The sequence below is a fragment of the Notamacropus eugenii genome, chromosome 2, assembly GCF_028372415.1.
Source record: "Notamacropus eugenii isolate mMacEug1 chromosome 2, mMacEug1.pri_v2, whole genome shotgun sequence".
NCBI lineage: Eukaryota > Metazoa > Chordata > Mammalia > Diprotodontia > Macropodidae > Notamacropus > Notamacropus eugenii.
In genome coordinates this window covers 289,639,152-289,711,240 of record NC_092873.1, presented here as the reverse complement: position 1 = coordinate 289,711,240, position 72,089 = coordinate 289,639,152, and the positions used below count along the sequence as shown (strand labels likewise).

Below are 72,089 nucleotides of genomic sequence, written 5' to 3'. Positions count from 1 at the left end.
AACAGGCCTGCTAGAACCAACTGCTTAGTATGATGTAACTAATTGGCCTCCATATTGCTGTAAGCACAAATTTGATCATTGTACAGCTGTTCTCAGGGGAGGACTTGGAGTACCAAGGAGTGTCCTTGAAACAGAACTTGCTTTGTGGAAACGAGGAAGGTGAAAGTGTCTAGCTAGCTCCCACAGAAGAAAGTGGAAAGTCCTCAGAGGTCTCTCATGGAACAAAGATTTTGTATTTAAGGGTCTTGCAGAGAAGGGGAGGTACTGGCTGGTAGACCAGGGAAAACTAAGTGGATGGTCATAATGGTCAATTTTCCCTGAACTTTGGTGAGAGTTGGAGTCTATGCTAGAAGAATTGTCATCTTTGCAATAGTGCTGATGTTCCTGGTGCTGCTTCTGCTTGTAATCCTGCTCTCAACTGCAAAGACTGGGCATCACCAACCTCATGGACTTGATTTAGACCTGGGACTTAGTCCTTGGTAGTATTATTCTAGATGCAGAAGAGTTCAGGCCCTGACATGGGGGCTGCTGACCTTGGCAAGATGGCAGCAGGTACAGAAGCAGGCCTTATTGCCAGCTAGCCAAAGTCATGGGCACAAATACAGGTCTCAGGTGCAACAGTTCAGAGATTAATGGACAGAGGTGTGGGTCTCGGTAGGATCTGGCTAGGGGGACAGCAGGAGACATATGGTTCATGCTAGTGGCAGATAACTTCCACAGAAAAATACCTGATAAGCAGATCATCAGCTTACTGATTCCTTCACTGATGCTGGGTTTGAGGTGGGATAGTGGGGTAGTAGGAGTACTACAAGAGGGAGGGTTAGTGGTGAATTGAGAGCCAGTGAAATTCATTTTGACTGATTGGGTCTCAGCCCCAAAAATACCTGCATGCAATGGTTTAACTGATGTGAAGACATGAAATCTCTCCCATCTAGCCATTTTTATACTGTGGCAGTTTGAGTTAAGTTTCCTGGCTTGAAGCCCTTCATTCCTCACTTCTTATTAGGCAATTCAGAGAGTACTCTCATTTCAGTGGTTCACACTATTCCACTTTCTTGCCTCCTTGTTGGGAATATAAGTTTGAGCCTCTAGTAACTTTGGGACTTGGATTGGAGTGTATCTCATTCTGCACATCCAGGACACCAGCCTGCTTGTGGAACCAAGAACCATGGAGGCAGCACACATATCCTGATTTCACTGGCATTTGTTTGCTCATAACTGCCATCCTTCTGCTGCAGTGTTGCTCTTCAGGAACAACTAACTCCTTCCCCTTTCACACTGCATTGACCATCACTGTGTGGCATCCTCTGTGTTTCAATGGAAAGGACCCAGGAGCAGCTGATAAGATCTTTCTTACAATTGTCGGGGGGAGAAGTCCCTTGTAACCTTCTTGGCCCCATCACTGTAACCTGATGCTGATCCTGGAGACCTTAACTTTTGCAGCATTAGAGATATGTTCCCTTGATGAATGCATCCACCCTACATGTGGCCATCATCTCTGTGGTTGTAAAAGAAGGCAGATATGCCTTTATGGTTATTTCTTGAGGGTGATGTCCATACCAGTCTGTCATGATCTACATTCTCTTGTCTTTTATCTTTCCAAGAATGTTTATGTTCATGGGGCCACCTCTCACTAGATTTTCTGTTCCTGTTAGTTCGTTGTCAAATCTTCATCTACAGTATGATGCTTTTTTATAATGAGACATGTCAGAAAAAAAAATCAGGCTTTTATATGTTACTTCCATGTTTTGGAAAAGAAGGCAAATGTATTAGGCCATGGTGGAGAAGTCTGGAGAATTAGTAGTATAGTCAGGAAAGGAGCGAAGGAATGGATAATCTGCAAATTTTTAAAATGGAGGTTCCTCTAGGAACTCACCAGTTGGGGAAGAAAGACCAAAGGAATAGAGATAAGTTCTTTGGAGAAAAATCTAAAGTGATCGAGGTATCTTCATGATAAAGTCCAGAGAGATGCAGTACTGGGAGAGTAGATAAATAAGATACCCCAAGTTCACTATCTTGTTGACTGCCTTTCACCAGTTTATGATTATTTTTAATTAAGTAAAATCAAATTAATTAAATAATTATTTATTATTTCTCTGCAATGTAAGCCTCACATAGCTCAGCTCTCAATTTCCAACGTTATCTCTGTCTTGAGTCAATATTTGGCTCTTTTCTCTGCTGCCAGGGTTCATGCTTCTTGAAGTTGCTTCAGGCCTTTCCATATCTATGTGTGTGGAATGTGTCAGTGACCTTAATTGTGCACCTTTTTATGAAACTGGCTTTCTGACTACTACTGGTTGGGAAATCTCCCTCTAGATGAGCAGCTAGATGTCATGACCAATTGGGAGAGAGAAAGGCAGAAGATAAAAGTCTTTCTTCCTCTCAAGTGAAAAGTTGGGTTCTTCCCTTAACTTGTAGCTCCTGCCTTTACTATTGCTAATACTCAAACTTTTCGGACCTCCCTTCTCTGGAGAAGACAGAGGGTTGCAGTGAAACTGCCTGTTCTACCTAGTCCACAGAGATGTGGCTTCTAGGAAACTTAGGCTCACCTTTAGTCAGTGTATCATTGAATTAAAATGAGGGACTAGTGGTCCATGTTTGATCTATTATCCAACTAATAAGTTTGGTTGGATTCTGATCGGAAGATCTGGTAGGATGACTCCAAGAGCCATTATGGGAGGCTTTATTAGTGGTCAATTCATGCCTTCTAAATGTAGGTATCCCTAAAGGTTCTGGCCTGGGCCTTCTTCACTATTCCATATCCAGTCTGTTGCCAAGCCCTCTCAATTTCACCTTTGCCCTCGTCACTTTACTTCTAGATTATTGCAATAGATTGCTAGAGGGTCTGCCTGCCTTGAGTCTGTCCCTACTTCCATCCATCCTGCATTCCATGACCAAAGTGATTTTTCTAAAGTGCCAGTCCAGCCACGTCACCCCTTTATTCAGTAAATTCCAATGGCTTCCTAAAATATAGGATGCTCTATTTGGTGTTCAAAACCCTTCATAACCTAGCCCTTTCTATCTTTCTAGTCTTCTTACATCTTAACTCCTTGACACATAGTCTTTGATCCAGTGCCACTGGCCTGCATGCTGTTTTCTCATGTTAGACATGTCCCAAAGAATATGCTTCATTTTACTAAGTAGTATTCTTTTTTTTCTTTTTTAAATTAATTTATTTAAGTTTTCAACATTCATTTTCACAAAATTTTGGGTTCCAAATTTTCTCCCCATTTCTCCCCTCCCCCCACCCCAAAATGCCAAGTAGTATTCTTTATCGTAGTTTCTTTGGAATCGTAGATTGCCAGTATTGATTAGAGTTTTTAAGTGTTTCAGAATTGTTTAGGTGAAGCCAAGATGGCATATTAGGGCAGCCACCCGATTGAAGTCTCCCAGCATTACCCTCCAGACAACTTTAAAATAATATCTCAAATTACATTTTAGAGCAACAGAGCCAATAAGAGGTTGGGGGTGAGACTTTTTTTTAGCCTAAGAAAACTGTAGAGTTTAGCAGGAAAAGTGTGTGACACTGGGGTGGAGGGCTTTATGGAGCCCATGCATGTGGAGGCAGCAGTAGTGGCCACAGCAGCAGCTTCAGGAGCTCTCAGCCCAGAGAAGATAAGGGGGTTGGGCAATTGCTCAGAGAAAGATTACAGGGGCCCCTTTGCTGGCACTGGGTACAGCTGGCACTGATTGACAATTGTATTACCCATATGCAATTCTGGGTTGTAGTTCCAGGGTAGAGAAAATCATTTCTGGTCAGTCACAAGGGAGCAGGAGTCCTGACCACAATTCCAAAGCAAAGAGCACTAGTACTTGTGGCTTGCAAGGTACGAGGGGCCTTTCCTGGTTAAAGACCAGAATGCAGACCAGGTTAGCAATGACCCTATCTCTCGCATGATCACACCACCTTGAAAGAACCCAAAACTTGTAGACCTCTAGAACTAGATCTGAAAACAGCAGCACAAAAAATCTGAAGCTTGTGAGTGCCTCCGCACCCCCAGCTGAGCAGAGTTCAACTTTAACATAAAGTTCAGAGTCAAGAAATAGGCTGGAAAAATGAGTCAACAACAACAAAATCTGATCATAAAAAGCTATTATAATGGAAGGTAAGATGAAAACATAAACTGAGAAGAAGGCAAAAATATGAAGACAGCTACCAAAAAAAGCCTCAGAGAAAAATGCAAATCAAACCCAAACCCAACAAGAATTGCTGAAAGATTTAAAGAAAGATAAGAGTGATAGAGGAAAAATTGGGAAAAGAAATGAGTGAAAAGAGAAGAAAAAGGAAATTATGAAAAGAGAATTAAAAGGCACAAAAAATACTGAAGAAAATAACATCTTAAAACCAGAATTGGTCGTTGTCCTTTGTTCTCAAAGAGGAACAAAATGACATCACTATGTTGGGGTCAAGGTACAATGTGTCTGACTTGCTGATCAGACCAGTGTGATCTCAAAAGGCTCTATCACAGGTCAGGCACAAATAATATGTGAGCATTTTGAGTAGAGATGGCTCTAAATTTGTACATCTCACATTTCTTTTGAGCTACTGTATATCTATCTGTCTTGCTCATGAAGTGCAGCACCTTCTTTGATGTGGCCATGCTATGCTGGACAATCTTATGCCAATGTCTTCCATGTCATGCACTTAATTCCAAAATTCTGAGAGACCTTGAGAGTGTCTTTGTATCGCTTCTTCTAACCTCCATGTGAGGCCTTGCCTTGTGTGAGTTCTCTATAAAATAGTCTTTTAGGCAGACATACATTTGAACAACCTGGCTAGCCCATCAGAGTTGTGCTCTCTGAAATAGAGTTTGAATGCTTAATAGTTTATCTTGAGGAAGACTTCAGTTTTGCCATATGATCTTCAGAGTCTTCCTAAGAGGATTCAAATGGAAGCAATTCAGTTTTCTACGTGATGCTGATAAGACTCTCCAGGTTTCACAGGCATTCAACAAGTTCAGCACAACAGCTCTGTAGACCTTCTAGTCTACCTTTCTCTCCCATACTTTCCTTAGGAGCCTCCGAAACTGAGCTAGCTCTGGAAATGTGTGCATCAACCTCATCATCTATATGAACATCTCTGGAAAGTATACTGCCAAGGTAAGTGAACTTATCCATAGCATTCCGAATTTCTCAATTTGCTGAAACCAGTGATTTTATGTATGGATGGTGTGGTGCTGACTGATGGAGAACCTCTATTTTCTTGGTGGTGTTGTAAAGCCAAAAATAAGACAAGTGATAGAGAGTGGATCCATACTGTGTTGCCTCTCAGCCTCAGAGGCTGAAGTGAGTGCACAGACACATACAAAAAGTCATAGACCAACTCTCCCTTCACATTAGTCATGACTTGTAGCCTTTTCAAGTTAAATAATTTACATCAACAAGTTAAATAGTTTACATCAGTGCAATAGCTGATCTTGATGCCTTTTTCATCCTCATTGAAAGAGTCTGACAACATCACAGAAAACATCATGCTAAAAAAGTGTGGAAGCAAATACACAGTTCTGCCTGATGACTAGGAAAGTGTGGGAGCATTGTCCATTAATGATGGCAATCATGCCATCATGAAACTGGCATACTTTACTGATAAACTTCTCCAGGCAACCAAATTTTGCCATAACATTCCACAAGCCCTCACAACTGACAGTATCAAAGGCCTTGGTCAGATCAACAAATGTCATGTACCGACCTCTGTTTTGGTCCTGGCATTTCTCCAGGAGTTGTCAGGTAGTAAACATCACCATATTGACTGTTCCTCAGCCCTTTCTGAAGCCTTACTGTCTCTCAGGTAGATGACCATATTTCAGCTGAAAGATCAAGCTTATTAAGGAGAATTCTGGCAAGAATGTTGCCAACAGTGACTAAGACAGAGACCCTCCTATGATTATCATAGGACAGACTATTGCCTTTACTTTTATAGAGATGGATAATGGAGGCATATTTGAATTCCTGGGGGACAACCTCCTCTGGCCATATAACCCAGAAAATTTCTATCAGTTTTTGTATGAGCAGTGCATCTCCTCCCTTGTAAATCTCAACTGGAATGGAATCAGCATCAGACTCTTCACCATATGAGAAGAGCCTAATGGCATTCAAAGTCTCTTCTTCAGTTGAAAGTTTGATTAGAAAGGGATTGACTTCAACCTGAGGTATTTGGTCAATGGTTTCAGCATTGATGACAGTCTGTTGAAGACACTATGGAAGTGTTCAGCCCATCTCTCCAGGATCATCTCCTTATCACTAATCAATGTGACTCCATCAGCACTGAATAGTTGAGATTACTATAAATCTCTAGCCCATAAATAGCCTTCAGAACATCATTAAAAATTTAAGTTAAAAACTGCCTTCTTAGAAATGGACAAACTATCCTGCTGGTAAAACCTGTGGAGTTCTCATTTTTTGTTTATCAGTTCTTAAATTTCTCCATCATTTTTATCCAATCAAGCTTGATGTTTGTGTTTTGTAATGCAGTGCTGTAGTCTCCTATTGCATCCTGGGCCTTCTTCAGTCTTCCTGATGAATATCTGGTCACTGGATCCTGATGGCTCAGGAGAGGAAAGTGAGGCTGGTGACCTTGCACAGCCCTCCCTCACTCACAACAAAGTCAAGTGTAAGTCATATCATCATTTCTCTGAGGGCATCGTCCTCTTCTAAAACGAAGGATGAACACAGACCTGTGAGTAGACCGAGCTGCCTAAATGAGGACCCAGCTAGCTAGGTAACTCAACTCATCCACTCCCTTCTGTCCCCCACCCCCTTCTTCTCTCCAAAGGAAGGTAAATTTGGATGATCAGAGGACACCCAGTTAACTTAGGGTTTATGGTCCAGATTTCTTTCCTTTTTTCCTTCTTTCTTTTTGTTTCTTTCTTTCTTTCTTTTTCTTCCTTCCTTCCTTCCTTCCTTCCTTTCTTTTTCTTTCTTCCTTCCTTCCTTCCTTCTTTCCTTCCTTCCTTCCTTCCTTCCTTCCTTCCTTCCTTCCTTCCTTCCTTCCTTCCTTCCTTCCTTCCTTCCTTCCTTCCTTACTTCCTTCCTTCCTTCCTTCTTTCCTTCTTGCTTTCTTGCTTTCTCTTGCTTTCTTGCTTGTCTTTCCCAAAACCTTAAACCCATTGCACTCTGAAGCCCATACATTGCACAACAATAGGTCCCTGTCCAAACTCCAATTAATGGCTCTTTTCAGGACCCTCCTGGCTTCAGAGTGATTATCAACAGTAACTATTGCTCTTTCCCTCCCAGCTTGATTTACTTATTTTTTTTCCTTTTGCTCATTAAAAGGGCCATTCCCTGATTACTTCTTAAACAGGCCTATTCACTGAATGGGCGTTATCTCACTCTGAGTGCCTGAGTAGACCAAGGTCTCCCATTGCATTCTGGGCCTTCTCCAGTCATCCTGATGAATATCAGGTCCCTGGATCCAGAACTCAGGATCAGGAGGGGAAAGTGAGACTGGTGACTTTGCACAACAGCCCTCCCTCACTCGAAACGAAGTCAAGTGCAAGTCATGTCATCATTTCTCTGAGGTCATAGTCCTCTTCAAAAACGAAGGACAAGCACAGCAGTACACCAAATTTCTGAAAGCTGCTCACTCTTTTTTTGCTCCACTGTTGTCAACTGTGTTGTCTCAGCTCTACCTCCAAGTTAGCAATGAACACTCGGAGAAATGGTCTAATCTGCAAACATACGTCTTTTTAAAGTCTTCTTGCCTTGGGACTTCCACTTTTCTTGAATGTGAATGTTTAGCTTAGAGAGGTTAAGTCTATGATCATTCTAGCACTCTGTGACTCACATGATACTCATCATTCTCACCTGTCAGTCTCTTTTCCTTACAATGACATATTCTATTAAATACCAATATTTGTAGTGAGGGTAAATCGACAAAGTTTTATTGAATTTAAGTAAATGGAAGATCGTTGGTGATGAAAAGGTCATGAGATGCACACGTCTTTAGTAGTAAATGATTATTACTGTTGCTTTTTCCAGCTCCATTTCTCCCAAGGACTCTCTGCTATGTCTGATAGTCTGTGCCTACTCTGGTGTTAAAGTCGTCCAGAGTTATATAAGCTTGACCTCTTTTGGCACATTGATGATTATGGTCTCCAGGTCTTCATAAAATTTTTCTTTGACCTCATCAGAGTTTGTCATGGTGAGAGCATACACATTGATGATGGTAATGTGGTGCTTTCCTGCAAGTGGCAATCATGTTGTCATGAGTCTGTTCTTTACTATTTTTGAGAAACATACAAGCTTCTTGACCTGATTAGTTTTGATTGCAAAATCTGCCCCAGCTTCATAGTGCTCCCCATCCCTGCATCCACTCCAGAAAATCATGTATCAAGCTCCAACTTTGGGAAATGGGCCTTCATTTTCCAGCCTTGTTTCCCTCAGGGCTGCTATTTGGATGGAATACCTACTGAGTTCTCTCACGAGTTGTTCATCTTTCAGGTCTATTTCATAACCATAAATGAATACATTCCATCTACTGATGGTGAGTGGAATCATCCTTGCAGAAGTTTTTCTATATTTTTGTGTGTTTTGACCACAGGTGGTATCTCCATCTACTGTAGCAAGCAAGTCAGGGTTGGGTGAAGCAAACAATTTTTTTTGGGAGGGGGGGCCCTTTTTCTAATCCCTTCCTCCTGTCAGGAGTTGAGCAATGAAGTCCTTAAAAAAGGCTGCTCAGAAACCCAAGGGGCTGCTGTATCTCTGCTTCAGTCAAGTGAGAAGACATCTCTGTCGCCTAAGCTGCCTGTGTGCAGAGTCATGACTACAGATCCCAGTGTATCTGCACCTGCTGCTTCATCAGTTGCCTTTTGCCATAGGACTTTGAGGTAGGTAAAAATGACATGGGTGATGTCTTTTGATTCATGCATAAATTGGATTTAAGTGAGGCTGAGTTGTACAAAGTTGTCAGCCTCTCTCTGTCTCCAAGAGTCATTGGAATTCAGTGGCAAGACAAGTCAAGACGACTGGCAGTGGTCTGCAATGCAGTAGATGACCTTGGCATCTCCAATGTCTAACCAAGCTCTAAATGCTCCATCACCTTCCTGAAAGTTGGAACAAATTTTTCTCATCTGCCCATTCTACTGGGGAAGTTTTCACATGCTTGGGGTAGACCCCCTTAACTCACTGGTGTGTTTGAAACCCCTCAGTTACCTGTAACTTGGTTTAGCTTGTCTGCCAAATGGTTTACCAGGTTGTAGCTGCTATGTATGCTACAGCTTCTTGGAGCCATAGGTGAGAGTTGAGTGAATCAGGTGGACACCAAAGTTGGAAAGAAGGCTTGAAAAGGACTCTATAGCCCTCACACCAGAACTGCTACTTTTTCCTGAACAGCCTACACCTTGGTCAAATGGTAAAAGATGTACAAAAATCCACTGAAGAGAATTCCTTCAAAAGTAGAATTGGCAAAATGGAAAAAGAGCTGAGAAAAATCTCACTGAAGAAAATAAATCCTTAAAAATTAGAACTGTGCAAGTGGAAGCTAATCACTCCATGAGGCATCAAGAAACAATAAAACAGTCAAAAATGAAAAAAATAGAAGAAAACATGAAATATTTCATTGGCAAAATAACTAACCTGAAAAGTAGACTGAAGAGAGATAATTAAAAACTTTTTGAACTGTTTGAAAGCCATGTACAAAGAAAGAGCCTAGACATCATATTTCAAGACATTATCAACGAAAATGTCACTGATATCTTAGATCTAGAGGGTAAAATAGAAACTGATCACCTCTTGAAAGAGATTTCAAATTGGAACACTAGTGAACTGCTGGTGGAGTAGTGAACTGATCTATCTATTCTGGAGAATAATTTAGAACTATGTGAAAGGGTATAATACTGTACATACCCTTTGGCCCAGCAATACCACTACTAGATCTGTATCTCAGAGAGACCAAAGGAAAAAGACCCACATGTACAAAAATATTTATATCATCTCTTTTTGGGGTGGCAAAGAATTGGGAATTGAGGGGATGCTTCTTAATTGAAGAATAGCATATGATTATGATGGAGTATTGTTGTGCCGTAAGAAATGATGAGGGTTGGCTCCAGATCTATATGAACTGACACAAAATGAAGTGTGAAGAAACAGGAGATCATGTGCACAGTAAAAGAGATGTGGTAATGAGGATCAACTGTGAAAGACTTAGCTAGTTTGATCAAAATAATGATCCGAGACAATTCCAAAAGATTCATGATAAAAAAATGGTCACCTCCAGAGGAGAATTGATAGACTCTGAGTGCAAATTAAAATATAATTTTCTCACTTTATTTTTCTTGCTTTTTTATATATGGTTAATATGGAAATATGTTTAACATGATTTCACATGCATAATGGATATACTGCTTGCCTTCTCAGTGGATGTGGGAAGGGCTGGGACGGAGGGAGAGAATTTGGAATTCAAAATTAAAAAAGAATGCTAAAAATAAATAAATAATTACCCCTCCCCCCAACGTTGTTTACAGTATTATTATTATGGTATAAATGTGATATGTGATTCATTCTGCATCGTACAATAACATTGCATTACATTTTTATGCCATAATTTTTTTCAGTCATTCTCCATGATCCTATAATCTTTAAAATTCTTCCAGCTCTAATATGACATGCAATAGGATATTCATCATGAATTCATCATGTTCAAAAATTCATGTGTTAATCTGCATCTTGGGTCCATTTCTTCCTTTTTCAAGAGGTGGGTAGCATGGTTCTCCTAGAAAAAGCCCTCCAGAATCATGGTTGGCCACTGCATTGATCAGAATTCTTAAATCTTTCCAAGTTATCTTTATAGTATTGCTGTTATTACATAAATTGTTTTCCTAGTTCTGCTCATTTCATTTTCCTTCAGTTCACGTAAGTCTCCCCAGGATTGTCTGAAATTATACCTTTCATTATTTCTTATGGTCCAATAGACTAGGGGTGCCATAGTGCACAGAGCACTGGGTCTGGACTCAGGATCAAACTTGTTAGATATATGACCCTGGGCAAGTTGCCTAACCTCTCCTGCCTCAGTTTTCTCATCTATAAAAATGGGAATCATAACAGCACCTACCTACTAGGGTTTCTGTGAAGATAAAATGATATAATATTTGTAAAGTGCTTACTAAGCATAATGCAGGCACAAAGTAGAAGCTTATTGCTTACTTCCTACCCCATAATATTCTATTGCATTCCTCACAGTACCATAATTTTTTGTTCCATTTCCCAGTTGATAGTCACTCCCCTTAGTTTCCAATTCTTTACTACCACAAAAAAGAGCTGCCATAATTATTTTTTGTACATATGGGTCCTTTTCCTCTTCTTTTGGTTTTTCTTTTTTAAAGTATAGGTCTAGTAGTTGTATTCCTGGGTCAGAGTATATGCAAAGTTTAGTAACACTTGTTGGCTGTTGTTTCAAATTGTTTTCCATAATGGCTGGACCAAATCACAGTTCCACTAATAAGCCCAACATCAGTGTACTTATCTTCCCTTAACCCCTCCAATATTTGTCATTTCCCTTTGTTTCTTTTTCATTCTTGACAGTCTTAAACCTCAGAATTGCTTTGATTTGCATTTCTTGAATTAAAGTGATTTGGAACATTTTTTTCATACCCCTATTGACAGCTTGAATATCTTTCTTTGAAAACTGCATGTTCAAATCATTTATCCATTTAGTTGAGGGATCTCTTTTATTCTTATAAATTTGAATCAAAGAATAATATTATGTGCATAAAGTAAAGCATGTAGAATTACAAAGGAAACTAATTTTGTTGAAATATAATTATCAAAATGTATATATTTTAAAAAACTAAGTTCACTAGCTATTGTTTTCTCTCTTTTGATTCTTCCTGGTTTAGGGATTAAGACCATATTTGTGTCATAGAAGGAATTAGGTTGGTCCTTACCTTTTCATATTTTTTAAACGGTTAGTATAATATTGGTATTAATGTTCTCTAAATATTTGGTAGAATTTGCTGCCAAAGTCATCTGGTTCTAGCATTTTTGGGGGGTGAGTTAATTTATAGATCATTCAATTTCTTTTTCTGAGATTGAGTTAATTAAAATTTCTATTTCTTGATCAATTAATCTAGGTATTTAATATTTTTGTAAATATTCATCCAATTCTTTTGTCAATTTTATTAGTATATAATTGGGCAAAATATTTATTTACTAGTAATTTATTTTATTCATTTGTTGTGAGTTCTCCTTTTTCATTTTTGATGCTGACAATTTATTTTTCTTCTCTTTAAAAAATTAAATTAGCTAATAGTTTATCTATTTAAAAAAAAAACAGCTCCTAGCTTAAGTATTGTTGAGTTTGTTTGTTGTTTTTTTGCTTTCATTTTTAAATTTTTTTTATTTTCAGAATTTCTATTTTATTATCTAATTGCAAGTTTTTAATTTTTTGACCTACTAGATTTTTTTTGTATGCCCAATTTATTCATTTTTTCTCTTTTTCGTTGATGAAAGTATTTAGAGAGGGTATTTAATTTTCCCCTAAGTACTGCTTTGGCTGTATCATTAAAATTCTGGTATGTTATATTGTTATCATCTTCAATAAAGTGATCTATTTTTCCATGATGTATTTTTGAACAACCAGTTCTTTAGGATGTTGTTTAGTCACCAAATAATTTTTATCCTTTTTTAATTCTTCTTAATAGAATATCATTTTTATTGCATTGTAGTCAGGTTTTTTTTTGCATTTGTGAATATTTTATGCTTTTATACATCGTCAGCTTTTGTAAATGTGTCATACAATTCTAAGAAATATGTTAACTCTTCTCTATTCTGATTCAGTAAATATTTGAAGTCTATCATAGATAACTTTTCTAAAATTCCATTCTTGTCCTTAACAATTTGTTTACTTTTCTCAGATATCCCTAAGGTCTGAAATGGGTACACTGAGATCCACGATTATTATAGTTTTATTTTATTGTCTGTTGCTCCCAGTAACTCATGTAGAGTTTCCTTTATTTAGGCCATTAAATTAAGTATTTGTGCCATGTGGTGTATATGTTAAATATTGATATTTATTCATTGTGTATGGCACTTCTTCAGGAAAATGTGGTTTGTTTTTGCTGGTTTTCATTGTTCTTGTTGTTTTTGTTGTTGCTTTGTCGGAGATCACGATTGCTATCCCTGCTTTTTTGAGTTCTACTGGAATATATTAGAATTTACTCCTTCCACTTTTTACAACTCTGTGTCTTTCTGTTTTATGCGTGATTCTTGTAAACGCTGTATTGTTGGATGCTTGCTATCTTCTTTGGTTGTATGAGTCAATCCATCTCATTCACAGTTGTGATCATTAACTCTATATTTCCCTCCATCCTATTCTCTTATACTTTTCCCCTCTCTTTCCTCTCCTTACATCTCTTTATGAAGAAAAAGAATGTGGAGAGTAGACTTAGCACCAGTGGTCTATGGTTAATGTAATTAACTTCCACTCTTCTGCCCGTCTTTTCTTCTCCCTGCCCAGATGCAAATTACAGATTCTTACTTTTCTTTTAATCATCTCTTCAGGACCCACCTTCCAAGTTTGAAGCTTATTTGCTTATGTCTAATCTCTCCCCAAATCAACACACTCCCTCTTATTCTCCCTGTTGAGTTGAATATATTTCTTCAAGCTGTTTTTTGTGGGTATTCTACCCTCCTTTGACTGGTTCAGGTGAAAGTGAGGTTCAAATGACCTATTTCTCTCACCCCTTCCTTCTTTTATGTATTGTCTTCTACTTGCACACCACAGTTATGTGAGATAAGTCCTTCCATCTTTTCTTCCCCTTTCTCCTCTAGCATATTACTTTCCCCCTCTTTATTGTTCTAAGATCATCAAAGCATAACAAAACCCACCCCAGGCCTTCTGTTATTATTTAACTTCTTCTATGACCCCTATGACATTAGCATTCTGAGGGTAACATTCATCATCTCCTCCTTTTAGAATGTAAACACTCCATCCCTTGTATGATACCTTCTAATTGTTCACTCATATTTATATTTTATATTTCTCTTTACTCTTGTGTTTGCATTTCTAACTTTCTAATCAGTTGGGTTTTTTCATCAAGAAGCTTGTAAGTACTCTATTTCATTAAAAATCCATTTTCCTCCCTATAAGATAAAACTTAGTTTTACTGCATATGTTATTCTTGATTGTAAGCCTATCTTTTTGCCTTTTGGAATATCTTATTCTGGGATCTCTGTTTCTTTATTATGGTAGCTGGCAAATCCTGTGTAAGCCTGATTATGAATCATAGATATTTGAAATTTCTGATTATTCACAGTATTTTTTCTTTAACCTGAAAGCTCTGAATTTTGGCTGACATTCCTGGGAGTTTTCATTTTTCAGGAAATGACCAGTGGATTCTTTCTATTTTTATTTTGCTCTCTGATTCTAATACATCTGGGCAATTTTAATTCCTAATGTATTTTTTTTCCTATCATGGCTTTAGGTATTCCAAAGATGGTAAATTATTTCTACTTGACCTGTTTTCCACAGGTCACTTATTTTTAAAATGAGATAGTATCTTTAAATGAGATAGTCCTGGAAGCTCCACAAACAAGATACTCCATCTCTCAGCTCCTGGCATCTGCCTGTCCCTCATGCCTGGAATGCTTTCCTTCTTCAACTCCATCTGCTAACCTCCCTGGCTTCCTTTAAGTCCATGTTTTATAGGAAGCCTTCTCCTAACTTCTTATATCAAGTGGCTTCTCTCTTAACCATTTCCTACTTACCCTGTTATATAGCTTGTTTCTGCATATTTGCTTACTTTTTATCTCTTGTTGTCTAATAGATTGTGAGCTCCTTAAGGGCAGGGATTGTGTTTTCTTTTTGTATTCCCAGCACTTGGCACAGTGCCTGGCACATAGAAGGCTCTTAAAAAGGGTATATTGGTTGATTGTTTTAATATTTTTTTATTATCTCATAAAGTCATTAACTTTTGTTTGGTCTATTCTACTTTTCAGGGATTCTGTTACTTGGATAAGGTTTTGTGTCTCTTGTATGAAACTCTTAATTCTCCTTCCAAATGTTTCCTCTAGGACTCCCCATTCATTTCCAATTTTTTCCTCTAAAACTCTCATTTCCTTTAAAATATCTCGTTTTAACTTTCTTGCCTCCTTTGTCTTGTCTCATTTCTCATAAGAATTGTAGTTGACCTTGTAGATAGTCACTGTTTTTTGTTAGACTTTTCTTATAAATGTTTTGACGTTATCTTTTTGAGTTCTTGTTCTTGGTGCCACTGTCTCCACAATAGCCATTTATTTCCAGTGTCGTTTTGGTTGTTTGTATATTTATTAATTTTTCAAGTTTTACTTCTCAAATTGGGATTTTGCATTAGGGGCAAGATCTATGCTCTTCTACAGGGAATTTTGGGGACTAGTGTGGCCCTGCTACTAACTTTTCCATGTCTTGAATATTGTGTTGTTCAAAGATCTCAGAAATGACTTAGGCCATTGAATTGCAAGCTTTCAGGGGACTCTAGGCAGTCTGATTAAGGGCATGATCTGATTACTACCTTTCTGGTCTGACTGTAGCAACTTCTGGACTGTACTTTATGTCTGCACATGATAATTGTAGTCATGTCTGTAGTTAGATCATCAGTTGACAATTGCTGGCTCCGTTTCCTGTTGACTAGTTGGGAGTCTCTGTAGGTTCAGAACCACAAAACTGTAGGCTCACTCCTGATCCAGAGTTCCTGCTTTGGTTATTCAGCTACAAGCCCCAACTCAGATCTTTGGGCTAAGTCTGCATTCCTCTTCCAGGGTTGAGTTACACGGTCCACCTCTGGGTACAATCTCTATTCTGTTTACTCTTCCCAAATCTGAGATCTTGTTCTGGGGTCAGAATGACAGTACTTTGGGTCCATGCCTCATCCCTGTCCCTGCTCTGATTCTTTACTTATGGGCTGAATCTGCAGTCTTGGCCAGGAAAAAAAAATGCCCTTGGATTCCTGATCACTACTCAGTCTTGTGCTCTTCCTCATTCTTTGTTAGAATAATCTGGTGAGAGAACTGGGTTGCGCTATTTCTTTCTATTTCACCATCTTTGCTGATCTCCATTGCAACTGACTCTTGCAATAAGCTTATACGATAGGTCAGGCAGATGTTACTATCTTTGGTTAAGAAAGACAAATATCTATTCTCTGTGCTGATCACCATGATTATCTGTGTTCTGGGATAGCACAGGTGCAGGAGGTCCAACCTCAGTGTCCAAAAGTTTGAGCAGAGTATAAAAAGCAGACATAAAAAACCAGACCATGGATTTCACAATGACAGTCTGTAGTTCACAAATCTTTGGGTCTCCCATTCTTCAAGTTCTTCATGTTATTCTTTGCTAACTCCTCCATCATTTACCTTTGAACTCACTGATCTAGAATCCAGGTTCACAGCTTGTTGTTAAAAGATTTTTGGATCTGCCCTGGATCTGGTTTGTAACTCTTCATGCTGTTTGCCCTCCTCACTCTCCTCCCACCCTCAATAATTAGGCCTGCCTCTGACCAAGATTTTGTGATTAAAACTCCCGTCCCTCTTAATAACGTTCAATGGCAGGAAGGTCAGGACTCCAAGAAGTCAAAATAAAGTAAAGAAGATTTGAAATGTTTAATTTATTGCGGTGGGGAAAACACATGAAGAAATCCTTGGTTAATAGACAAAACACAGAAAGATCAACAATAGCTGGCATTACCCTAACAGGTATTATAGGTTCTGTTCCCAGGTAGGCACTCTACTGAATCTCTCATTTTCTGCTGAAGGACTGCAGAAAGACATCGTCTGGTAGGTGAGAGTATAATCAAACAACAAACAAATTATTCCAGAATTTTTGTGGGGACATTAGTGTGGCTCTCTAGAAAGGGGGCACTGAGCATAAGAAAGCCTCCCCTCTTACAAGAAGAGCCCACAGCATCATCCTTCTCAGCTAAGGCACCCTAGTTAAAGGAGAAAAGGTGATCATGGAGAGGATCTGGTGAATTTGGTGCTGGAACTCTGCTCATACTGTCTTTGCCTGGGTTTGGATAGCTAGGTGAGGGACTCTTGCATTGAACATCTTGACTCTTTACTCTAAGTAAGGTGGCCTAGGTGTGAGCAAATAAGGGGTATCTGGGGGCTGGGTTGGACAGGCTGGGTGATACTGAAGGTTGAGGGGTTGGATTAGTTGGGTGGGCATTTGGGAGAAAAATGGAGAAAGCCTGGGACACTTCAGACTCTCTCCTTTTCTTCAGCTTAGAGTTGGGCCAGGCAATTCACATCCAAATACTGAACTGATGCTTTGAACCTTTGTACTTCTCTCCCTCCCCTCCTCCGCCTCCCCCCACCCTGTGCCTAGCACAGTGTCTGAGTCAGTGCTTAACATATGCCTGACTGAATGAGTAAACGTTGGTTTGAAATGTTGAACAAATGAGGCAACTTGAACTGTTAACTCCAGAGGTTCTCTTGGCCTTCAGCATCTGCAAAGCCCTCTTAGGCACTGATTGGTACTTGTGTTACTATCTTAAAGGGGTGTGGTGGAAAGAATGAGAGCTTTATTCACATTGACCTCCAAGAAATGAATGCCTGACCAACTACTTGGATTAGAGGATGAGGCTGAGCAAGGTCAAGAGAAAAGGCAACAGGAGAGCTGAGTAGCCAATTCAGGAAAGTAATAATTCAAGGATTTATGTCCATAAGTAAAAGTTAGGAAAGGGTTTCCAACGGTGAAGCCTGTTTCCATAGTTGTGGCATCCCTCTCTCCAACCCGGATAGCTCAGGTCATATCCCAAGAGACTGGCTGTTTTTCTCAATCTGGCAGTTGAGGGTCAATGCAAAGGACATCCCCAGCACCTGAGGGGATAGGTCAAAGCTGAGGTCTGCCTTTCTTGCACACAGTTTGTGATGAACCCAAGGAAGTCTATGAAACCAACCCATCGCTATCATTTCTGCTGTCCTTAGTGGATCTTTTCTCTCAGGTAGGTGTGAGAGACTATAGAAAAGGAGAAGAGGGGTTCCATAGGATAGGACATATTTTATATACCCCAAATGCATACGAAATGCAAACCCTGCATTTGATGTCTTGTCTGGAGAGTCTTCCTTACCCACCCCTCCCATTGCAAGACAAAAGTCCTGGTCCCACTTTAGAATTTCATGAAACAATCTCAACCCCAACAATCAGGTGTGGTGTAATAGGGTTGAAAAGGGAAAAGTTGGTGCCTCACATGAAAAGAATGAGCTACTGAAGTATAAATTCACCCTTGAGTATTTCCCGCAGTGAGACAGATTGAGGAAGTTGGTTACAATTCTTTTTGCTTTTTTCTCTCTTGAGTGCAAGAATTCCTCTTCTTACAGAGGCAAATCAAGATCCTACAATCATAGATTTAGACCTGGAAAGGACCTTAGAAATCACTGGGTCCAAACTTCTTGTTTTACAGATGAAGAAACTGAGATTAAGTGCAACAGAGAGATTAAGTGACTTGCCTAGGGTCACACAACTAATAAAATCTGGTAGGCAGGGAGATTGGACCAGATCTTTCTGACTCTAAGTTCACTGCCCTATCCACTACACCAGGATACCTCTCAAGGAGGGCCCTGATTTGAACCAGGGAACTTTCAATGCCAACAACCTGTATTTTCAGAGCAGAGGTGGAACCAAGGCCATAGGGTCAGTGCAGGGGCTTTTGACTGGACCACTTATTTGGCTCAGAACACCTGATGACCATAAAGGGCAGGTTACCCAGCTGACCCCTGTTCTGGAAGCATTTTGTTTGCCAGAGACCCAGTCAACCAGGTTTCTTGGTATCTGGCTGGTGGAAGGGAAGATCTGGGACTTGCTCTGATTTTCCCATTACCTAAACTGGGGAAAATTGGAATGGGATAAGAGATGGAAATCTTTATGATGCAATTAGATTGCATTTAGACTTGTCCTAGTAATAGTTAGAATTCTTACCTGGATGACACATACACTGATGATAAGGATTCCAATATACAAAAAATTTGAATGAAACCATGCTTTTGCTTTTGTGTAGCATCCCTAGGAAAAACAGAAGATAAAAATAATGATGGGGATAGGGCTTATAATTTCAATGACAGGGAACTCCCATGTCAGGAAATTCCTTCTACCATTGCAGATCAACACTTTTGAGAATTGCCTAGAGCCTTAGGAAATTGAGTGATTCAGTGAGGGTCAAACAATCAGTATGGGACATAGGCAAACTTGAACCTAGATCTTCTGGGCTCCAAAACCCGCTTCCTTTCAAACATAATGATGTCCTTATAGTAGCTAGCTGTTTCAGCTGACTGGAAGAGCCTTCACATTTTCCCTTACCTAGTTTTATGAAAGATAAGTATTTTTCTCCCCCATCACTTCTCCCTCAGACTATTGCAACAAGCTTCTCCTGGACTCCTGATCTTTCCCTTCTCCAGGCTACCCTCCACACAGCTGCCAAAGTCATCTTCGTAAAGCACAAGATAGGAGTACAGCATCCTCTAGCTCAAGAAGTTGCAAAGGCTCCCTTTTGTTTCTGGGATGAAAGAAAAACTTCTCAGCTTTGGGATTTAACTTTCCCAGGCTAACTCCAGCCTGTCTCTCAAGACTTCTTTACCTTTCATACATGCTATATTCCAGCCAAACTAACCTCCTTGGTTTTTCTCATCTACCACTACTGTGCCTTTGTGGAAGCTGTGCCCCACTTCTGGGACATCTTCCCTTCTCACCTTCACCTTTTACATTCCACTTCCTTTGGAAATTCTTTCCTGATTTTCCTGAGTTGTTAGGGCTCCTTTATTTTTAACAAATAATCAAGGATATTCTTGTCTGTTTTGTGTTTGTATTTCTAGTGCCTCACACGTAGTAGGTTTGCTGTTTCTTAGTTTGAATTGGATAGCGAAACTGAAGCATGGCATGGAAAGTATCTCAGCCTACATTCCCAAAGACCAGAGAACACTGGGGACCCTCATACTGCCTTGGGAGTGGTAGAACAGTGGGAAGAAGGAAGTTATCCTGAGGGTAGATGCCCCATTCTAATCTGAGCGGGGAGGGGAGGGGAGAAGTATACTCCTTCTGGAGGACCAAGACAACTCTAGTGGAAACATAGTTTGCCACCCACCTCAGAGCTGCATGTTGGAATCTTCAGGAAGGCACAAGCCAAACTAGGATTTCCCCTTTGCTGAAAGGTGGTTGTGGAGGGGACCTGACGTGGTGGTGGGGCTCCTTTAGTCTATCCCTTCACTCCTACTTCTGAACAGGAGAAGTCATACTCACAAGTGTTGAGACAAAGCTCCATTCTTCTTCAGATCAGTCTTTTCCTTCTAATTTTATTATTTTTGTCATGTTAATACATCAAGAATCTATGATTTTGTAGATGAAGCTGATTTAGATTCACCTCAAACCTATAGTTTTAGAGAACTGCCTAAAGCTGAGAGATATGAAATTACTTGCCTGTGGTCACAAGGCTAGTAAATGTCAGAGGTAGGATGTGAACTCAGGGCTTCCTAATTCCAAATCCAACATGCTACCTGCTATGCCAAGCAGTCTGTCAATCATCATCACTAATAGCAGTGACAACTCATATTTACAAAGCACCTTAAGGTTTACAAGGCACTTTACTTACCACAGTCTTGTATCTCAAGTATTTATTACACATCTAGTGTGTACCTGACACTTTGCTATATGTTGGAATGGATACTGCAAGTAAATCAACTTTATAAGTGAAGAAACCAAAGTATAAGGAGATTGAATGACTTGCCTTTAGTGCTTTTGGTGAGAGTACCAGTAAAGAGCCCTAACTGTGTACCTTAGGCCTTTCCATCTCTCTACCACTAAAACTGAGTGGCTCAGAAGATCATTAATCTTCTGCTTCACTTAGCTAACTGGTAATATTATGGGTCTGTTCATCTCCTGTTATGCTCCTTTACTTAAAGTCTGATGTCTCTAGCTTGGAGCACTGTGACCTCACAATACTTGATGGTTTCCAAAGCAGTCATCCTCTCAAAAGAAACAAAAGGAGAGACATTGCCTGGGTTACCTGAGTGTTTGGACCACGGGGGCAAGATTTCGGGGGATGGCCATTCCAATCACTCGTGCCATTTATACCACAGCACTCTAGCTGAAATATAAACCCAAAAGAAGGTTATTTGTAAAGAGTTAGTGGCTTAAGGAATATGGAATGACTAAACCCTTTAGAAAGAAAGATAAATCTTTGGAGCTTGCCTCCAGAGAAGCTGTCCACTGGCTACCCAGGCTAGCAAAGGGATTCTAGCAGATACTGGTCATGGTCAGGCTCATGGGCTGGGTCACAGATTTGACTCACGGGGGATATGGTAGACTTGGTCTGCTGTAAACATCGTCATTTGCCTTTGGCTCAGTTCTGTCTCCATCCTTGACAGCTGCCTGCTGTCCTGATCAACATCAGACAGGGTCAGGGATGAGGCACTGATCATCACACGTGGCATATCCTTAGGTGTGGCCTATGTTCCATTTTCAGGCAAACATAGGCCAAATATAGAACTAATAATAAGAGTAATGACAGTAACAGCTGACGTTCCCATAGTACTTTAAAGTTCACAAAATATTTTATATGGATATTATCTCCCATAACCATCACAACAATCCTGTGAAATGGGTACTGCAGGAATCATTTCCATTTTACAGATAAAAATTTGAAACACAAAGAGGTTAAATCTCAGAATGACTGACTTGCCCAGTCACACAGTTAATCTTTGTCAAGGATAGGATTCAAACCCAGGTCTTCATGACTCTAAGTCCATTATTCTCTGGACCATACCATGTAAGCATATGCAAAGAGACATATTTTGATCTCCTACCTCCAAGGAGCAAACCTCATGCCATTCTGAAAGTTGGGATGGGCAGAAACTGGAGAGAACTAAATACCAGGGAGGATCTTTCCCCAAGTCTCCAATGTACAAACTCACAGGGTGCGTCAGGCCATAATCTTTTGCCTTTGGCCCCAGTACTCAAGTAAACCTGCCTGTAGACTTGACTTACATAGTTCTGGATTCCATCCCATGCCATCTTGGTGTTGTTATCAGACTTGTAGCGTTGGATACTCCGGCTCAGGTCATCAGCCACATAATCATCTATCTAAGTGATCCAGAAGGGGAGATATCAGGAAACAAAAGTTAGATCATTGAAAGAGTTTTTTAAGGGACAAAGTTGGAGCCTAGTATAGGCAAAGGATTTCTTACTATTTTACTTCTATTTCCTTGGTAATCTTTCTTCCGAGAGATAAGAGAGGAGTAGAGTGTATGTCTTGAATATACTTGATTTACTGGCAGTTAAGAGGCTTCAGTTTAAAAAGATTTTTTAAAAGTGACCAAAATATTAAAGCAGTTTAGGCATTGAGATACTGGTCTTTGGGTTATATCATTTTATTTCCAGGAAAAACTCTTCAATCCTGTCACATAGACTTAGGTAACTGCATTAGTATTGACAATTGGGATTGTTTTTATCAGGTGCTGGATGATCTTTACTTCTGCACGCTCAGAAAAATAACTGATGTCAATCAGCTTATGAAGATCCAAGGCCCATATGCAAATCAGACCCACGAACCTCTGCATGACTATTTTTTCCACACACTCACAAATCAAGATTTTTCCTTCTTATGAATGATACAGGGGATAACATTCCCCATTACATACCTTCTGTTCATACACAAAGAGCAGGATGGCCACAGTCACCTCAATCAAAAGGATGAAAAGGAGCAGGACAAAGAACTATCAGGAAAGAAAACAAGATCACTTATTGGGACAACGATGGGACCAACACTAGTGGGACATGTTGTTCTTAGCAGTGGATTGAGCAAGAGGATGCCAGACATCCCTTCCCACTCTGAGATTCTGTGATTTTAAGATTCAGTCATTCCATGACTTATCTGTCCCTATGTCCATTTATTTAATCCTTTATTTGATTTGCTCTGTGCCACCTAATCACTTAGTATTTACGTGCACATTTTTGTCCATGTTTGTCCCATATTTCTTCTTGAAGGCAGGGATCTTATGGTGTTCACACCGGGAGTATTTAATTAACAAATGAGTCATGCTGACTGGATACATGTGGCTGATTTGTATTTCTTTATGTTTGGGGAAGTATTGTGTTTCTCATACTGGTGTGTGTGTGTGTGTGTGTGTGTGTGTGTGCATGCGTGCATGCTCTAGAGACAGGAGGGAGAGAGGGAGGGAGGGAAGGTGAGAGAGAGAGAGAGAGAGAGAGAGAGAGAGAGAGAGAGAGAGAGAGAGAGAGAGAGAGAGAGAGAGAGAGACAGAGAGACAGAGAGACAGAGAGAGAGAGAGAGAGAGAACTCTTTTTTGGACGGGGAGCTCTGGAAAACAGGAATTTCTACCTTATCTCTCATGATTCTAGTCAAATACTTCGTAGGAAGTGGAATGACTGGTTGAATAACAGATCTCAGAGGAAGCACAAGAGTATTAGGCAATTTTAGTCAGTTGATTCAGACCATGGTTGGAGTGGTCCCCTGTGCACAATGTCCTATGTGGGGAGATAGAGAAGGAACCACACAGTCTGTTCTCAAGGATCTCAGTCATATCTAGAGAGTCAAATATCTGATCACGCCCAGGAATTTGTTTATTAAATCTTACTGGTTATTGTTAGAACCATATACTCAATCAGTCAAAAAGTCTTTATTAAGCACCTGCTTACCATGTGCCAGGTACTAGGGACACAACAACAAAAATGGAACAATTATGCAGGACTGATTGCCCGTAGTAAAGGGCAGATATTAAGACATATGGGAAATATGTTCCCTACCAAAAGACCAGAACCACAGTGTCCAAAGGTTGTTAGGTACTCTACTATAAGTGCTGATCTTGACCTAGCTTCCTGAATAGGGCAAGAAAAGTCTCCATATAATTTTTTTTGTTGTTTGGCTGTTTCAGTCATGTCTTACTCTTTGTGACCACATTTGAGGTTTCCTTGGCCTAGATAATGAAGTAGTTTGGCATTTCCCTTTCCATCTCATTTACAGATGAGAAACTTAGGTAAGCAGAGTTAAGTGACTTGCCCAGTGTCACACAGTTAGTAAGTGTCTGAGGCTGGATTTGAACTCAGGAAGATCAATTTTCCTGGCTGCAGGCCAGGAGCTCTATCCACTGAGTCACCTAGCTGCCCATATAAAGTTAGATTAAAAAGACAAAGTTTATTGAACCCCACAAAGCATCCCGATTATTCCACATGGCATCAGTCCCCCTGGCTGACACTCACCGACATGAGAAGGCACTTGTTTTCTTTAATAGAGCCCATGCACCCCAGGAAGGCAACCACCATGATGATCGTTCCCACAATGACGACAACATTGCCCACGGTGAGGGAGGGAAGGCTGTAGAACAGGGCTCCAAAGCTATTTTTGATCAGGAAGAAGATCCCAAAGCCCAAAATGGTACAGCCACAGATCTGAAATAAGCAAGACCAGGAATACCTTGAAGACAAGGAGATGGCCACCAGTGTTGTTCCGCTCTTTCTTGACTGGAGGCCAGATCTACCCTTGTGCCCCCATGGTATTCTTGCCACTGATAATCTGGTTAGTGACTCCAAGGCTGAACTCAGCCTCTCACATGCTAAAAGGGATGAAGCATCAGAGAGAAAGGAGGGCTGAGAGAAACTGTTGTTTCTTGGGAAAAGTTCTCATCAAACATCTACCCAAAACATCCTAGAGAACATGGCAGACTTGATCCCCATAAAAACACACCCATTTCCAGATACTGGCCATCCTAGTGCCCCACGTTCACCTTTCCTGAAGTATCCCTTATGATGAGCATTCCTTTAGATACCTTGATTCAAGATAGGCAAGGGTAGAAAACTTTCTGCTATGCAGACACTTTGAGAACCCAAGGCCCAAGGAGCATCTAACAGAGACTATGCTCAAGTGTCTTTGGTTCTGATCACTGAGCCTGACACAGTGAAACCTTCCAGGACTGGATGACCTACTTATTCTGTAATTCAGACATTCATTAAAGGAATCCAGAATGGTTCCTACAAAGGATTTCATTTCTGAGTCTGTGACTCCTAAGCCATGTCCCATAGCAGAAAGAGAGTAGCAGAAGCCAAGAAAAATGGGATTAATTCCTCAAGCTTTTTGATATCATGGGGTGATCCAGTTATGAACATCTTTAATAGTTTGGAAACTACCCCATGGCATGGAGGAAAGAGAAGAGGGAAAACTACTCTCTTTCTCTCTCTTCATGGATTATTGGTATGCTGGGTGGGATAGTTAGAACTACTTTTTTCAGGATGGTGAGAGAGGAGCAAAGCAGAGAGGCACTGCACTAAAGGAAACTGAGCCAACTAAAAATACTTACCCAGAAGAGTAGATTGAAGAAGAATACCACATATTTCAGCACTTTCAAGCTACTTATGCCCATGCTGGGGCAGTCTTGCCCTACGGAAGGGAAGTTTGGAGGAAGAATCAATCAGTCAATCAACAAACATTTATTCAAGGCTCACTGTGTGCCAGGCATGGTGTTGAACATAGAGCCCAAGCAAAAGAAAGGCAGTCCTTAGACTCAAGAAGCTTACATTCTAAGGTGGGAGAGGGGCAGGGAAGACAACACATAAAAGAGGGAAAGGGGTACCTGTGGGGCATAATAGGGAAGTACACAGAGGGAAGGATGGCTAGTGTGGGTCCTTCCTCAAAATGGAGATTCTAGGAGGTCTCACCAATGAGAGAAATAAACTTCAAGGATGGAGGAACCAGGAAACTGAGGCATGGTAGCCAAGTTCAGTGAACAAAGGAACCTCAGCTCTATAGAATGGCTGTATGTAGTTTGAGATATTCAATTTCCTGATACTTAGGAATCTGTTCCAGAGAGATCATAAATCTTCCTTGGACCTGAGTCATGAGCCTAGCGGCTAAGTATCCCCTAACTGCCTCTGAAATCAGGGACATATCACAATGCATTGAGAATCAGAGAACAATAGGGTTGTAAGACAGTCTCAGAAGTTATCTAGTTTAACTCTTACCCAAAAGCATGAATTCATATGTAATATCCTTAACTTTAATGACAGGGGACTCACTACCTTCCAAATCAGCCCGTTCTATCTTTGAACAGCTCTAATTATTATCATATGAAACTATATAGTCAATCTGATATATATTTTTTTTAAAGACTGGGTCTTCCCATCTCACTCAGGCTTGAAGTACAGGAGCTCCTCAGTCTCAGTCTCACTGCTAATCAACATGGGTGCTTTGACCTGCTCCATTTATAACCTAGGCCAGTTTGACCCTCCTTACATAATCTGGTGGTACCACATCACTAGGAGCTAATTATGTTGTTGCTGAACTTAGTGTGACCAGCATGGCCCACTGCAGCTCACGAGAGGGCCAGTCTCAGCCTTCCTGGCAGTTGGGTTTATAGGTGATTATCACCACATTCAGCCAAACTGAGTCTGTAACTTCTTCATATGTTCTTCCACTTTAGCCAAAGCAGAACAATTCTGTCCCTTCCACATGAATATCCTCCATGTATTAAAAGACAGATATCACATTCTGCTCTCTCCTCACCAAGTCTTCTTTTCCCTAGACTATATACCCATGTATCCTTCAGTTAGGACTACAGCAATAAGAATTACTCTCCAAACCAAACCAAACCACGCCTTTGAATATAGGTGCTTGAAAACTCATCTTTCTTCATTTCAACAAATACCAATTGACCCTAATATATACTCAATGCAGTGAATCATAGCATTTGCTAAAGGCCACAAATTGGGGCATCCCCATATTCACATGGGGGTGTGGTGGAGAATAGAGAAATGGAAAGGGTAGACAAGGCTGGGAAAAAGGTGATAGCCTCCATCACCTGGTTCTTTAAAAGCCCTTAGATGCATATACATAAAACCAGCCAACAAGCCCTGATTCCTTTCCTTCACATCCAAGTGGATAAGACTATCTCTGCCCTCCCACTTTTTAGCTACTGTTATCCTCTATATTCTAATTTGCTGTCATGTCACCACAGGCCTCTCACTCTATTGTCATATACAGACTTGCACCGTCCCATGGGACTTCATGCTCCAAACTGGCAGCCTCATATGCTCTGAGGACTAACATGGATCCATAGGTGCTATTGAAGACAGGTCATCCTGGAAGGGTCAGAGGCAAAAGTGATAAGTAGTGGTAGTTGAGTATTTCATTCTGAGTAGTGCCAAGGCAGCTTTTTCTTGAGGTGATATCAGCAATGGGAACATTGGCCATCTGCCTAGGACATGTGTACTCACGATATGATGGAGAACCTCCAAAGACTTGTCAAACCTGAGACCATAAGCCATATCTGGTGATTCACATGGGAATAAATGATATTACCAGAAGGTGGAGTCTGAATTCCAACTCTTGTATTTACTGTTTGTGTGACCTTAGATGAGATATCTAATTTCTCTGGTCTTCAGTTTCCTCATCAACAAAATGAAGGGGCTGGCCTAAAATGTCCCTTCCTGCTTTATATGCTCTGATACTAAGATTATGATACCAGAAATCAGCAGTAAACACTAATTGCCCTTCTCATTACTGGTGAGAGGAAGCCCTTATTTAAAGGCAGCCTTCACAAAAGAGAAACCTGGAGTATATAACAGAAATGAAATATATCATGTTTGGCCAGGAACAGAACAACTTGATCACATTATGAGATAATTGTTTTTGGCTAGACTGAAACAAAGAAAAGAACAGGCTGGCAAGGTACCTCCATATATTTATGGGAGATATCTGTCAGTATATAATATCTCCGCTGGCACCAAAGCAGCTGAGTTGGACTTAGTGCTCACTGAATGGCCAGTAAAGCTGTATCAGTTGCTCACATCATGAAGTGTTCAAGGTGCTCAGAATTTCCTAGACGGTAGGGGTTGCTAAGAGTAAGTGAGGCCAGAAACATATGACCTCAAATTTGTATACATGCATGCAAAATGTAGGTAACAGGCAAGGTGTATTAAAATTTCTAATGCGAGTAGGTTGATTCAACTTTATAGGTATCACTGAAACTTGGGAGAGATGGAACTTATTTGACTGTGGTTCTGGAATAATATACATTATTCGAAAGGAGGAGAATAGCTTAAAGAGAGTGGTGAAGATCCCTGTTAAAGAGAACATACTTATGGAGAGGTAGAGTCGAGATGGCGGAGAAAAGGCAGGGATTTGCCTGAGCTCCTCCAGATTCCCCCTCCAAACAGCTTTAAATATCATCTCAAAACACATTCTGGAGCCGTAGAGCCCACAAAAGGATGGGGTGAAACAATTTTCCAGACCAAGACAACTTAGGAGGTCAGCAGGAAAGGTCTATCTCACTGAGGTGAGAGTGGAGCACAGTCCAGCTCAGACTGGGTCCCAGCAAACTAACAGTAAGATTTGGGGGTGAATGAATCAGTGGCAGCAATGGCATCTTCCAAACCTCTTAGCCCACAGATGATATGGAGATTGGACAACTGGTCAGAAGGAGATTAGAAGGGTCCCTTTATTGGCAATGGGGTAGGACTCAGTTGCACTGTCCATACTGGGTCACAGTCTTGGGTCTTAGTCCCAGGGCAAGGAGGAGCACTAACACACCAGAACTTGGGGCCACAGTAGAGAAGAGACCCTGGTTTCAGCTCGGGAAGAAAAGAATGTATGGTCTCTCACAACCACAGTACAACCCAGGAGAGGAGTAAGCCTGCCTCTCCCTAGAAAACTTACAGGTTCCCAGGATTGTCTCTGGAAACAGCTGCACAAAACACCTGAAGCTTAGAACAGTACCCTCTTCACTCTGGAAGAAGAGCCCTGCTTTAGCATAAAGTTAAAAGTCAAGAAATAAGCTGGAAAAAATGAGCAAGCAACAGAAAAATATCCTGACTATACAAAATGACTATGTTGAGAGGGAAGATCTAAACACAAAGTCAGAAGAGGACAACAGAGTCAGAACTGCTAAATCCTAAGCCTCAAAGAAAAATATGAATCTGTCCTAGGTCATAGAAGAGCTCAAAAAGTGTTTTAAAAATCAAGTAAGAGAGACAGAGGAAAAATCAATCAGATAAATTAGAGTGATACAAGAAAATAATGAAAATAGTCAACATCTTGGTAAAGAAGACACAAAAAATACTCAAGAAAATAACATCTTAAAAACCAGAATGGGCTAAACGGTAAAAGAAGCACAAAAATTCAATGAAGAGAAGAATGCCTTGAAAAGCAGAATTGGCCAAATGGAAAAGGAGGCACAAAGTTCACTGAAGAAAAGAACACCTTAATAAGTAGAATTGGACAAATGGAAAAGGAGGCACAAAGTTCACTGAAGAAAACAATTCCTTAAAAATTAGAAATGGGCAAATGGAAGCTAATGACTTTATGAAACATCAAGAAACAAGAAAACATAGGTAAGGAGATCTAGGAACCAGAGAGGGAGGAAGCAAGATGGAGAGAATTTAAGCTCAATGGCAAGAGAAGCAAACAATATCCTGTACCCACTTGGAGGAAAGAAATGTTTCAGTAAGAAATCACAAACTTGTTACAGAGGTATGGCCCATTTAAATTTTTGGACAACTTCTGGAACTCTATGCCAAAAGCAAATAAGCTGATAGACTTTTGACTGGCTTTAATAATTTCATTCTTTCAAAAGTAGATAAATTGAGGAAGGAAAAGCTATTCTGGAACTAATTCTGACCAACAAAGAGGAACTGGTTATCAAAGTAGAAATGATGGCAACTTTGTGAGAAACTGATTGCTCCATCTTAGAATTCATGATGGAAAAAGAGAGGAAACCTGGGAAAATGTTGGTAATAAATTTCAAAAAGTTCAGAGAAAGAAGATTATGGCAGCCCAAAAGGGATGAGAAGCTCAAGGGGGTTACCAATCTTCTTTCTGGAGATGCCAACAAAAACAATTCCGATCCTTTGTGCTATTTTAACATTTTTATCAATGACTTACTTGGATATAGGCTGTGTATGTGTTTGTCCTTCATTGCTGAAGAAGACCATGCCATCAGAAATAATGACATGATTTGCACTTGACTTTGTTTTGAGTGAGGGAGGGCTGTTCAGGTCACCAGCCTAACTTCTCCTCCAGAGTCATCTGAATCCAGTGACCAGATATTCATCAGGATGACTGGAGATGACCCAGGATGAGGCAGTTGGGGTTAAGTGACTTGCCCAAGGTCAAACAGCTAGTTAGTGTCAAGTGTCTAAGGTGAGATTTGAACTCAGGTCCTCCTGACTCCTGCAATGGTGCTCTATCCACTGCACAACCTAGCTGCCCATTGGATAAAGGTATAAATGATATGTTTATCAAGTTTTCAGGAGACACAAATTTGGGAGAGATGGTAAACATATTAGATGACAGCATCCAAAAGGATTACCAGGCTAGAACAGTGAAACAAATTAAATGTTAAGATAAAATTTAATGTGGCTAGATGTAAAGCTTTATACTTGCATTCAAAAAACTCAACTTCACAAATACAAAATGGGAGAGGGATGGCACGAGAGCAGTTCATCTGAAATAGAGGTAGGGGTTTCAGTGGACTTAAAGCTTCAAATGAATTAACAGTGTGATAATCAGTGGCCAAGAAAGCTAATTTGATCTTATGCTTTGTTGAGGAGGATATAGCATCCACAAATAAGAAATGATGGTCATTGAGTCAAATTGATAAACAATGGATAATGTTTATCATAGCACATAACTTGCTATGTGCCAGGCACAGTGCTGGGTGCTCAGGATACAAAAATAAAACACAACCATAGTCCCCCCCCCCCTCTCCAGAAGTTCACATTCTAATGTGTAAGAGACAACATGAAAATAATTATGTCTGTACAAGGTGCTGCAGCAGTGGCTACACTTTCACTCATTCCCCCAGTCACTGGTCATGGCAGAGGAGTTGGAACATTCCTTGTTCTCCATGGCCAATTCCAGACTCTCCCTCCCTCTCCTTGTCTGAAATTCACTCCATCCATATTGGAGGAGAAAGTGAGGCTAGTGACTTTGCACAGCCCTCCCATCACTCAAATCAAAGTCAGTTGTAAGTCATATCATCATCTCCCTGATATCATGATCCTCTTTAAGAATGTAGGACAAACCACATGCAACCACAACAATTTACCACCCAAACAAAATTCTGTGAGCTACTGTTTACTGATGTCTAGAATATTCTCCGTTCCTCACTGATTTCTATGCCTGGCTCACAGTCTGTCTCTTGTCTTCTTGCTAGGGGTATGCTAGAGGTCTTGAAAATATATATCAGTATGCTCTCAGAAACCTTATTTCACAATTTCTCAATTTACTCATTTCACATGGTCTCTTCCTCAACCACACCTCAGACACACACAAAGATGGTCATCCTCTTGATCTTGCCAACACCTGCAAATGTACCATTTTCATATTCACCAATTCTCAAATTCAGATATTTGATTCACTTGTCATTCCATTAAAACCCCAAACCCTATCCTTTGTCCTTACTTCTTTCCCAGGCCCTTGCACTGGCTACAGTCTCTTCCCTTCTCTATCTTGACCCCTTGGTGAACCAGTTCAATTTTATAACATCCTCTTGAACCCCTTTGCTCTTTATTTTATCAGTGATCAAGCCTCAGCCTTGGATAGCTCCCATCACCCACTGGGTTCCCCCACCTCCACATATGCCACTGAACAAAACTGGATAAAATCATGAATTCATGTTTACTGATTATACTGTAGATTTCATGTTTCAGAACTTTAGCTGGACCCTCACTATGGCAAGGCTATTCTTTTACACCTCCCTAATGAATCCACTATCCTACTCTCTACAGCAGCTCTTCTAAATCTTTTCAACCTTCCCCAAGTTTTCCACAGCATCCCTTTCCTGCACTCTCTCAGCTGAGAACCTTCATGGAAAAAAAACAAGGTTATTCATCAAAAGTTCTTGATAAAAACTCTCCCTTCTCTCCTCCTCTTCACCTCACATCACCCAGATGTCTTCTCTTACTGAAGCCATCACTTTACAAAGGCAAACCTCTCTATATGCACAAGTGATCCCATTCCAGCTCATCTTCTCCAGAAGATGCTCCCTCCATCATCCCCAGTCTCTCACTTATCTTCATTCTTTCCTTGTCTACTGACTGCTTCCCTTCTCCCTACAAAATGCCGGTGTGCTTCATCCTGTGAGCGCATCCTAAATGCGCTCAAAAACCTCACTTGATCCATCTATCCCCACTAGCTAACAACGACTATGATGATAATAAGCAATAATACAGTACATACTATATACCCAGCACTGTGCTAAGTGCTGATCCTCAAAACTCCTAGGAGGTAGGTGCTACCATTATCCTCATTTGATGGTTGAGGAAACTGAAGCAAAGGTTAAATGACTTGCCCAAGGTGATACAGCTAGACTCCAGGCCCAGTACCCTATCCATTGCTCTAATCCCTTCTTTTTATAGCTAAACTTGAGAATATTGTCTGTAATGAATACCTCCACTTCCTCTCCTTTCACTCTCTTCCTTGTTTGCTATAGTCTGATGTCTGAGCTCATTCAACTGAAACGGTTCTCTTCAAAGTTACCAGTGATTTCTTAAGTGCCAAATCTCATGACCTTTTTTTCCATCTTCATCCTTCCTGCCCTCTCTGCCCCTCACCCTCTTCTCCTTGTCATTCTCTTTAGGTTTTCCTGAATGCTTTGCCTTGGTTCTCCTCTACCTGTCTTTCTTGGTTTCCCTGCTACCTTCTTGGTGTCTTTTGCTGATTTTACCTCCATCACATGTATTGTATTTGCCCCCTTCTCTCTTCTGCCACAGCCACCACCCAGGGGAGTAACCTATTACCTCAGACCTGGACTACTGAGCTAGGTTGCAGGCAGGCTCTCTGATTCAAGTCTCTCTCTCTGCACCAGTCCATTCTCCACTCAGTTGTCAAGGTCAAATTGATCTTAATCTGACCATATTCTTCTTCTATTCAGTAAACTCCAGTGCCCCCTTTGGCCTCCTGGATCAAATAGAAAATCTGTTTAGCATTCAAAGCCCTTCACTACCTGAACTCCTCCTAACTTTCTGATCTTTTTATACTTTACTCTCTTTTATGTAACAGTGACAAGGATCATTGCTGTCTTTCAAATAAGATATTCCATCTCCTGACTATGAGTTTTTAATTTCCTTGTTTTTTAAGGCAATCAGAATTAAGTGATTTGCCCAGAGTCACATAGTTTATAAGTGTATGAGGCCAAATTTGAACTCAGAACCTCCTGATACCATCCTGACTATGAAATTTCACTGACTCCTCACTTGCTTGGAATTCTCACCCCTCTTATCACCATCTCTTCAACTTCCAGCTAAAATCCCATTTTCTTAAAAAAAACCTTTCCTGATCCCTCTTTTTTAAAAAAAAAAAAATTTATTTCTTGTTTTAAACATTCACTTCCATAAGATTTTGAGTTTCAAATTTTCTCCCTCTTCTGATTCCTTTTAATGTGAGCGCCTTCCTTCTATTTATTATCTCCAATTTGTCCTGTATACATTGTTTCTACATCTTCTCATTAGACTGGCAGGGATTGCCTTTTACCTTCCTTGGTATCCCCAGTGCTTAGGCACATAGGAGGAGCTCAATGAATGCATACCGACTGAGTGACCGTACCCCTTTATCCTTTGTCCTCTCTACCCACCTCCTCCACTACCTCTTTGCCAGCCTCCTCACTGGTTAAACAGACCTCCATGTTTTAGAGGAACTTCCAATCCGAGATCCTCATTCTCTTTACTGTTTAGTGAAAGCACCAGCCATACTTCGCTTCATTCCCTTCTCATCATCAACCTCACTGTCCACATTAGCACCATCTGCCTCCCCTTGCACACTGGCATCATACCCTTTCTGTCTCTTTCCAGTATCACTTTCCAGTTCTGGAAACGCGAACCATGGTCAAATCAACTCTGCTATTATTCCAGGACAGAGAATATCAATCCAGTGTCATGCACTGTCTCTGTAACTATCCACCCAAAATGCCTTAGTCCTGAATACCCCTGTAAGCTCTTTGAGGGTAGGGACTGTCATCACTCAGTATTTTTACCCCCAGCCCATAGGCTTAGCGGAAATGCTTTTTCATTCACTCTCCTGCTTAAGAGCTGCCGATTCCTCATTGCTACTAGCGTAAAATACAAATGTCTCTGGAATTTATCACCTTTCACAAAGTGGCTCCAGTCTACCTTTCCAGACATTTCTCATTAGTCCCCATCCTGAACTCTTTATTCTGGGTCAGTGGATCTGATTGCTGTTCCCAGTATATGACATTTGCATTTCCAGTATCTTTAAAGGCACATGGTAACTGCCTTCAAGCATTTGAAAAATTGTTATTTGTGAAGTTTTGTGTACAACTGAGTTATTACTATAATTATCTATGCCTTGTGTCTGTTCCTGGTGCCCCCTTATTAAACTTTCCCAAATGTTTCCCAAAATGCACGGACCATGTCCTCTTTTCTGTTTTTCAAAGGGCCTAGTACAGGGTGATATACTTAGTGAGTGTTTGATAAATGCATTTTTGTTGACTGACTAACTTTAGAGTAACAGTCAAACCACAGTTGACTGCTATTTCCTGTAACAGAAACTGTAAGAATGAGTGTTATATAAATTCACAGCAAACCTACCCTTTTACCATTGTTAAACCAAGAAAGAAACTAAACTGAAAGGAAGAAAGGAAAGGGAAGGCCTGTTCTTTACTTTGTCACAAATCCTGCTTCTCAGTCCCACTCTCTCTCTGACTACAGGAAGAAGACTTTCTCCTTAGACCCAAAGAGTGGGACATAAAGCAGGTGTGTTGCTAAAGGAGAAAAGGCTTCAAGGAAGGTCTGGATCATGAGTCACTGATTGAGCAGGGCAAATCTTGACTGGAATGTCCTATAGGGGAATGGTCTAGGAGGAACATGGTGCTGGGAGAGGGGGAGGAGGCTCAAGACATTAAATAGTTTATGGCTGACAGGAACATTAGAGAGGTCTAGTTCAGCCATTTTAATAAGGGCACTGAAACCTGGAGAGGTTAAGGGACTTTCCTGAAGTTTCATACGTAGTATGTTCATCCTTCGTTGCTGAAGAAGACCATGCTATCAGAGAAATAATGACATAACTTGCACTTGACTTTGTTCTGAGTGAGGGAGGACTATGCAGATCACCAGCCTCACTTCTCCAGAGCTATCTGAATCCAGTGACCAGATATTCATCAGGATGACTGGAGATGACCCAGGATGAGGCAATTGGGAGTAAGTGACTTGCTCAAGGTCACCCAGCTAGTGAGTGTCAAGTGTCTGAGGTGAGATTTGAACTCAGGTCCTCCTGACTCCTGCACTGGTGCTCTATCTACTGTACCACCTAGCTGTCCCTTCATACATAGTAAGGGGCAGAACAAGGATGAAAAGAGAACAAAAATCCTAGAGGCTTTGACTCCCAATCCATTGCTTTTGTCATTCACTGTACTGACCTTTCCCCACTTTTATAATGTGACTTCTGGAGTCAGAGGAGGGTCCCTGAAGGCTCTGGGAGGTTACCTGGGAGTCCTTTCATTGTATACCAAACTGGAACACACTCTGATAGAAGAATTATCACATTTGGTCATTTGGCCCTCACTATCCTTAAACCAAAATTTCAAGAGTTCAGATTCATTTCCAGGCAGACAAAATGAAATGGTCCAGTCATTTAGCAGCCCAAATTCTGCTATTATTCAATTACATAGTTTTTTATATGCTGTGCATTCTATCTTTTAACCATAAAACTACCCTCAATGGAAACTTCAGATAGAGCATATCCTATAAATCCTGTCTATCCTATTCATTTTTTTCTTCCCTTTTTTCCCTTTATTTATTTATTTTTTAATGTTCTACAATCACTACCATAAAACTTAGATTTTTACCCCCCCACAGCTACCCCCCCCCACCTCCCTCCCTCCCCAAGACGGCATACAATCCTATATAGAATCTACATATACTTTCCTATTGAATACGTTTTCACTATAGTCATGCTATGTAGACAAACTAAAATAAATGGAAGAAATCATATAACAAATCAAAACATAATACACACACACACACACACACACACACAAACATGATGTGCTACATTCTATGAATGAATTCCATAGTTCTTTCTCTGAGTGTGGAAGGCATTTTGCCTTAGAAAACCATTGGGAATTTTTTTTTTTAAGTTCTTGCATTATTACAAAGTTCCAAGTCTACCAGCAAAAACTCTTGCACACTGTGGTCATTGCTGTGCACAAAATTCTCCTGGTTCTGCTCCTTTCTCTCAGCATCAAATCATATAAGTCCTTCCAGGCCTCCCTGAAGTCTTCTTGATCGTCATTTCTTATGGTGCAGTAGTACTCCATTACATTCATATACCATAATTTATTCAGCCATTCCCCAATTGATGGGCATCCCCTTGATTTCCAGTTTTTGGCAACTACAAAGAGTGCTGCTATAAATATTTTTGTACATGTGGCACCCTTTCCCATTTTTGTGATCTCTTGGGGATATGAGCCTAGAAGCAATATTGCTGGGTCAAAGGGTATGCACATTTTTGTAGCCCTTTGGCCATAGTTCCAAATTGCTCTCCAGAATGGTTGGATCAGCTCACAGCTCCACCATCAATGAATTAGTGTTCCAACTCTCCCACATCCTCTCCAACATTTATCATTTTCCTATTCTGTCATGTTCGCCAGTCTTATAGGTGTGATGTGGTAACTCAGAGTTGTTTTGATTTGCATCTCTCTAATCAAAAGTGATTTAGGCATTTTTTCGTATGATTATAGATATCTTTAATTTCTTCCTCTGAAAATTGCCTGTTCGTATCCTTTGACCATTTATCTTATTCATTTTTAAAAGATTATCCATTCACACACATTTCCTGAGCTTCCACCCTAACACTATCTAGACTGAGGACAGTCTCTGAGTAGCTTCTCCCTCCTACCTCCTCTCCTAATCTTTCTACACTGATTTGGTCCTGAATCTGTCAAGGAGTTTCTAACTCTGTACCCTCAATCATTCTCGACCTAGACTGGGAATAATCAGCTTGGATCTTTGTAGGTTCTTTATCTAGGAGAAAAAGCAAATTTTCACAGGATGTAGTGATATCACAGTAAGACAGAACCCAGCAAGGAGACCTGTTTGGTAATGGATTGCTCCCTTTTGTTGCATGCCTGTGACTGTAGTTATCAGTTTGGAGATATGAGATAGAAATTGTTTAAACATATACTTGTTTCTGTGGTTCAGAGATTCAAGATTCCATTGGTGTGAATAATTCCTTCTTGGACAGGAGGACACAAGCACACTACAATTTATTAGATGCCCTTTATGACTTTCTGTGACCAAGAAATAATCACCCAGTGGCCAAACTTCTGGTAATGAGCCTCTGTGCTCCTAGGCAGTTCCTCAGTTGATAGATGCACACAAAATTCATCCCTGAGCCCGTATTTCGAGCTTGGTAAAGCTGCTAGAGTTTTTGCTCAGCTGGCATAGCCTTAGAGTATCTGGTAATATATTATGCTTCAATGAATTATCATCTAGAGAGAGCTAGATAGTAAATGGAGAGCGCTGGATTTGGTGTCAGGAAGGCCTGAATTCAAATCTTGTATGAGATCCTTACTGTCTACATGGCCCTGGAAAAGCAGCCTCTGCATGCCTCAGTTCCTTCATCTGTAAAGCATCCATCTTACAGGATTGTTGTAAGAATTAATGAGGTAATCTTTGTAAAGTGCTAGGTAAATGCTAGCTATTATTATTAGAATTTTAATGAATGTTCAATCTAGAATTTTAAAAAAGTTATTAGATTTGTTTTATACATTTAAAAATATCCAAACTTGTAATCTCATCAGTTGGTGGAACTCCCAGTATGGAAACATCTTTCACCAATGGAGATGGCAACCTATGTAATGACTACAGACTTAATTCTCTAAGGCACTGAAAGATTAAGTGACTTGTTAATGGTCACACAGCTGATATGTGTCAGAAACAGGACCTGAATCTAGGTCTTCCTGACTCCAAGATTGTGCCTCTTTCAAGAGCAAAAGCCCTGTCCATGCCTCTTCCCCATTCCCGCCCCCTGCCACCTTGAAATCTGTCTGAAATGGGGATTTAGCAGTCAAGTGATATGCCAAGAGTCATACAACCAGCAAGAGGAAGAGGCAAGCTCTGTCCCCCAGCGCTTTCTGATTTCCAAGGCTAATCCACCACCACCAGTATTCTAAGCCACACAATTTTGTTCATGCGGTTTATGAACATCAGTCACTGATACCCTAAATGCTTCTGTTTTGATCCCATATACTCTCTCTGGTTCCTGAGAACCTGATGGGGCACAGGTTTAGATGTGCCCTATGGGAACTCCACTCTCTAAACCTAGTGAAAAGCATCTTGTTTTTGGTGATCTCTGAAATCTCTCTACAAGTCACTAAATCTGGTTTCTGAAAAATTTTCCAAATCATGGAGGAATATGGGAGGAGATTACATATTCTGGACCCGAAGCAGAGATTCATATATCACAAACTTTCCTAAAATCTTCCTTCTCTCTCCTCTCCCATTCAGAGTAACGGAGTCTGTCAAAGTTTGGAAGCTTCGGGAATCTTCTTGGGATAGGACTAAGAAAGAAACCTCGTGAAATTGTCAGTAGAGTGTCCTTGTGAAATTGTCAACATGCAGTACAGACCCTGAAATGTTCTCTTATCCCTTAATTAGAGAATCAGCTAATAGGAAACTAGTTAATTCTAAGTCCATTTGGGCTGAAATCTCAAGTTTGGCTACTGGGGCCTTGTCCAAGCTTTGAAGATATGGTAAACAAATAGTCCCTTGAAGCCTAAGCTAGGTTCCCCTTAATTTAAAAAGAAATGACCTTGGCCTCACAATAGGATTGATTGAAGGCTAGAAAAAAAGGATAAATCTTACCGTTCCTGGGCAACTTCTGTCTCAGTGTTCTTCAGACAGAGCTTGGTGCCCCTTCCCTGGGGTGGAGGCTGGGGTCTGATGGTGCTGATTTCCGATGCTGTTAGTGAAAAAGGGAAGTGAGGCCTTTCACAGAATTGTTGAGATGACAGGAAGTTGAGGCCAGAAAGGAGAAGAAGTGACTTAAAATCCACCCACCCTTGTCTATGGAGAGGGTAACATTTTATGGTGACCTTTGAAATTTTTTTTTGTGAAGTACTCCCCAACTTCACACATACACACTCACACACACACACACACACACACATAGAAGGGATCCCTCTTTGGTCACTGGACTACAGTGCAGGCTCAGGCTGGTTTCAAGGTATGACAGAAACATGAGATTTAGTCAGTGGATCTCTTTTTTTTTAATCTGGCACAGATACTGAGCAGCTTGACCCCAACCCAGTTGTTTAACCTGTCCTCATCTGCACAGCATGAGCAGTGCTTGTTGCAGTCACAGAGATACTGTAGGAAAAGTTCTTGAGCAAACTGATTAAGCACATCTAGCAGGCACTATGCTAAGGCCTTTGCAAATGTCATTTCATTTGATTCTTATAACGGCCTGGGAGGTAGGTATTATTATTACTATTATCCCCATTTTACAGTTGAGGAGACTGAGGCAGACGAAAGTTAAGTAAGTTACCTAGGGCCACACAGCCAGGGAGTATCTGAGGCTGTATTTGAACTCAGGTCTTCCTGACTCCAGGCCCAGTGTTTCATCCACTGTACCACCTATACAAATGACCCTCAAGGCCTTTCTCAAGTGATTATATTCACTGCAGTTTCAGGTTTGTTGTTGCTGGTGGTCTTCTGTTTTTTTTAAAAGGACCCATGATATCACAAGGGTAATGTCTTGACTTGCCTGTGATTTGGATTTAAGCAAGGCCGAGTTTGTACAAAATTGTCAGCCTCACTCCTCCAGAGTCAGTGAAGTCCAATGGCAAGAAGAAAAACCCAAGATACATTTCAGGATTGAGAAAAGAGGGTAAGAAATCACTTGGCACGCTTAGAAAAGTCACTTCTCTCCCTGCCTCTACCAGGCAAGTGACTGATATTCATCAACTTTATGAAACAAAACTGTGGTTTAGAGCCCTAGTGGTTTAACTGTGTAATCAGAAAGTCCAAGGTGTGTTACTCGATTAAGCAGGATTATGCCAAGAAGGCACAATTGCCTCACAATTGGTCTGACCTTCCCAGAATCCCTCCAATTAGGAAAGACTTTTTGATTGGCCTCCAATTTCTAGGGCTCTGTAGCTAGCCATCTATTTTGCCCCAAATTCTGTTTCCCAAGGCCAGAAAGTAGAACTATTCTTTTGAGTTAAGGCAGTTAAGGCCCCTATTAAAATATAAACCTATTGACAACCATTAACACATTACCTAGGCTTTACAGAGAAGTTTGAAAAGCAGACACTTAGAGATTAAGAAAATAGGATGATACATTTTAATGTGTGAGTAAATGCCCAAGGAATGGCAGGTCAGAGTTAGACCTGAAAATGTAGATTGCAGGCATATTGTGGAGGGCCATAGTTACTTACTGAAGACCCCAGCATGAAGGAATCAGGAGATGGAAGATAAATGAGTAAAGAAAATTGAGGACAAGTCAAATAGATAGAGGAGGAGAACTTGAACAGTATGAGGGGAGACAAAGGAGATGAGAGGAGGTACAGTCATCCAATAGTGTCAAAAACTGCTAGAAAGTAAAGGAAATGGACTAAGAAGGGGTCACTGGGTTTAGCAACTAAGAGATCATGAATATAGTTGAAGTATGCAATTTCAGCTGAGTGGTGATTAAATCAATATTGCAAAAGGTTGAGAAGTGAGTGGCTGGTTAGGAGATAGAAGAAATAGCATAGGTCATTCTAGGAATTTTGCAATAACAGAGAGGTAAGATATTGGACAGTGTAAGAAAATGACAAAGTTAAGGATTTTTTTTAAACTGAATATTTTTGTTGCCAGTTGGGTAAAGAAGAGTAAAGATGAGAGAAAAAGAGGGAATGTTGGATGATGGGGTAAGCTCCTAAAACAGACAGAAGAGAATTTGATGGAGGGCACAAGTAAAGAAAATGGAGAGTGACAAGAAGAGTTCTAAGATAATGGAAACTTACTCATTGTCAAGTGTGGGGGGAGGGATTGAGAATACAGAGAGCACAGTGAAAGGGGAGGTCAGAGGAAGAAAGGGACTGGGGAGTTGTAGGATTGAACTGAAAGGCATAAGATTGTCAAAGCATTCAAAGATAGCAGAGAAGAATCATTTTTGGTACAGAAGATGGAGACACTGAATCATAGGGAGAGAGGAGCAGGAAGTGTGAATTTACTAGCCATAGGACTAGGGGAGTTGTTAGGCCCTCTGTCTTCTGAGGTTCTGTGATGGCCAAGGGTGGCCTTGCTATAGAGATTCCTTCTTCAAACATTGGAAAACTAGGGGTGATAGTGGAGATTTGGGTCAGAAGTCTTTTATCTTAGGACTGAATGAGGGCACATTCTAGGTCCCTGCCCGGGGACCCAGTATTTCTGATTCTAGTCCTAGTATGGCATATGAGACCTTCATTGGGCATATTTGAAATCCAAATCTTTTCAAATCCAGATATGGTATATGAGACCCTGGTCGGGTGACACTGGGCCTGAGATCCCAGTCATTCTGCCTCTGAAGGCTTGACCTCGGAGTAATATAAGGCCTTTGTCTGAGGTCCCAGTCCTTCCAACTACAGGCTGATATCTGACCCTACTTCAGGTTTCCTGGATCCAAGTTTTGTATCAGTTCTGTCTATCCTTTGCCTACTTCACAACTTTACCTCAAGGCCAGTGCTACCTGGTGGTTTGATTAGACTCAGGCTGTATGGCAATGAGGATCAGAACCAAACCAAACCATTACTAAGGTATTTAGGGATACTGCCGGTTTGAGGTTTCTAAGCTCCTTTAGAATATTCCTTTCTCCTACTCCCTGCTAGTTACTTACATAGTTAAATGCTCTATAAATGCTTTGGGAGTGATTCATCCATCAAGCAAAGACAAAGGATTAAATTAAATTACCTGTAAGGTTCTTTCTATTGTCTTGGATTCCATGTTTCCACTGGTGTAAAATCCCAGCCCTGGGGGACTTGTACACTAGAGTTGAAAGAGACCTCAGAAGTCATCTAGTTCAGCTCCAATCTGAAGCACTTCATTCCATTTTTGGACAACTAATTATTAAGAAGCTCTTCTTTGTATTGAGCAGAAACTCCTTCGTAGAACTTCCATCATTGATCCTGCTTTTTCCTTCTAAAACCAAGCAGAACAAGTATATTCTGTATTACATATGAAATCTTATTAAATACTTGAACCATAATCATGCCCTCTTCCCCTAAGTATTCTTTTCTGCAAGCTGAAGGTCTCTCCTCCTTCCTAAGTCTTCCCCAAGATGCATACTTATCCCTGTTAAGCTTTTTGTGGGAGAAAAAAATTATTCCTGATCTGCTATCACTTCCTGTTATAGAAAGTCTTACAAACTGTGCAGGCTGTTTGGTTTAACTGGTATTTGGATTGCAATGGGTTGGCAGATTACTAGGTTATCCGACTGATTCATAAAAGTCTTCTTGGAATAAATGGATTTCGAGGAAAGGAAAGATTGAAGTCATCACCTAGCACCAGGGTTTTTAAAGGGAGAGATGATGGGCTAAGGAGTAGGGAAAGTAAATAGGAAAAGAAAGAGTGATAAAAAATGGGGAACATGAGGGAAGAAGTGGATGGCTAACTATATAAGATCCAAGAGACTGCAGTCATGATTCCTGGGAGAAGGCCAACAGGTTAAGTGTTCTTATTTTCTCCAGAAGAGAATCAAGAAAATGATCAGGTTGCAGTGCCAATCCGCAGGGATCTTTACTGTTTCTGACACCGTTTCTCCCTGGCAGTCAGCATATGGCCAGAGATGGCTGTTCCCTCTGCAGAACCCAGAGCACTTTGACATCTCTGTGAGTTTTACACCAGGACAGGAGAGAAATTTGCTAACTGTCAAAAAACTGGGAATTGGGGAACCCCAGAGCTTGGGATACCAACATTATTCCTTCGAGATAAACCCATATGTACAAAAATATTTATAGCAGCTCTTTTTGTGGTGGCCAAGAACTGGAAATTGAGGGGATGCCCATCAATTGGGGAATGGCTGAACAAGCTATGGTATATGAATGTAATGCAATGTATTGTTCCATAAGAAGTGATGAGCAGGCAGATTTCAGAAAAACCTGGAAGGACTTACATGAACTTAAGCTGAGTGAAGTGAGCAGAAGAGAACATTGTACGTAGTAATAGCAATACTGTGTGATGATCAGCTATGATAGACTTAGCTCTTCTCAGCAGTGCAAGGATCTAAGATAACTCCAAAAGATTCATGATGGAAAATGCTATCTACATCCGGAAAAAGAACTAGGGGGTCTGAATGCAGAATGAATCAGGCTATTTGCGCTCTCTCTCTCTCTCTCTCTCTCTCTCTCTCTCTCTCTCTCTCTCTCTCTCTCTCTCATTTCTTCTTTCTCATGGTTATTCCCTTTGGTTTTAATTCTTCTTTACACTATGACTAATGTGGAAATATGTTTAATATAAATGTATATGCAGAGCCTATATCAGATTGCACACCATCTTGGGGTGGGGGGAAGGGAGGGAGGGGAAGAAAATTTGGAATTCAAAATCTTACGGAAGTGAATGTTGCAAACTAAAAATGAATAAATTAACTAAAAGCTAAATAAAAATGGATGGTGGATTCAGTCAAAAGCCATTTCAACGTCTATTAGCACAATGATATAACTTTTTATTACTTACTTTAACCAAGTTTATTATATTTATAGTCTTTCTTATCAGTCCTGCATTCTTAATATAAATCCAACTTAGTTAGAATGTGTAATCTTTCTAACCTTTTGTTATATCCTGCTTGCTAATATTTTATTTAAAATTTTGGTATCAATGTTCTTTACGGATCTTGATCTATAGTTTTCTTTCTCTACTTTGTGTCCCCCTAATTGAGATATCAAAATCAAGTTTGTATCATAGAAAGGGACCTGAAGGATATTTTCTTTTCTTACTCTACAGTTTGTGTAGAATTGAAATGATTTGTTCTTTGAATGTTAGAATTCACTTGTAAATCCATCTGGTACTGGAGTATTTTGGTGGTGGTGGGGACACCTCATCACTTTTACAATTTATTTTTCTGATATTTGTCATTGAAGTAGTCTATTTCTTCTTTTCTTAATCTAAATTTTTTTATTTTTAAGTGTTCATCTATTTTATCTTAGTTATTAGTTTTATTAGTATGTAACTGAGCAAAATAAGTTTTTTATAATTTCCTTTATTTCTTTCATCTTTGGGGTTCTTTCTTTCCATTTTTGATATATAAACAGTTTGATTTTCCTCTCTTTTATAAAAATCAAATTGGCTAATTATTTATCTATCTCATTAGTTCCACTCCTTACCCTACCCACAAAGAAAACTGGTATTGCTTAAGTTTTTCAATTCAATGTTCTTTTTGTTTTCAATTTTATTCATCTTTTCTTTAATTTTCAGGATTTCAATTTTGTTGCTTAGTTGGGGATTATTGATTTGTTGTTGTGAACACTTTTTTTAAATGCTGTGTACTCAATTCATTAATTTGTTCTTTTGTTAATGAAAAACATTCATAATTATAAAATTTCCCCTAAAAATTGCTTTAGCTGCATTTCATAAATTATAGCATGATGTCCCATTGTCATTTTTAAATGAAGTTTTCTATTGCTTCTACAATTTATTTTTTGACCCACCAGCTCTTCAGGGGCATGTTATTTAGTTGCCAATTGCTCTTTAATTATTTCTTTAGTGGTCCTTTACTGAATGTAATTTTTATTTCATCATGATCAGTAAATAATATGTTTAGTTTTTCTGTCTTTCTACATTTTTGGTGGATTCTTTATGCCAGAATACATATTAGTTTTTGTAAAGGTGCCATGTCAAGCTTAGAGGTGTGAAAATTCACTTCTGTTCCCATTTGGTAATCATCAGAGATCAATAATCTTTAATTTTTCTAATTTTCTGTTCAGATTTTTAACTTTTTTATTTTTTCATCTTTATATTAGATTTGTCTAGACTTGAAAGGAGTACATTAAGGTTCCAAATTGTTATATTTTTATTATCTAGTTCTCCTTCTAATTTGATTAGCTTTTCCATTAAGTATCTATATGACATGCTATTAGATATGTGTACCTTAAATATTACTATTGATTTTTTAAAAATTCTTGGTGCCTTTAAACATAATATGATTTCCAGTTTATCTCTTTTTATCATGCCTATACTTAGTGCAGTCTTATCTGAAATCATGATTGCTATCCTTACTTTTTTGAGCTTAGCTGACACATAGTAGATTTTACTCCAGTCCTTCATTTTAACTTTATATGAATCTTTGTGTCTCAAAGTTTGTTCTATTTTCTAATCCATTCTCCCATCTTCCTTCATTTTATGCATGAGTTAACACCCATTCATATTCACAGTTATGATTGTTAAATGTGTATTTCATTCTGACTTCTATTTTTTCTTTTTGCTCCTATACTCCCTTTACAAATAAGAAGATGATAAAAGAGGGGGCATTTGCCTTACTCTTGTGATTTATAAATTAAATGGACAATTTCCCCTCTATTAAAAGCTTTTCTCTTCCCCTTGCCCCACCCCTTTTTCTTCCCTCTCTCTTTCTATAGCTCATATAGCCACTGTCTTAGTGGCTACAAAGTATGTGGAATCTAAGACATCATTCTGACTGTATTATTCTATTCCTCAAAGACTTCAGTGACTCCCTGTTGCCTGGTGGAAAAAGCACCAACTCTTCAACCTAGCATTTGAAGCTCTCCATGATTTGGTCTTTCCCTCCCTTTCCAAGCTTATTTGTATTCCTCCCTTTCATGGACTCTGTGTTCCAGGTAACTGGCCTCCTAGCCATTCCTACAGTTTGCTTTCTATTGCTCTGCTCTGTGCCTTTGGATAGCCTTTCTGCCTGGAATGTATTGTTTCCTCACCTCCACCTTTTAGAATTCATTGTTTTATCCAGGGCTTAGCTCAAATTCTCTGCTCTTTTGGAAACCTTTCCTGTTCTCTTTCCTGCCGGTGCACATGTATCTGATCCACCACTAGAATGTAAACCCTCCGAGGGACAGGCCTGTTTTTCAGTTAAAGAAGTCTTCAGCACTTAGCACTGTGTCTTCCACATAACTCCACTTGAGTTCCTCCCTAGATGGCAAGAGAAAGGATAAGCTTACCTAGAGCTGAGCCACTCATGGCAGATTAAGAATTGAATCTATGTACTGCAAAGGAATGCACTTTGAGAGAGCCTTGTTTCATAGGTGAACAGGAGGCGTAGTTTATAGACCTGGATTGGAATTAGGAAGACCCGAGTTTGAATCTTGCCTCAAGTGCTTGCTAGTTCCATGAACCTAAGCGGGTCATTTATACCTTCCCAGCCTCTGTTTCCTCATCATAAAACAGGGATAATAATAGAGGACTGGGCTTGGAACCAGGAAGACTCATCTTACTAAGTTCACATTTGGCCTCAGACACTGACCAGCTGTGTGACCCTGGGAAAGTCACTTAAGCTTGTTTGCTTCAGTTTCCTCATCTGTGAAATAAGCTGGAGAAGGAAATAGCAAACCACTTGCCAAGAAAACCTCAAATGGGATCACAAAGAGTCAGACATGATGGAAACAACACAATAATAGCACGCACATACACATGTATACTTCTCTGTATATACACACACAGCGCACTTTGCACGCCCTAAAGCATTAAGTAAATGTTAACTGCAATTATTGTCGTGTGGAACTGAAATGAGAACAAGCTTTGCTTTAGATAAACGTAAAACTGAGGTGCATTTTTACAAATGCCATGAGCTTTTTTCATCATTACTCCTCAAAAAATTAAAACATGTGAGGCTCTTAGTGGAAAAAGAAAATCTTGAAATTTTGATGGTATTCTCCCTCAGGATGGAGGGAAGTGGGCGGAGCCACATAATATTAGATATATATGACATTATAAGATAATATATAAGTAGATTTGGGCTCATCATAAGGAAGGCTATTGTTGTGGTTTGTTCATTCATATCTGACTCTTCATGACCCCATTTTGGTTTTTCTTGGCAAAGAAACTGGAGCTATTTGCCTTTTCATTTTTTGGCTCATTTTATAGATGAGGAAATTGAGGCAAGCAAGGTCAAATGACTTGCCCAGGATCACATAGCTAGTAAGTGTCTGAGGCCAGATTTAAACTCAGAAAAATGAGTCTTCTTGACTTTAGGCCCAGTGCTTATCTGCTGCATCACCTTGGCTGCCTCAAGGACCAATATACCAAACTTTGGTTTCACCAATATAGCTTAGAGGTGTATGGTCATTTACCAACTAGAGATGTCCAAATATGAAGTGAATTGCATTGGGAGTTAGGTAGTTCCTTGGAAGTTGCTGCCTTTAAACAGGCTGTATGACCTTCACTGTTACAAGAGAGGAGCTAAGTATTGATTGGACTGGAGTTATATGAGATTACATCAAAGATGACCCACTGTAAGATTGGACAATTCCAAATTCATAGATTCACTGGTGCTTGGGAAATGCAACACTCAGATTTTCTTATCTGGATGTAATGTAACGCTATAGATTTGCACAGGGAAGAACATACCACACACACACACATACAGACACGTGTACATATACTATATATACTTACCAACTATGCCATATATACTAGTTATCGAACAGCTTTCTCCCTACCTGATTTACCACTACCTTTAGTGCCCAGCTATACAGAAAAGGGAAGAAGGAATGGGGACAGGTAAGAGGAGACAGAGGAGAAGAGCTGACTCATCTCCCCTCTTCCCTTCATAGCTATTGTGACCAGTGAGGAGGGACACTTAGCAAGACTGCCTTAGGGGTCCCTTTAGCTACCTGACTTTGTATTTCCCCATGATCAGTTGGCCTCGAAAGCTAAAGGACTACCATGGTTGGGGAACCTACAACCTTGAGGCCACATGTGGCCCTCCAGGTCCTCAAGTGCAGCCCTTTGACTGAATCCAAACTTCATGGAACAAATTGGATTTATCAAAGGGCCATACTTGAGGACCTAGAGGACCACGTGTGACCTTGATGCCACAGGTTCCCCCTGCGCCCTGACTAGACAATGCTTTCTCTTTGCTTGATGTGACTGTAGGAAAGATGTCTGGACTTCCAAACTTGACAGATAATTAAGCTCTTGATTGCTTTGATTTCACCAATATAACTTAGAGGTATGGTCATTTACCAAGAAATGGGAAAGTCTAGAGAAGAGCTTCCTTAGATACTTCAGTGCATCTAAAATACTCAGTTGCCTTACTTTACTAATTTCTTGAATGCAGAATGTCTGAGCTCTTTATATGTATGTGCACATATTCATACACACACACATATCTGTTTAGCCTACTATGGTGGTTACTTTGTTTGTGTGAAATCTCTGGCTCTCCACGGGATACTGTCGTTGGACAAACACCTCCGTTTCCAAAGCATCATTGGAGAAGAACTGTCTTTCTGCTCAAATATCTCTTCAGGGCTTCATGGATGTCTTTGTTCCTTAGGCTGTAGATGATGGGATTGAACATAGGGGTCAGGATGGTGTAGAGCAGAGAAAACTCTTTGTAGAGAAACCGGGATAGATGAGTCGAGGGTGCCATATAGGTGGCAATTAGCGTCCCGTAGAACATAGTGACCACAGTAAAGTGTGAGGAGCAAGTGGAGAAGGCCTTGTGCCGGCCAGCTTTGGAGGGGGTTCTCAGGATAGTAGTGAGGATGCAGGAGTAGGAAGCTGCAATTAGGAAAAAAGGGACCAAGGTCACAGCAAAAGAGTTGACAAAGGCAATAGTCTCTATCAGTGAGGTGTCAGTGCAGGAGAGCTGGATGAGGGGAGTAAGGTCACAAAAGAAATGATCTATTTCATTGGGTCCACAGAAAGTCAACCTGGACAGAAATATGATGATTAATGTTGAGAGGAGGAAGCAGCTGAGCCAGGAGCTGGCAGCCAGAACAATGCAGACCTGGCCATTCATGAGGACAGTATAGTGAAGGGGCCGGCAGATGGCCAAGTAACGGTCATAAGACATCGCAGCCAGCAAAAGACACTCTATGCCTGCCAAGGATCCAAAGAAATAAAACTGTGTGAGGCAGCCGGCCACTGATATGGTTTTCTGCCCAGCTAAGAGACCCACCAGCATCTTTGGGACAATGTTTGAGGTGTACCCAATCTCCAGGAAGGAAAGGTTTACCAGGAAAAAGTACATGGGGATGTGAAGATGGTGGTTGAGCACAACAAGGAGGACAATGAGCATGTTCCCAGTGACAGTGAAGATGTATGCAGCTAAAAAGGTTGTGGAAAGGGCAAAATTCAGCTGCCAAGTGGTTGAAAATCCCAGGAGCACAAATTCCACAATGACTGTTTGATTCTCCCAGGGCGGACGGGCCATGTCTGACTTACCTACAGAAGATCATAATGATGAAAAGTGAACTTGGCAATGACAGGGAGCCATCTTTAGTTTTAAATTCCCTGAGGTCTCAGTGTAGATTGACAGATTGCTTATCTTATTAAACAAGTGAGCACACAGATGAGTGTGTGAAGAGGCAGCTAGGTGCTGCAGTTGGATAGGGTGCTGGGACTGGAGTCAGGAAGACCTGAGTTCAAATCCAGCCTCAGATACTTACAAGATATGTGACTCTGGGAAAGTCACTTAACCTTTGTTTGCCTCAGTTTTCTCAACTGTCAAATGGGCATAATAATAGTATCTGATTTCTAGGGTTGTTGTGAAGATAAAATGAGATTATAATGGCAAACAGTGCTTGACACATGGTTGGTGCTTAATAAATATTTATTTCCTTCCATCTATGTGCAGGGCACTGTGCTATATACACAGGGTCTTCAGACTGAAGCAGGGAAAGTGCAGTTTTTAGATCTCCCATTTTTAGATTTTATTTGTTGCTTTTATTATCAAGGTTTAACATAAAAATTCAATTCAACAGACTTTTATTAAATTTATACTTTGTGCAAGGCAATGGAGATACAGTAACAAAAAATAATTCCCTGCTTTCTATCAATGGAATACAACATGGGCCTAGATAAGTAAATAGAAGATAATTGAACAACTAATGGTATCAGTTAGAGTTCACAGGGGAGACAGAATTTGAGAGGAAACTTTGGAAGGACTCTGCAAAGGGGCAGATAAGGCATATATTCCAGACACAGAAAGGTTTCTTGTGAGAATGCGTGGAGGTGATGGAGATGGAACGTCAAGTTTAAGAAACCAATCACAGGTCTATTTTTGCTGAGACATAGTATATGAAGAACAAAGATTTGAAAAGAGTTGGGGGAGGGCAGACTATGTAAGGTCTTAAATACTAGGTTATCTTTTATCTTGAGGTAATACAGAAACATCAAGATTGCTGGACTTAGGAATGGCATAACCACTTCCCTCTGTGCCTTGTGAAAATTACTTGGCACTTTTGGACTGAAGAGGGAAAAGACTGGAAGTAGAAAAACCAATTAGGAGTCAATTGAACTAGTCCAAGTACAGAGTATGAGGGCCCACACTAGAGTGATAACTCTGTGAGTGAAGCCCAAAGGACTGATGTGACAGATGTGGAAACAGAATACACAGGAATTGGAAACTGATTGGCTCTGAGAGGTAAAGGAGAAGCAGAATAGTCACTGAGCCTTCTGTAGGAGCTCCTTGAGGTCAGGAACAGTCTTCTGTCTCTTTTGGTACCTTCATTGCTTGGCACATAGTAGGCACTTATTAAATATTTATAGTCTATAGCCTTAACCACAAGAAGAGGATGAGAAAAGGTAATGGTTCTTACAGTTAAATATCATTAATAACATTGGAGAGAGCTGTTTCAGTCACCTAGAATTAGCAGAAACCACACCACAAGAGGCTGAGAAGGGAGTGGTGATGGTAAAATGGAGATAGTGAAAGCAGACAACTGTTTCAATTTTGCATTGTTTAAAGAGAGAAAAGAGAAGAAAGTGGCGTAAGAGCCACAATTAACCACGCCTACCTTCCTGGATTCTCTCCCTGCAGCTCTTGTATTTCAAGAGGGTAGAGAAGACCATGTTAGAAGGGAACTTAGAGGTTCTCCCATCCAACTGCCTCATTTCACAGATGAGGAAACTGAGGCCCAGTTACAAAGCCAGTTAGGAGCTGAGCTGGGACTACAACAATTCAGGTCTTCTTCTTGCCCCAGTGCTCCTTTCACTCCATCATGCTGCTGAATCGCTGCAGGGAACTACCGTAATCTAGTTTGAGAGCCCATCTCTAGGAACTGATTCTCAAGAGCAATGTTACAGAAATGAGCACTTCATTCATTTCACTTGCATCGTCTTGAACTCTGAAATTCTCTTCTCTGCCTGCATTCTTCTACCCTTCATCCAAACCTGTCCCTATCTTCATGTCGACTTAAGCTACTTTTCATGGTCATGTCATTATCCCAGTCCATGACACCAGTCCTGCCTCCATTTGCCTGCCATACCCAGCCCAGATGCCATGCTCAGCCACTTCAACAATGCTAATCCCCCCTTGACCTTTCCATCATATCAGCCCTGGGTTATAGTCTCACCACCCATTTTATCTGTCCTCATTCTCAATCTCCAAGGAATTGCTGGAAAAAGAATTAGAGATAATGTTATTAATAATTATCTGATCCTAATCATTAAGTCATTTCAAAGTCAGTGTTCTCCATTTGACCCCTTTGTAACCTTTGACACTGTTGATTACCTCATTCTACTACATAGTCTCACTCCCCTTGACTTAAGGACTGCTCACTCTCCTGATTCTCCTGACCTCTTCCCAATACTTCTTTGTGGACTCCTCTAGCTTTTTCTGACCTCTTATAATGTTAGAAGATAGGAAGAGCTTCCAGTTTCATTCACTTCCTCACTGTGTGACCCCAGGAAAGTCAGTCTGCCTCAGGTTTCTCATCTGTAAAATGAGGATAATAACAGCACTACCTCACAGGATTGTGGTGAGGATCAAATGAGATACTATTGGCAAAGCGCTTTACAGATCTGAAAGCAAGTGCTAGTTAGTATTATTTTTATTATGATTTTCTAAAAGTCTCTTTCTTTGAGCCTCTTTATATATCTTTTCTCTCCCTCAGCAAGGTCACTAATTCCCATGATCTTTACTATGAGCTCTATGCAAATTTCTTCTAAATGTCTATCTCCAGTCCTAATCTGATATTATGTAGGGATTCAGAGTTAGAGGATCGAAGATCTATATCCTGCATTATTACTTAGTACTTACGTGATCTTGTACTAGTGACTTAACATCTTTGAGTTTCAAATTTTTCATGGGCAAAATAGAGATAATAATGTCACGTACTTCACAGGGTTGTTGTGAAGGTCAAATGTGCTATATATATATAAATATGTATGTATATAAATGTGTGTTATTATTATTTCCTGTGGGCAGCAGCCTTCCTTCCTCCTTAGACTCTGCTTACCATTTTATTGTTAATGCTTAATGTAATCCCTGGTTAAGGAACCAGTGCTTTACATTTACACATGTTGGGTTCATTCTTGGGGGCTTCTCACTGGTCAATTCTTTCTTATCCCTGTGACTCCCACTCCCAGCCTCCCTTGGCAACTAGAGAATTTGACCCATGCCAAACATAAAAGACCATCTGTTTCTGTGCCATGTCATTATTTGAGATAACAATACATCAAATACAGGACAGGCTTTCTTTAACTACTTATATCTAGACCTATTATTATTATAAACTCTCCTTCCCTCTTCAGCAGACCTCCAGTTCTCCAGACTTCTAGTACTACCCTTGAACTAAGACTTCTCCACAGGAAAGCACTCAGATTTGGCAGTCAAGCAGCAACACCCTCTCCCTGCCTCAGAATCAGTGAAGGGCAAGATCCTGATTTGACCCTCCGTGTTGTGGCTCTGCCCTTTACTGTTTCTTAGTTACTGTTGTTCAGTCGTTTTAGTCAAGTCTAACTTTTGTGACCCCATTTAGGATTTTCTTGGCAAGGATACTGAGTAGTCTGCCATTTCCTTCTCCAGCTCATTTTTACAGATGAGGAAACTGAGGCAAACAGGGTTAAGTGACTCGCCCAGGATCACACAACTAGTAAGTGTCTGAGGGCAGATTTGAACTCAGGTCTTCCTGACTCCAGGCCTGGTCCTCTATCCACTGTGCCACCTAGCTGCCCTGCTTTAGCTCCCACATTGGTCAAGAATTCCTTACTGCTCCCTTATGAATTCTGTTCATTGCTAACTCTGACACTACTTAGCTCCCTCCTCTCCTGGGGGGAGAGGGGCGGTGCTACACAGTTCCCAGGAGGAATCCTATGGCTATGAAGTCTTAACTCTAGGCAATGTGGCCTCTCTATGTATGACTAGACTCTCTCTAACCTCTGATTTTCCTTTTCTGCTCTATCTTTTAAAAGCCAAGTGTGAGTGTAATCCATGTGTATAAACTAGCTTTGAACATTAATCAACTTTAATATTGTATCCACGGGGCAAACCAAGACAAGATAAGAAATCCTTACCTTCTATAGAAGTTGTCAAGCAAGAACATATCACACTTCCTTAATGAAACATCATGAATGTAAAAAAAAAAAGACATCAATGGGGACATTGATCAGGTGTTTCTCCTACCTTGTGTGTCATAGTTACCTTGTCTTGGGCTTTTGTATTGTGCTTGTGTGTTATTTCACTACTATACTACAAGCTACCTCAAGGCAGACTATCCTGTTTAAACTCTGTATCTTCTCAGAGCCCAGAAAAGCATGGCGTAAACAGCAGGTTCTTAAGAACTGTTTGTGTCCTGAATACACAAATCATGCTAATTCAATTCCCTATAACCTGCCACATGACCACAACTGAGCCCTCACCACTTTACGTAAACATGGCCAGCATCCATTGTTTGTCCGTTTTTCCCATACTCTGCAAGTTTCCAACCAATGCTCAACCCTTCTCTCTCAGCTGGTGACTTTATTGCCTACTTTATTTAGGAAAATTGAGACAAGTTGATTTGCCATGTGTATGGTTATTAACTGTACTCCTCTTAAAATCTTCACTTAGCCTTCCCCTGTTTTAAAGGATGTAGGAGACACTGTGGTACAGGAGAAAGCGCTGATGGGAGAGTCAGAGGCTTTGGGTTCAAATCCCAATTCTCATACTTAGTACCTTTATGACCAGGGACAAGTCACATATACTGTGAGGGCCTAAGTTTCCTCATCCATGAAAAAGGAGGAAGTCATATGATGGGATCTTAGAGATGCTCTGTCAGCAGGTGTGCACACATTGCCATTATAAGAAAACCTTTTCCCTCCCACCACTTTTTAGTATTAAAACATTTAGGACAAGAATAGGAAGGGACTTCCATGAACAAGTTGGATGAAGTGAGTCTTGAAGAATATTAGGAGTTCAAGGGTAAGGAAAGAATTCTTTCCCAGAAATGGGAGCCAATGAGAGATGGAGAGTGGAATGTCATATATGAGAAAGTTAAGAGGCCAGTTTGATTGGACTACAGAGACCGCAAAGGGAAATAATGTGTAACAAGAATGGAAAGGTATGTTGGGGCCCAGTTGTAAAGAGTTTTAAATGTCAAACAAAAGTGTTTATATTTGATCGCAGGAATCCTAGGGAGTCACTGATATTCCTCCAGAAGGGGAATGTGCAGCCTGATCCCCCCTGGCAGCTGGGTGGAGCATGGATTGGAGTGAGGCAAGGCCTGAGGCAAGGACTGTTACAGTAGTCGAGGTGAAAGGTGATGAAGGCCTGAACTGATGCTTGCTATATGGGAGTTGGAGAAGGAGAGACATTTGGCAGCTGATTCTGTATGTGAGGTGAGTGAGAGTTAAGAGCCTAAACCAATAGTGAGGATGTCAGGATGGTACTGTCTTTGGCACATAGTGGGGTGCATGGTGTGGGGATGGGGGAGACACGAGGTTCTGTTCTTCTGGAGAAGAAGGATGGTGAGTTCTGTTTGAGACACCTGAGGGATATATCCAGTTCAAAATGTTTAAGCAGTTGGGTGATGAGGGATTGTAGTTCATGAGAGACACCTGGGATGGATATCTGCACAGAGAAGACATTTCAACCCCTGAGAGCTAATGAGGTCATCAAGTGAGAGAAAGAGGGGGGACCCAGACCAGAGCCATGGAGCATGCCTGTATAGTCAGGAGGTGTGACATGAATGATGAACAGTAAAAGAGACTGAGGAGGAGCAGTCAGAGAGGGAGGAGCACCATAAAATGCGTCAAAAAATAATAAAATACCAGAAAGCAAAGAGTGTCCAGGCTTAGAGGACAGTCAGCAATGTCACATGCTGTTCAGAGGTCAAGTAATATGAGGCCTAAGAAACAGAAATAGTCATTAGAACTAAACCTTTCTCTGCTATAACTTTCTATTATTAAGGTACTCATATTTTAAATGATCCAGCCTGTTCACTGGGTTCCTTTATTTTTAATACCTTACTCTAGCAAGCTTTATAAAAAGATTTCAATCAATAAGAAAGTGACGCTGCCCAACCATCATCAGGGAGTCATTTTCTGTCCAAGCAGACACAAGCTTGGTTTGAATATAGAATTTCAGAGGAACGTTGTTGTGCCCTCTGGAACTGGACCATGAACAAGCAGGCCTCAGACTCAGAGCCTTAACCTCAGACTGAAAGAAGTTTTGTCTAGGCTGCTGGGCATGGGCTTGGTTACCATGGATACTGAGCAGTTTGCTTCCTCATTGAAAAACTGTGGACATAGACTTGACAAATGCAGTGTCTGTAGCCTTTTTCTGGAAATGATATGAGTTTATATGATTTTCTGTAAATGATGAATAAATCAGGAAGTATGATTAAGTATACACAAAACTGTTAAGGAAGAAGTAAAAGATGAAATCTCTCCTATATGTGAGGAAACTAAAAGGGGATGTCATGTAGGTTACGTGAACAGGAAAAGAACAGACTCAGGGGGCCATGACAAAGGGAAGACGTCACAGTTGTGTCTCCAGGGCTTTTACAAAGGAGGAACAAGCCAAGGGCACCCAGCAAAGTGAAGCAAAGGAAGTACCCAAGATGGGTAGATGTGGATTTTGTTGTTTTAGAGAAGTCTCCATTGCTATAGATTGCCATATACAACTTCTTTTGATACTCTGTCTAATTGTTATCACCCAGCAAGTGGAATCCCCCTCATTGCAACAGAAACCTCTCCCTTTTAGTTCAGTTTCCTATGAAGGCGAAGAAACTCCAAGGGGGATAGACACTATGATTAGATAACTGGCTGGCCATCTGATCTGCCAATTTATGATAAAAGGTGAAGTGGCAGTTTCCTCGTCTGTGATAATGACAACAAAAAGGAAGCCTCCTGTTTATGTAGCCCTCTACAATTCTCAAAATGCTTCCCTCGTAGCAAACTTGTGCAGTACTGGTAATCTAAGTGTTATTACCTTCATCTTTTGGATAAGGAAGCTGCGATTTAGGTAAATGAAGTAAGCAAGGTCATACATCAGCAAGGGGCAGAGACAGGTCTTAAATCTGGCCCTGGCTCTTTCCCCCTACATCAAACTGCTTCTGTAAGACGAAGGGAGTGGACTAGATAATTCCAAGAATTTTTTCTCAGGGCCTGGCACTTACTAAGTGTTTAATAAATACTTTATCCTTTAGCTCTAATATTCTGGGATTTTATGACATAATACATCATTTTTTCGCAAAAAATTCAAGTTTTAAACAAGAATGTTTTCTGCCTTAGTCCAAAGAGTTCATGGAGGAAATGTTTTTGCTCCTGCATTTGGACATAGAGCTACTTCAAGGTGGGTATAAATCCATACAAGCCCTCAAACAAGAGGGCAGGTTTCAGACAGCTTAGTAGATGACTCATTGAAAGTGAGTCATTTGGGGACAGCGGTGCATCTTTCCATCCTCTTCTAAAATGATCTGCTAAGGGTTAGCTGCCTTCTTTGCCTATGCTTAGGGATGGCCCTACCATGGATGTTTTTACACTTCACCTATGCTGATAGAGGACTGCTAGCCAAATAAGACTTGGGGGACTTTTTTCTCTTGGTAAGGAAAAATTTTTGCTTTCCAAATACAAATGCATAATAATACAATTTGAACCACTGATATAAACAGTGTCAGGTGGGTGTGAATTGTAAAATGTGCTAGGGAACCATTTTCTCTCTGCTTCATGTTGCTAGGTAGGTTTTGCTTTTGTGCTGTCAATCAATCAACCTATCAACAGGATTAAGAGCACACAATGCTGTCGGCACTATTCTGGGAGCTAGGATGCCCATAGAGGATGAAGCAATGTGTGCTTTCAAAAAATTTATGTTCTATTGGGGGTGACTACATGTACATACATATATATTCAAGACAGATATAAAATGAATACGAGGTTATCAAATGCCAGGCAGTCAGGGAGGGAAGGCACTAACAGTTGGAGGTATGTATGCAGAAGGTGGTACTTGCAGGAAGCAGATTTTATAAGGCAGTGATGAGAAGTGAGGGCATTGCAGGAAGGGTGCACAGCCAGTGCAAAGGTGTATAGATGGAAAGTAGAGCATGATACATGAGGAACAGAGAGCCCATTTAGCTGGGTTATAGAATGTGGAAAGGGGAGTGATGTATTAGGTTAAGAAGAAAAGATCAAGGCAGGTCACAAAAGGAAAAGCCAAGGAGAAAAACATATTTATTTGATCCCAAGCCTGACATGGAGCAATTGGAGGTCACTGAGTATGGGAGTCACACATCGGATCTATGATTAAGGCCATCATTTTGGCAGCTGTGTGGAGACTGGATTAGAGTGGGAAGATTCTTGGGTCAGGGAGAGCAATCATGAGGTCCTTGCAGTTGTCTTGGTGAGAGACCCTGAACTAAGGTAGTGGCTAGGGAGTAAAGACAACTAGAGGAAAATATCCCCTGACGCTGAGCATACAGCATTTGCCTTACTCCTATGTCTCCTTAAGAAGAGGTCACTAAAATGACCAGAAGCCTAAAAAATGCCCACCTGCCCATCTCCATCCCTGAGCCCCAGGAGTCAAACATCTCACAAACTGCACACACCATGGTTTCATGGTGAAGAATTTAATTCAGACTGACATACTGACAAAATGACCTTTAGGCTACTCATGGAAAGTAAGCAGGCCAGGAGGAGAAGGGGCTTCAGCTAACCTGGAGGAAAAACACATAACCTCCATAAAGAGAGAAGTAATCAACCATCTTCATGTATTTTTAGGAAAACTAAGGAAGAAAGTGAGCACAAGGCTGCAGCATGAGATGAGTAGGCAGTTTCTACTAGCAATTGATTTGTGGGGCCACTTTCAAACAACCAGTTGGATTCGGTTGAATAAGCTGATTTAATTAAAGTCAATCAATTTAAGCTACAATCTGTCAAGGCAGCCTAGCCATCAGTCAACTGTAGCAAACCATAAGTTCCACTGATTTTTCTACTGAAATTGCCTGGTTGACTGCTTAGTTCAAAGAATAGCCTGATGTAGGAAAGGGGAGACTGACAGAGGAAGGGCAAGACATGAGTACAGAGCAGGACCAAAGGTGCACATACCTTTAAATGTTCAAGAATAAATACTCGGATTTCTGGGATGCAGATGAAAAAACTGAGTAGCTTTTCCACCTCACACAGCAAATGAAACAAAGCATCCAGGCTCCTGATTGTGCCTAAAAACAATAGTAAGAATGTCTCATGTTTGTATCGCACTCTACAGTTTACAAAGTACTTCCCCCCTCCTCTGCTGCTGACCTAAGATTCAGAATGAAGCTCAGCATGTTTTGGTGCAGATGGACTACTATCCTTGGGAACAACTGAGTTTTGGCATCTTTTCTTCCTTCTGTCTCCAAACTTGTGTCCTCTGTGGGCAAAACTGCTGCTTCCCCTGATACTGTCCCTAATGGGCATTCTCAAGATGACTCTGATGGGGAATTGTTGTTTATCTGGGTGTGAATCCATGTTGGCATAACTAACCCTAACCTCAGAGGGAAAGTCTTTCATTTTCCGTTTAAGATTTCATTTCTACTTTTCCAGTGGAAGGACAGATGTTTATATTGTGCTTTGGGAAAATATAGTTCATGGGATCATAGATATACTATTACATTTTTAAAATCTGATCTGAATATGTTCTCTTGGAGGGAAAACAAATGAAAAGATTGTTTTCCTAAAACCAAAGGCTACTGATAAACAAGAAACAAGAATAAGTAAATTAATTAATTGAGTCCTGTTGTCATTCTGTCTTGTTTGAGTTTTTTTGTTTTTATTTTTTGGTAAAATCTTGCATTTCCCCAATGACTCTCATTATTTGAAAACGCTGAAAGACATTGAAACCTGGTTAGAAAAAGTGGATGTGTAATTTACATGTTGAACGGGCAGTTATATGGTAAAAAGAGAATTAGGACAGATCCCAGAAGTCTGTGCTTGTTTTCTTATCTTGTGAGGATCAAATGAGATACTGTGAAAATATTTTGTACATTCTAAATCATAAATGGAAGATAACATTGCTAGCGTGAAATTCAAGCACATGTCTCTTACTGACAGGCAGCAATGATGACAATCAACTAACGAGCTTTCATTGAGCCAAAAGGACCCTAACTATGCTTTCTTTTCCTCTCCACCATCTTCCCAGCCACTTCCCTGTTGTTCCATCAGAATAGAGACCATAATCGGAGGACTTAATTCTTTCAGCTCAACAGCTCCTGTCCTCAGGTCCCCCTGTGCTGATAGATGAATGCCTCATATAACCCAGTTCTTTTGGGACATCTTATGTTTAGGCCCCAGTCTCTTCTCACAAGCCATCCTGGTGCAGTACATATCTTCCATGACACCCCACCTCCTTTCCAGTTCTGAAACCATAATCCAATCAGTACTGCCACTGCTGCTGGAAAAGGTATGTTAATCTCCTAGCCTATGATGCCAGGCATCATCCTTGTTACTTCTCAAACCAAAAATACCTCTCTTATTCCCTGGGTACCATTTCACTCTATGTGGTATCTCTCCCATTAAAATGTAAATTTCTGGTTAGTAGGAATTGTCTCTGCTTTTGTGTTTGTATGCCTAGCACTTAACATAGTGCCTGGAACATAGTAAACACATAAGAAATGCTTTTCCATTCATTCATTTCAAACAACAAAACTAATGTTGTTAACAAAGATCTTAAGCAGAACACTAATAAGGCATTAATATTTTCTTGGTTTTTGGTTTTAATAAAATGTCAATTCCATAAAGGTAGGAACTGTTTCCCTTTTATTTGTTTGCCTTGCACCTAAGAGACAATAAGTAAATGGTGAATGGAATGGAATTAATAGATTTTTCTCTGTGTATTTTCAAGTATCTGGAAATTCCATGCCCTCAAATATGAAACAATTCAGTAGATGTAAAAGTGAACAAACAGTCAAATTCACAAATTTTCAATTGCACTTACGATTGAGAAACCATGACCTTCAATAGTTTATCTTGAAAGATAATAAAATCTAAGAATCATATGCCTATCACTTTAGAGTGGGAAGGGACATTAGGGGCCATAGAGTGCAATCTATTTATTTTCTAGAGAATACAACCTAGATTTAAAGAGTGATTTGCTCAGGGTCACACAGCTAAGAACCATCTGAGAAGCTCCCGTTTCTTGACAACATCTTTTAAAAATGTGATGATCCAGAGGCCCATTCTGATGATGTTGATGACTTATGTGGCTGTTGACAAAGCTTCTTTCAGGGTTATTGGAAGAGTCTGTTGACAATGCATATCTGCATGAAAAGCAATGAGTGAGTGATGCTAATCTTGCTTCCTTTTTTACTAAAGTTTAAAAAAGCAGATGTTTTAGAAAACCTTTGTTTGGCAAAAACAAGACAAAAATAAAAGAAACAAAAACAACTTTTCTTTTTAACCATTTCCAAAATACCAATGGATTTTGTAGTTTCCAAAAATTACTTACAAAATAATAATACTTCTCTGATGGCATCAGCATGTACAAAGTGAAGTACAATGCGAAAGGGGAAAGAATTGTTCCCAAGAAGTAACTGACACACAGGGATAGCGGTTAAAGAAGAATTCCTGAGAGGAGCAGAGTAGGCCTGTGGCCTCCTTTGCCCCTAGTTCCATGGATGGCATATAGCTAGTGGTTTGGATATGCAGTGGGATGTGCCCTCAGAGCCACTAGGGGCTAAAGCAGTTATTAGACAAAGAGCTGATGTGGCACTCCATTAGCAGTGGGGTGAAACGAGGCATTTTTGGTGAAATATTGAAATTACATTGTATTCTGAATTGCCTAATAAGGAATGTGGCAGAGATCAAGGAAGCAACTCTAACCATCCTACAGTGTTGAAGCCAGTGGGAGAGTTGACATATCTGGTCTTCCAGGTAATTAAACCTTAGCATATATGCATCCTGGGGACTAGGGCTGAACCAGTCAAACCAATTCCACTGGCTTATAATTGACTATCCTTTTCTTCCCTGGCACAGTAGCCATGAAGGAATAAGTGAGTTGGTGATCTGCTCGTTAGGTATCATGCTATCGGAATTAGATGTTTGGGTGGGTGGGGGTGGCAACACATCTCTGCCAGTTGCCTCCCAGTCACCTCCCACTGGAAGGACTCATATCTCTGCCTGCTACCCAGTTGGGCAAGGTTCTACTATGATGTTAAAGTCCAAAAATATCTCCATAAGGTGATTGTTTATAAATAAAGAGAAAGAAAATTCTTTGCAGATATTTTCCATCTTTTATATATTTGTTGTCCTAACTTTATCCAGAAATGGCCTCAGGATGACTTTGCTTAGTTGGATCTCTCACCATGCTTTTTGAAAATGGTTTTGCCTCTAACTGCTTCTCTCTGTTTGAAGAGGCTATATGATTTATAATCTTCCAGAAGTTTTCATTAATATTTTATAAATTGTATTCTAAATAGGGATGCCATATCCTTCTATTAGGAAAGAAATGTATATTTGCTAAGTTAAAAATTTGTTGACTTTTTAGGCCCTTTTGTTCTCTCCATTATGGCAGCTGATTTACATTGGCTAAATATAAAATTATTGTAATTGGTTTCAGTGTCCTTTCATCTACCCACATCCCATTTTTCCACATCGATAACTTATTTAAAAGGTCAGTTTAGAGCTGTTTTAATTTCAGAGTATATCTTTCTCTTATTTTATTCTTTTTTCTATCTTAGTATTAATTTTGATTCTAACAGTCGGGGAGGGGAGTTATTGTGTATAGATAGTCTGAAATAAGTAATGAGTTATTTTATGGCATTAAAATATATGCATTTTCAATGATGTTATTTACTGCATGCCATGTCTGTCTAGCTCCTTTAATTCTTTTTATGTCAAAGTATTTAAGACATACATATTTAAGATATGTATACATATATATATATATATGATGCTTCTTAATAGTCTCCAAGTCTTTTTTCTTTTTCATTCCTTATTCCTGACCTGTATTTTCCAACATATTTTTGCTAGCTTTGTTTATTTACACCTTTTGAAGTTCCTGCATGTCAAAGCACTGAGGTCTTCAAAGTCCTCTCTACTTATAGAATATAGAATCTTGGAGTTATAAGGAACCTTGGAAATAATCTAGCTCCATGGCCTATTCCATGATAGATGAACATCCTTGTGTTTGTCCTTGATTTTCGAAGAGGACCATGACATCAGGATGATGATATGACTTGCAGTTGACTTTGATTTGAGTGAGGGAGGGCTGTGCAAGGTCACCAGCCTCACTTTCTTCTCCTGAGCCATCTGGGTCCAGTGGCCTGATATTCATCAGGATGACTGGAGATGGCCCAGGATGCAATGTGAGACCCTGGCCCTTCAGGCTAAGGTCTTATCACATTCTCACTTTGAGTGAGATACACCTTTTCAGTGACTAGGCATCTATAAGTTGTTACTCAAGGGATGGCCACTTTAAAAAAAAATAAATATCAAATTGGGAGGGTAGCTAGGTAAAAGAGAAACAATTACTATTTAGTAATTACACATTCACTCTGTGCTAGGTGGGTGGGGACTTGTTGTCCAGTCTATGAGCTCCAGAGTGAATTGGATCCAAGGCTTGACCTTTGATCAAGAAATGTAGCCAGTAAACCCAATGGAAAAAAGGCAGCTTTTGACCATGGAGTATACCTTCCCCTGGGTAGAACACAGAGAACAAGAATGAAGAGGAAAGAAGAGGAGAGGAGTTGCTACTCACTTAGGTTGTTTGTTCCTCATTCTCGAAGAGGACCATGACATCAGGATAATGATGTGACTTGCACTTGACTTTGATTTGAGGGAGGGAGGGCTGTGCAAGGTTGTTCTCCTGAGCCATCCAGATGGACTCCAGTCTTTTCTTAAATCCATTAAACTCTTGACCTCATCAAGCATCCCAATCTATTTTAGGGCAGTTCAACTAATTCTTATATTCAGCTACAACCTTCTTCCCTATACATTTCAACAATTAGTTATAATCTGGCCTCTGAAATTATACACAATAAGTCTAATTGTGGTATAGTGGAAATTAATTAGACTTGAATCAGAAGAGGTCTAAATCTGAATCCTAATTTTGATATTTAGTAGATGTGGGACCATAAAAAAAAAAGATTTAATCTCTCTGTGATTCAGTTTCCTCATCTGTGAAAGAAGGATAACTATACCTAGAATCACAGATTTTAGAGCTGGAAAACATTTCAGCAACTATCTAGTCCAACCCACTCCCCAAAGAATCCCTCCTGTAACATTGATGACAAGTGATAATCCAGCCTTTGCTTGAAGACCCCTAATGAAGCAATACCCTCCACCTCTACAGTATTCTATTTCATTTTTTCGTATTTATAATGATTAGGAAGTTTTTTTTTCCTGACATCAAGCCTAAATTTTCCTTCTTGTAACTTCAACCTATTGTTCCTTGTTCTTCTAGAACAAAATATGCCCAATCTAATTCCTCTTCTACATGCATTCAAATACTTAAAAGCAATCCCAATGTCACTTCTGAATCTGTTCTCTTCTAAATATCTCACATTACTCACAGAGTTATTTTGGGGGCCAAATGAGACGATGTACATAAAACACTTTGTCAAGCTTAAAAATGTCAGCCCAGTAGATAACACAACCAAACTGGCAGATAATATCAGTAACTTTGAAACATTACTCATTTGTACTGGAAACATGGGGTTAAGTTGGTAGCCTTTGTCCTATGTTGAAGAGTAACAGGTTTATAGATTACCTGGGTTCAAATTCTGACTTTGCTACTTACTAGCTGCATGGTCTTGTGTGAATAAATCTCTCTGGATCCTCAATTTCTCCATCTGCAACATGAGTGGACTAGAGTGGATTATCACTGTCTCCTTCCAAAGCAAAATTATGGTTTATCCAGTCAGTTCTTCCAGCTCAGTGACCAATTAGGGAACTCATCTTAAAGGGTGAGCCTGTTAACTGTAAATCACTACTAAAAGAAGCCAGGAAGGTATGAGGCTAAGTATTACAGCTGCAGAGTTCCCAGAGTAGCCAACGCAGACAACAAGGAAGTGTTTCCAGGAGAGGGTGGCTGCCAAAATAAGGATTGTCCCCCAACTGGCCCAGACAAGTGTTGGGAGTGGTTAGAAATGCAGTGTGTAAGTAAAATAAAAAAAATGTGTGATTACCAGAATTATAAAATTTCTTTATGTACTGATTAGGATTAAATTTTAGCCTCCCGGATGATTGTAACTGCATTTATATGGACAGATTGATTCTATGTTAAGTGACTGAATTCTATTTTAGTCATTGTGTTAATCAGCTCTGTGCTTCTTTTACACTTAGCAGGCCTTTTTTTGTTAATAGAAATAAATGACCTGTCCCACACTGAATTCAAATTGTATATTGAGTACCTCTGTTCATGGTTCCCTTTTAGGGAACTCTTGGCTTCCCTAAAAGGCCAGTTGGGGGCCAATCATCAAATTGGTAGCCCTCCTCTCCACAAGCAGAAACAGAAGCTCTAATTTCAATAACTATAATGAGCATAATCACTGGAATGCGGGGTGCTTAACTTTCAATTAAGTATAAGAAAAGCAACCCTCCTCTAACTAGAGGACAAATTTCCCAGGAGTAAACTCGGTGCACAAACTGCAACGTCTGAATACCCCCCATGGTGGGCTAAGCCAAACTGTCCATCAAATCTAAACAAAGAAAACTGGAAAGACTTTTATAGAAAACATAAAACAGGGCCAGCAGAAATGGAGTTCACATTAACTAGCTGTAGGGATAGGGATTGTGATATAGATGAAAAGCCAACAAAGGATATTCAAGATGGGGTGAAGGGTGGTCAGACAGACAGAAGAACTAGGAGTGTAGTATCACAAAAAACCTAGTGAGGAGAGAATATCCAGAAGGAGAAGGGGATCAAAAGTGTCAAAAGCTGCAGAGAGAATGAGAAGGATGAGGTTTGAAAACATGACATTCGATTTGGCAATTAAGAGAATATTGACATAATGCAATAAAAATATTAATTAATCAATTCAGGGAGTCCAAACAAACCAATAACAAAGATCCAAATGGAGATTTAATAATGAAGTCCTTAAATAAGGAGTGGTTATAAGAACAAACCACAGAAATGAATAATCTGAAAAGACAATGATAATGATGAAGTTACTTACCAGAATTTTTGGAATGTACCTAAAGCAGTCCTTGGGGAGAAAATTATATTCTTAAAAACATACACTGACAAAATAGAAAAGGAGAGGATTGATGAACTGAATATTCATTTTTAAAAAATCAGAAACAACAAATAAACCAACCCTTTAAAAAACACAAAAGAGAGAAATTGAAGGGATTTCCTTTCTTACTTCCCATTTTTCATTATATTCCTGATATTTTCCACTTTTTCCCCTCCATATGAATTTTGTGATTTTTTTGTCTAAATAAAATAATTCTTTGGTAGTTTGGTATAGCACTAAATAAGTAAATTTATAGGTATTATTTTTATTATATTGTTTCAATCCATCCATGAGTGATTAACGTTTCTCAAATTATTTAGGTCCATCTTTATTTTTGCCATGAGTGCTCTATTTTTAGATTCACACAGTTCCTGGGTACTATCTGACATATACACTTCCATATTGCCCAGATTTCAATATGAATTTACCATAGATATTCTCCACCTTTATGTATCTGGGGTAGACAATACAGATGGACAATGAGCTGAGTCCAGAGTCAAACAGGAGAGGGAAGGCAGACTGAATTGCTTGCAGAAAACTGCAAATCTATTTTATTGACTGAGCTTCCAATGAGAACAAAAGCTCATCTAAAAATTTGCCAGTATTGTTATATGGCAGTGCAATGTAGGACATTACTACTTCCAAAGACCTAATGATAAGCTTCTTATAGGGAACATGGAGATGTACGTGGAGGATATGATCAGGCTACAACATGTAACTAATGAGAAACTCTAAGAAAGAGCAAGACTGAAAAATGTCATCAAGGAATTGTATGATAGTAAAAGAGGATAGACTGGATATTTGGTAATATTGAAGAATGACAGGCAGATGGCATAATGACTATACTTGTACCTCCCAAATGATGGGAAAGATCAAGGAAGCCTCTGGCATGTTCGGTGTATGCCCTGGAGTAAACTTTTGGAAGAATATGGGTAAACATCAAACAGGATAGGTAGTCATGAGTGCGTCATTGCGTCATTGGAGGGAACTCCCAAATCAATGAGATTACAAATCCACTTGAGCATTTGAGTTCATTTGTGAGCCCTGCTTTCATTTTTCTTTTTTTATTCAATTTTATTTTCAGTTGCAAATTCTCTCCTCCACACTCCCTTCCCTGCCTGTTCTATCTTCCCAACTTCTCTCCTTTATCGTTGCGTAATCTCTCTAAAATGAAGGTCTGATGTTATCACTTATCTATCCAACAAACTCCCATAGTTCCCCATTAGCTCTAAGATCAAATATCAAAGAAATACAAAACCCATTACTAATATGAAATCATGAAAAACAAATTACTGGATTAGCCATGTTCCAGGAAAAAGGAAAATAGAGAAAAATATGCTTAAATCCTCATGTTGAGTCCATCAGTTTTCTGTCTGTAGGTGGACAGCATTTTCATCATTAGCCCTTTGGAATTGTGGTGGGTCACTGTGTTGATCAGTGTGTCTTTGACAGTTGATTATCTTTACATTCTTGGTACTGTGCCAACTATTCTCCTGATTCTGCTAATGTCATTTTGCATTGGTTTATGTAAGGAAGGGAAGATTCCCAATTAATGAGAATCCCCTCAATTTCCAATAATTTTCCACCACAGAAACAGCTGCTAGAAATATTTTTGTACATGTGCCTCCATTTCCTTTTTCTTTGATCCTTTTGGGGGCATAGTAGTGATACAGCTGGATCAGGGCATGCATTATTTAATAGCTTTTTGAGCATAGTTCCAAATTGCTTTTTAGAATGGTTAGATTAGTTCATGGCTCCACCAAAAATACATTAGTGTACCTATTTCCAAATTCCCTCCATCATTTATTGTTTTCCTTTTCTGTTATCTTAGCCAATCTGATAAATGTGAGATGGTGCCTCTGAATTGTTTTAATTTTTTGAATTATTAGTGATTTGGAGCATTTTTCATGTTTACTGACAGCTTTCATTTCTTCCTCTAAAAATTGCCCATGAATATCACTTGACCATTTCTTAACTGGAAAATGGCTTTTATTCTTATAAATTTGCACAGTTCCTTATGTATTTGAGAAATGAAGATTTTATAGTAGAAACTTACTACAAAAAATTTTTTCAATGGGAAAAAGACCCATGTGTGTAATGTTAATGGGATCTAAGATCTTCCTTGCCCATTAACAGACCTCACATGGAGCCCATTAAAGGAAGGTTACTTAGGGGAAGTTTGCAGGTAGAAAGGCTTTCACACCTTTTTCTAATTTCTAGTCACTGAATCATGAGAGTTGTGATAACTTCTGGCTCTGAGAAGTGTATATATACTCTGAAGCTGGTATTTTACTTCGGGTGTTCGCTTATGAGGACCTTGTCATTCTCTGGTCAAGACTCTGAGTAGCCGTATGTTCAGACCCCCCAACTGCTCAGATGTAAAGGCTCTCTTGATCCAGGAAGGTGTGTAAAGTGTGTAGCAATATTGCTTTGATTCAGGCAGCAGAGCCCTGTCCTGTCTATTGGTCTTTATTTCTCTGCTTATATTTTCTCTGTTTTTTCTCTAAAGTTCAGGGTGCTGACTTTCCCCCTGAACTAGTGAATGTAATTTAAAAAGATTTTTGACCTCTTAAACAGCTATCTTTCCTACTAAAGTAGATCTAAGAACCTGTGCTAGAAGCCATCATGGGTATGCCAGTGTGGTTGCTGTTACAATATGTGCAAAAATATTTATAGAAACTCTTTTTGTGGTGGCATAGAATTGGAGATCAAGGGGATGCCCATCATTTGGGGAATGGTTGAACAAGCTGTGGTATATGAATGCAATGGAATACTATTGTTCCATAAGAAATGATGAGCAGGCAGACTTCAGAAAAACCTGGAAAGAACTACATGAACTGATGCTGAGTGAATTGAGCAGAACCAGAAGAACATTGTACACAGTAACAGCAACCCTGTATGATGACCAGCTTTGACAGACTTAGTTCTTCAATGCAGTGATTCAAGACAATTTCTAAAAACTCCTGATGGAAAATGCTATCCATATCCAGAGAAAGAACTATAGAGTCTGAATGCAAATCAAAGCATACTACTTTTCCTTTTTTTTCTTGCTCTTGGTTTTTCCCTTTGGTTTTAAATTCTTCTTTACAACATGACAAATGTGGAAATATGTTTAATATTGTACATATATGGCCTATATCAGATTGCATGCCATCTTGGGAATTGGCAAGGGAAGGAGGGGGAGAAAATTAAGACTCAAAATCTTATGAAAATGAATTCTAAAAACTAAAAATTAATATTAAAAAATAATATCCCCCCCCCCCCACAGTTTCCTACTTTCCTTCTAATTTGTATTGGTTTTGTTTTGCAAAAACTTTTTAAATTTTATGGAATGCTATCAATTTTACCTCCTGTGAACCTCTGTCTCTTCTTTGGATGTGACCTCTTCTCCTATCCATAGGAGGTAATGTTATAATTTGCTTATAATATCACCCCTTATGTCAAAATCATGTACCCATTTTGAGCTTATTTTTGTATAAAGTGTGAGAAGTTGATCTATGCCTAGTTTCTGCCAAATTACTTTCCAGTTTTCCCAGCAGTTTGTTAAATACTGAGTTCTTACTCAAATATCTGGGATGTTGGGGTTTATCAAATACTAGATCATTGTTCTCATTTCCTTCTGTTATTGTGTATTTCTTCTGTTCCATTAATTACTTTCTTCCATTTTTCAAAGGGATCCTTCATTCTCCTCAATAATTTGGAGAGTAAAGGAGTACTTCTTAATTCCCTTTACATTCTCTTCCAAAAAGGAATCTAATCTGAACTTTGAACATAGATAGTAGGATAGTAATTACTTGGTCATGGCAGAAATGTTTTAATTGAACATTCTGTAAGTCACTATGAAATTCTTCTGCTCTCCACAATTGCTGTAAGCAAGTTCTTCAGTCCTTTCGTCATTCTTGCTTGTAGCTCCCCTGGAGAATATAAAGTCATTTTGGAAGAGAGAAGAGGGAAGAGCTTGAACAGCTGCAGGAATCAGAAAAATACTTTTATAGGAAGTTAAACTTGGACTGACCTTTGAAGTGAGCAAAGTTTTCAAACAGGTAGAAATGAGGAAGTATTATCAGATATATTTTGATTTTTAGCATTACAGGCTAGAGCACCATAATTTATATTCTCTATGTTGAAAAAAAAGTTTACTTTTTCTAAATGTGCTTACTTTTAAAACTTATCTTTTAATTTTAATTAACAAGCATTTATTTTCTCTCCCCACCACCACTAAAAAAAAGAAAAAAGAATAAGTCTTATAAGAAATATACATAGTTGAGCAAAATGAATTCTCACAAAGGCCATGTAAAATATATGGCTTATTCTGCTTCTTGAGTCCATTATCTCTCTTTTCAGGATAGGTGTAGCATTCATCATTTTCAGACTGCTGGAATCATGATTGGCTATTGTATTGAACAGAGGTTTCAAATCTTTCAAAGTTGCTTTTTCTTTACAATGCTGTTCTTATTGTATAAATTGTTCTCTTGGTACTGCTCACTTCACTCTGCATCAGTTCATATAAGCATTTCCAGGTTTTTCTAAAACCATTCTTTTTGTATTTCTTATGGCACAATGATTTCTAGTACATTCATATAATAAATATAATATATAATATAGTAAAGCCATTCCCAAACTGATAAGCACCTCCTTAGTTTACAATTCTTTGGCACTACAAAAAAAGCTGATATATTTTTGATCCTTCCCTCTTTCTTTGATCTTTTTTGGGATGTAAGCCTAGTAATGATATCACTGTACCAAATGATATGTACAATTCAGTAATTTTGGGTACACAGTTCCAAATTGCTTCCTAGAATAGTTAGACCCATTCACAAATTCACCAACAAAGCATTAATGTGCCTGCTTTCCCACAACCCTTTTCACACTTGTCATTTTCTTTTTTTTGGCAACACTGCCAATCTGAGTAATGTGGGGTAGAACTCAGCATTGCTTTAATTTGAAGTTCTTAAATTATTAGTGATTTGGAGCATTTTAAAAATGTGACTATTGACAATTTGGATTCATTCTTTGAAAATTGCCTCTTCATATCCTTTGACATTTATCAGTTGGGAAATGGCTCTTAGTCTTATAAATTCGAATCAGTTTTTTATATATCTTGGAAATGAGACTCTTATGAGAGAAACTTGTTGCAAAGATTTTTTCCCACTTTACTATTTACTTTTAATCTTAACTGTGTTCTATAACTATTAACTGTAACTTTTTAAAAATTAATTTTAATGAACAAAAATCAACCTTCTGCCCCTCAAATCGCCCCCCACCCCAGAAAAAGCAAAATAAAACCCTTATATCAATTATGAATAGTGAAGCAAGATAAATTCTTGCATTGACTATGTCACACTATATCTATATCTTTATCTACCTGTTTACATCCTGAGTCTATCACTTCTCAGTCAGGAGATGAATTTATGTTCCATCATGAGTCCTCTGAATCATGGTTGTCATTGTGTTTATCAGAGTTTCTACTCACTCAATCCCTTTATAATAAAGAAGAGAGTGGAAAGGAGTGTGCTCAGCATCAGCACTCTAGGTATTATGCATTCTACTTCTCCTCCTTTAATCCTCACAGTTCTTATCCTTTCATTCTTTCCTTCCTCTTAAGCCCTTCATTGTGATATACTCCACATAGTATTTATTTTGTTTAGGATTAATTTTTCCCTTAAACTACCCTCCCTTTTGTTCCCTTCTCCCCTTCCCATTTCCCAGTTGAATGAAATGCACACAATTCTGTGTGTGTGTGTGTGTATTCTTTCCTCTTTTGACAAATTTAGATGAAAGTGATGTTCAAGTGTTGCTTGCTCCCCTCCCTTTCTCCGTTTGTAGTTTTCTACTTAAACACTCTGACTATAAAATAATTTCCTCCACCCTCTCTCTCTTTCCTTCCCCTAGTGTATTATTTTCCTCGTCCTTTTCCATTCTTTAAGATTCTTAAAAAATAATAAAACCACTCCCAGACCCTCTTATCTTATTAAAATCCTTTCTATGACCCATAAGGATGATAAGAGTTTTGAGGGAAATGGAAACTGTTCATCCTCTGGTTCCTTATGATTGTATCTCATATTTACCTTTTTATGTTTCTCTTGACCTTTGTGTTTATATTCCAGAGTTTTACACAGCTCTTGCCTTTTCAACAGGAATGCCTGAAGTCCTCTATTTCATCAAAAGACCATTTTGCCCTCTACAGGATGATACTCATTGTTGCTGAGGAAACTGTGTTTTTCCTTCTGGAACACTGAATTTCAAGCTTTTCACTTCTAAAAAATATTGGCTGCTAAATCTTGTGTAATTTGGACTGTGACTCAATACTTGAATTTTTTCTTTCTGAGTGTTTGCAGCATTTATTCTGTGACCTCTTGAGCTCTGGATTTTTACTGGAAAGTTCCTGAAGTTTTCATTTGGGTTTTATTTTCAAGAGGTAGATTGGTAAATCATTCTTATTTCCACTTTGCCTTTTGATTCTAAGAGATCTGGGCAATTTTCTTTTGAAATATACTGTCTAGGCTCTTCCTCGTCTATTCCCCCCCCCCCCCCCCCCCAGATAATCAAATGATTCTTAAAGTATATATCCTTGATCAATTTTCTAGGCCAGTTATTTTTGACACCTTTAC

The 72,089-nt window shown here is 39.7% G+C and overlaps 2 protein-coding genes across 2 annotated transcripts; both read right to left on the bottom strand.

Moving 5' to 3' along the window:
* Window positions 1-16,547: 16,547 nt before the first annotated feature.
* Window positions 16,548-38,900, bottom strand: CD53 (CD53 molecule). The gene is made up of 8 exons (XM_072644302.1): window positions 38,783-38,900; window positions 25,267-25,346; window positions 24,173-24,361; window positions 22,594-22,668; window positions 21,941-22,036; window positions 20,961-21,041; window positions 18,884-18,967; window positions 16,548-17,784 (listed from the first exon to the last, which is right to left on the bottom strand). The coding sequence occupies exons 2-8, from the start codon at window positions 25,327-25,329 to the stop codon at window positions 17,713-17,715; spliced, it is 660 nt and encodes a 219-aa protein (XP_072500403.1). The 5' UTR covers window positions 25,330-25,346; window positions 38,783-38,900; the 3' UTR covers window positions 16,548-17,712.
* Window positions 38,901-48,329: 9,429 nt separating this feature from the next.
* LOC140523913 (olfactory receptor 11A1-like) lies at window positions 48,330-49,280 on the bottom strand. Its single transcript, XM_072638489.1, has one exon. It carries the CDS (start codon window positions 49,278-49,280, stop codon window positions 48,330-48,332), a length of 951 nt encoding a protein of 316 aa, XP_072494590.1.
* Window positions 49,281-72,089: the final 22,809 nt, after the last annotated feature.

Coding starts and splice junctions, on each gene's coding strand:
- CD53 (XM_072644302.1), bottom strand. CDS start 25,329: ATGGGCATAAGTAGCTTGAAAGTGCTGAAATATGTGGTATTCTTCTTC. Junction 22,037..22,593: donor TCTTTGTGTATGAACAGAAG/GTATGTAATGGG, acceptor TGGATCACTTAG/ATAGATGATTATGTGGCTGA. Junction 17,785..18,883: donor TCAGTGTATGTGTCATCCAG/GTAAGAATTCTA, acceptor CTATCCCCTCAG/GTGCTGGGGATGTCCTTTGC.
- LOC140523913 (XM_072638489.1), bottom strand. CDS start 49,280: ATGGCCCGTCCGCCCTGGGAGAATCAAACAGTCATTGTGGAATTTGTG.